Source organism: Helianthus annuus, chromosome 3 (assembly GCF_002127325.2).
Source record: "Helianthus annuus cultivar XRQ/B chromosome 3, HanXRQr2.0-SUNRISE, whole genome shotgun sequence".
Taxonomy (NCBI): Eukaryota; Viridiplantae; Streptophyta; class Magnoliopsida; order Asterales; family Asteraceae; genus Helianthus; species Helianthus annuus.
The window spans coordinates 71,745,305-71,817,393 of record NC_035435.2 but is presented as its reverse complement, the minus strand read 5'-3'; the positions used below and the strand labels follow the sequence as shown (position 1 = coordinate 71,817,393).

Here is a 72,089-nt window from a genome sequence, read left to right as displayed (position 1 = left end):
GTAGAGATATCATAAGCACTGACTTCCAAACTCGATACAACTAATACGACTTCCTAGTTGGGACATTTGAATTTATCCTATCTTGACAGATTTGCCACTTGCTTTCTTCGACGATATCTGAACCTGCATCGAGAACCAGTAGGAATCTGAGCGACTCCTACGCATTGCCCTAAAACTTCTACGACACAAACTGCATTACGCTAAGTTTTCAACGCGTGACTTCAGACATCGCGAAGCCCGCTTTTCTCAATCACATACACGATCCCTCTCACAGCTTTAACTCGAAAAGGAGCATCACCTAGCAATAGAATGATGTCCAGGAATTCCTAATTTCCAACAATGGAAAAATAAGCTATGGAGTACTCCTATCCTACCCTATCCTGTCCAAGGCATTGATGAAATTACTGCTTGCAGCAGTATGCCCATTTAAGTACTTGAATCACTAGCTGAAGCGACGCGAGGATACTCATTGCTTACGTGACTCGACAACTCAAGGTTTACAATGAAACTACACTACTCACAACCTAGAATTGGGAACTGTAGCTTCCCTACTCGAGAACGAAGAGACACTGCTTGTACGGTACCAATTGCCTGACTTACACCGATCACAAGAGTCACTGTTACGTCCTCAGCCGAAAAGAAACCCCAAACCTAAGTGTGACCGCATGTTACAACTGACGATCCATTTGGACCTCCCCAGGCAGATTCGCAACATGAAAATTGAGAGAAGTAACCTTTTAGTCAAGTTCATGCGGGGCATGGGTAAGTAACTCAAACTCAAAAAAAAATGACATCAGTTTGGTGATGATGGATCACCTGGCAAAAACTGAACGTTTTCTCGCGGTCAAGGAAACCAACATGTTTCCAAATCTTGCAAACGTCTACTTGGAGGAAGTAGTTAATAGGCACGGGGCGCCGACTCCCATTTTCTCTTATTATGACTAACGTCTTGCGTCCGATTTGTGGCAAGCCCTTGGGCTCATGATCGTGCATGAGCGCCACTTAGTACCCTCGAACGAATGGTCGAACCAAACATACCGTCCAAACTCTTAAGACATGACGAGACACGTGTCACCAAATTTGACAACGAATGAGAACAAAACCTACCTCGTTTAGAGCATTAATAGAACTCAATCTTATGTGAAACAACTGTACCCTAGTACTGATCACTCATGACTTGCGAACATTACTAAAAGTGTTTGGGTGATTGTTTGCATACTATACAAGTTCGCGTCGTCAACACAAAACTTTTGGATATAGCACGCACCCTAAAGTGAGTTAACAACTTTTTATGATAAGCATGCGTCCCTGCTTCAAGACAACACACTATTTCCCCGATTTGGGAAATACAGATGGTACCCCTAGCTTGGGGCTACACGCGCATTCCTAGAGTAGTACATATTCCCGGGTATTGGGAACTACAACTATCCATGGATTGGGACTGCTTCATATTCCCGGATTGGAATACTACTATCCCTAGATCAGGGAGTGATGCTTTTCAAACCAATAAGTATTGGAGGAATACATTTAAATGTATTGGTACGATTTCGATGAATAGTTAAGGAACTCAACTTTACCACTCATTGAGGGACCAGGTGAGACCATAACTCTCAAGCGTTGTAAGTTACTTACAGATTGAATTCGTTGGAACTCACATCGTGGCTCGGGGGTTTACTTGGGAACGGGAAGACCAAATAATGCGTACCAATTTCTAGTCATATAAGAATAAACCTCAAGCCATCGTTTTTTTTTAAGAACAATTTTCGGGTCGAAAATTCTTTCAACTAGGGGATGATGTGACACCTGGCCCTCACAGGGAGAACGCAAACCCCGCTAACCCCGTTAACTTAGACATTATTTAGGCATTACGAGTTGATTTTAACGAACCAAGTGTCTCAAAAATTTCACAAACACTCACGGAATCGTATTACAAACGAATAATTTATTACGTGAAATTCTATGCTTTGTGAAATGAGTATAGACTATGTGCATCTTTATGTTATGTGAATTACTTGAATTTACGTACTACATGACCTTATGTGCTATGTGACTTACGTGATTCGTTTTGAGAACTTTCGTGAAACTACGTGTAATTACGTATAACAATATATACGCTTAAATTTTGAGGACGAAATTCCTGTAACATGGGGAGAATGTAACAACCCGTACTCTCGTTGTCGAGAGAAGGGTATTTTAGTAATACGCGTATTTATTATTATTATTATTCTTATTTACGAAATAATAATAATCCGCGATAAGAGGTTTATTCATGTATTTATTTTATTTACCGTTATCCTACTGTTAAACCGGGCCAAACGGTTGAGCGGGACGTGTAGTCGTTTAGACGAACTCACACACTCGGGCTAGGCCAATGCCCACTTCCTTACGCATAAACCCTACAATATATATTCCTTATAAAACCCTCACCCCCCCCCCTCATTGACAAAACCCCTCAAACCCTAAACCTCATATCAGCCGCACACTCTACAGCTTCTCCCTCCTCCTGCCCGATCAAAATTCCGGCAAGACGTTCAAGCCGCTCCGGCCGCACACACACCCAACCCTCACCCACTCGTCTCCCTCTCGTGCACTCGCACACCTCCTGGTTCGATTAGTCTCCGGCGGATTTCAGGCACCCACGAAACCCCCTCCCTTTTCACCCTCCTACTCATATGGATGATCAGAAGTAGTAGAGATGGAGAGAGAGAAAGATTCAGCGAAGAAGGAGAATGGCAGCAGCACCACCGCTGTCTGCGGTGGTGGCACGGGGTCTCACGGTGGCGGTCCCTTGATGTGTTGACAATGGTAATATTGTGTTGAAGATGTTGGTGGTGGTTTGAGCTGCGGTGGTGTCAAATGGCGGTTCGAAGACCAACGACATCAGTGGTACATGGGTATGAGTGCACGACAGCAATCACGAAGGTGGTCCTCGTTGGACTCGAGTCTCGGTTCGGGAATGGAAGCAGTGGCAGCAGTCAGTGTCAACCTCGACGAATGCCGCACACCTCCCCGTTCAAAACTCTCGGTTAGTATTACGTTAATACGTGAATTTTCGTGTCTTTGGTTTGGTGCTTCTATTTCATTCTTGGGTAAATCTATTAGTTGCAATCTGATTGTTAGCAGTGTTTGTCTCAATTAGATGTGATTAGTTGTTTGCATATGTCCGTTTATCTTGTAAAATGAATGAAAAAGTGAACTGTATTACATTTCGTGGCTCTGCGTTTTGCGGCTCTTGGATATAATTAAATCTTGTGATTCTTGGTTTGCATATGTTAGTCTAGGCATTTTTTTTTGTGGTTTGAACTTAGGCTCACTTGACAACCGAATTGACATAAATGTGATTTAACAATGTATGTTAGGATAATTACCATGGTCTGTTTTGTATGTGAGTCAAGTACGGATATGTTGTTAATAAAAAAAACTATGCTAGTATGATTCTCACTCTTGAGCTTACTTTGGTGTGTAAAAGAATTTCAGACGAGTAATCGTTAGGAATAATAAAAAATAAGTGTGCCGAAAGATTTATGAATAAAGCTGATGCCCATGACTAGGAATAAACGGATCTGATTTGTGCAGAAATAAAATACAACTAAGATTGAGTGATTGATGCATAAAGTGGAAATTGATTTTTTTTGTGTTCATGTATATCTGATAAAACTAGGTCGCACACTCAAACGTACAACTTGATCTGTATAGAGCACAACCATTTAAAGCATGACCGCACACTCATAGTGGGCCGCACACCTAAAAACTGGATCGCACACTTATTAAACCACATATTTAATATATGGTCGCACACTTATGTCGCACACTTGTTACATACACTATGAGCCGCACACCTCTACCTGTCGCACACTTAGTTTATAACTACACACTTGTCAGGTGGTCGCACACTCTCGTGTGGACCGCACACTGACAAGTGGGCCGCACAGTGTTGAGTTTTGGGCTTCGCCATGGTGGGGCACACACTATGAGAAGCCCAACCCTTTATAAGGTCGCACACTGCTACTGTTCACTCTCATTCATGTTTTAACTGTTAATATTAGCATGCCATGAGTACATGTTCAGTATAACTACTTATTAGTACATGCCCACTACTTGATTTAAATACATGTATGATTAAGGTATTGTATACTACTTGACAAATACATGTTAGATAAGTGTAGCTTATATGTGATTTCTTGTTTACCATCCTAATTATTGATAACCATAATAGGATATGGTTGATCAAACTTAGGACAAATGCTTTATCTACCGAGCAAAGCAAAGGTGAGTTCACACTTTACACAAGGCATGGGATTCCCAAGGGTTGGGAATGGGTAAAGGATTTAAACTGAAATTGCGTGATATCCTGGTTTGGAACACGTACACACCCTCTTTATTAAAGGGTGACAACATGTGATAAAGAATCGAATTGGAACCTACGTAATCTCCTGGTTTGGGGATTTCGTACACACCCTCTTTACTGAAGGGGACAACACGGATACTAGACCAAAACTCTCTATCATGAAGTCCCTACTTTTATATCGACTTAATCGTCGGGCCAATGGCGAGCGGGTCATTAGTTAGATAGTGCTATTTAGGTTTGACAAGCCTCACACCGTTCCGCAAAGGACGGGCGTGAACTAATGGATCTGGGCGTCAATGATGATAGACATTGACGCTAGGGCACCAACTTACTTCAGTCAGTGGTCGATATGGTAACGGGTCTAGTGGTTCACATGGGGTAGCCCCCATTGGTTATGGTTATGGTTTGGGAAACAAGGAATTGGTTAACTCATGGTTTACGAATGAACTTATGGTTTTTGGAACAATTTTAAAATGAACACCAACTGTGAACTCGCTCAACTTTGTTGTTGACTCGTTGTTACATGCCTTGCAAGGTCGTTAGGTACTTAGCAGGAGCTTGCATGGGAGGTGTCGTTGTGGAGCATGGACATTGAGTGTTCATGATAAACTTATGAACTTTTAAACTTATGATTTGGATTTTAAAACTTATTGGTTCCGCTGATAATTTAGACTTTGTTAAATTGTTTTGTCGCCAATTATATTGTTTGGGTTGGATTTTATCTATTTACTTATATTATTCAATATGATTGGTGGCTGGATACTGGTCATGTCACACCTCCTGCGGCGATACCCCGCATGTGGATTTTGGGGGTGTGACAGTGTGCAAATAGAACAACGTAAGAGGAAGGCGAAAGAACCAGAAATGTTGTTACTAAGATGGAAAGAAGTAGAAGAGGAAGAGAAAGAAGATGAAGAGTTAGAAGACATTCTTGATGCGATTGATACCTATGATCCGTCATGGGATGATTTCATTGACAAAAAGGATGATGATGAGGATCAAGGCTCGTCGGGATTATTGATTGTGAACCCCTCTGTTCAACAGAAGATAGATGATTTTATAAACGATGAGATCAACGAACAAGAGGATGATCAACAACAGGAGTCTTCTTCATCAGGAAAGAAACATGCAGACAAGGTATTCCTCACGCAATCAACTGTTATTTATTTGAATGCTCGGGTTGAGGGGGAGATAGAGGTGCCTAGGTCAAGAGCTGAAATGTTAGAGGAATTGGGGCTAGAGGATGGAAAATTCAAGTTTGATATTGAAGATAAGATACCTTCGTCACCAGAAAAAGAATATGAATTCAAGTATGCACAAGAGGCTGATAAGTATAATGATGTTTTAGTTGAAGAAGGATCTGATTCGTCTGATGAAGAGACAGTATTTCATTATGCTGGTGTTGATGAAACGTTTTCATCACTTGCTGAGATGTTTAAAGAAAAGAATGAAGATGAAGTTAGAAGAAAGATTGTGGAGAAAATAACTACTGAAGGTGTTCCAAGAACTATTCCATGAGAAAATCTAGTTGAAGAAAGGAAGAAATGGTTCAAGGTGATGCCGAAAGAAAGAAAGTTCATAAGACCTTTACAATACTTCACGCATGATGCTGATTTGTCGTGGGGAGATATCTTATCTTGGGGTTATCTGGAAGATCTATAAGTGTATGCAATCAGACGGGAGCAAGGGGATTAATACTTCGAATACTTGTCAGACATTAAAACCCTCCCGTGGTGGGATGTTGAGGAGTTAGTCCAGACAAAGAACATAAAGCAGTTTTATCATGGCTTGTATGTAAAGCAGCATGGTCAACACTTGTGGGATTACATAAAGCTGCAAGCAAAAGCAAGATTTCCAGATTGGAAGCCGCAGTTTCCAAAATAAATTGTCACTATTTTGGAGTCAGGAGAGAAAGATATCACGTTGGATATAAAGCCGTCTAGATATTTGAAGAATATGCCGCTACGTGCAATGGAACAAGACTTTCATGAAGATTTTCAAGGTTGGTTGTATAATCAAAGCACAGCGGAAACGGTGATCTCTCTGTTTGACAAGTTCACTGGAATATCAAGAAGGATCAGTGTGCTGGATCCTATGTGGCTGGTGAATTGTTCTAAGAAGGATATAGATTGCTTGTTCTACAACAAGATCGTCTATGAAAAGCCAGATAAAGTTCAAGCGATGCAGTATCAGAAGATAGTGGATGTGTGCTTCGCAAAAGACATCAACTCTGGGAGATACTGGAAATCTAAGTGGAGAGGTCTAGAGATTGATGAGTTCTTGAAGAGATACAATCGCAGTCAGAGGTTTAAAGAGATTGCTGAAAAAGCTGCGAGACTTGGAAGGTACAAGCTAATGAGACCTCCACCAACGGACCAGACACCTATTGAGAAGGAAGTAAACAAGATCCCACGTTGGGATAGGAAGCGTAATGGTGATCAAGAGTATAGAAAATACTGGAATGAAGTTGGTAGGCCACTCAGGCGAAAGATGCTTGAAGAAAAAGAAGAAAAGAGAAGGCAGAGAGCTAAGGAAAGAAGACGCAGCAGGAAGGATTGAAGACTATGCAGGAAGGAACTACAGCTACATCCAAGGGGGAGTCTGTTAGTACATATGTATGCAGCTTCCGTCTGCATCGAGTCTTATTTGTGTTGTGTATGAAATTTTGTATATGTATGTACTTGTACGTATGTTTGTGTAAAGACAACTCAGGGAACGACGCGTATTTGTAAAAGTGAAATCCGTCGAACGACGAATGTCATCCGATCGGATGGCCATCCGATCGGATCACCATCCGATGGGTGACACTTATTGCCTCCCTGGTTGCCTATAAATAACTAGCTAGTGTTAGTCATTTAAGAACTTTTGCTGAACTTGTAGCGAAGCTCTGCCACTCTGAACTTCTACCGGATCCTCTGTATTTTCACCATTTTCTAATAGAATTCAGACGGATTAAATGTTAAACTTGTCGTTGTTGATTCTGAGACATTATCAAGGGATTCCGCACCTTGATTCTGATCGATCTAGCCACATTCTACTCGAACAGATCCTGAGATAAACGGCCTAACATGGTTTAAATCCCAAGTATGTAGAATAATGGGTCAGAGTCCTTTACACATGCTAGGTCTCATTGGGACTCACATGCACCCCAAATTATTATTACGTGTGCACCTGTAATGATAATGTGGTTTGCATGTGCATCTCAGTTCCTGCAAACTTGTGTCAAAAGATCCTCTGGTTCGAGTGTTAAAAGTAGGTGTTGTCAAAACTGTCACACCCCAACCAATGGCAGAAACATCGGGATGAGACGAAGTGTGAAGATTGCTAGAGACTTTATAACACTATTTGCATCAATATTTAATAAATCGATTTCATTTCATAAACTAAATTGTCAACAATACAAGCAATTCAAATAACAACAAGTTCGAAAGGAATACATAACAACATAATCAAAATTGATACAACACTTAAACCTAAACGTCTATATGTATATCTAGGCATCAACGCTACTTCATTTCATAGCATCATCATCATCAACCTGTAACATGTTAAAATAAAATTCAATGCAAAAGCAAAGGCGAGTACACAAGGTTTAAATAGTATTGCATAAGTATAAAGCAGTTTACTCGAATCCACATGGCATTTTGTATACAAGGTAACTACCATGCATAACATTAAGTCTAAACCCAAAGTGTCCACTAGTATTTAGCATCCCTCGCCACAAAAGTGACGAGACCGTATAGTATATTGACTTAACAAACCCCCGTCGGGTGGTGTGCTACTCCTATAGCGCTATAATTGTTAAGCGAGGGTATAACATAGTAATGGCATAAAGCATGTATTATCTAGTATAACAAGTAGCATGTATATCGGATTGAGTTCACAAAGTATGTTTAAGTGTGTGTAAGTGTGATTTTTGTATGGTAACATGTTACAACCTAAAAGTGGTTTAAAATGTAAATGGGTCGAGTGTACTCACAAAATTTGCATATGCTTTCCGTTTATCCAATTGTTGACGAGTAATGCGATTAGGAGATCGAATGTATAAGATTTAAAGTTCAAGTATGTTTAGAGTCGAGATTCGGAATTTAAAATAACATGTAAATAACATATGAAAATAATCATCTAGTATATATGATACTTGTTCTTGACACTAGGAAACTCTAAGGAGTTTAAATGTGTTTTCATGGACCAAGGTTCTATTAGAATCGTGACATGTTATCAAAGTCTAAGATGATATAATCTAGTACCTTGACATATGAACACTAGTTCATCATCAAAGATTCGATTATTCGGATAATATGTTTATGTATTATATAGGTTATGTAATATATATTAATAAGTCCAATAGTCAAGCATGAGGTAGAAGATTAAATCTCCATTTAGGTACCTCTAAGTTTCATGGAAATCATGTAGGAGGTAGGAAGATAAGTCTTCCATTTAGGTACCTCTAAGTGTTCGCCACTACCCTTGATGTAAAAACATACAAGGATGGTCATGAACTACAAGTAATATAAGAATTTAAACAACTAATCTATAAGAAATCATCAAGCAATGTGGGGATTTTACGTAGGACGACCCAAGTTAGTCCATAATCACACCTACATTAAGTTTTGGACTTAAACATTACTTGTGGGTTAAAAACTCTAAACAAAACAGAATGTATATGAGGTTTAACCTCTGATTTTGAACGTCTCAACCTTATTTTTAAGCCTAACTAACCATAGAAGTGGTTATAAGCATAAGGACATAGGTTTGAGTGAGTTAAACTCATGTCTAAGCAAAGATTAATGAAAACAAACCTGAACAGTGGACTTTGAAGCCTTTTTGTCGGAGTTCCAGGGACTTGTTTGCTGTGAAACACCCCTAGAATCGAAGCCAAGGTCAAGCCAAGCATTCTGGAAAAAGAATGGGCTAAAACAGATGAGAAATGAAGAAGTTATGCTCACTTTAGTGGAGCTTGCTGAATCTGGGCGAAAATATGATGTTGCTACGAATTTAGAGTGGCTTGGGAGTGATTAGAGTGAGTTGAGAGTGTTTAGAAAAGTGAAAATGTCTTGGAGATGGATTGGTATTTATAGGGAAAGAATTAGGGTTGGGTTGGTTGGCAACTAATATACGTAGTTGAGGTTTAAAGAATAAATAAAAAAAAAGAGCTAAAAGTTGTTACTGGCCGAACAGGCTGTTAACAGCCATACTATTCTTCTTATTCTTTGTTTTGACATTTAATTGAAGTATACAAGTTGTGCCATGGTGGAGTATTTTTAAATTAAAGCAACCAATAGTATGATATGTATTATGAATTTGAATGTGTAAATAACTAAAAGCAATTTACTAAAAGCAGCCATAAGCTGCGATTGATGTTTGGCAGCCAATAAGTCCTTTTATTTATTTATTTATTTTATAGTAAAAATCAACATGATACATCAACGTCTAGTTGATGTTAACTATGTTATTATTATTATTATTATTATTATTATTATTATTATTATTATTATTATTATTATTATTATTATTATTATTATTATTATTATTATTATTATTATTATTATTATTATTATTATTGATCACGTATTTAATAGTTAACAAGTATGTATAAGTTATGAGTACCCGTAGGTCGTGTATCGGTTGCGCGTACGCATTTGAGATTGGCAACGTATAATCCGAGTACTGCAACACGTATAAGCATGTACAAAAATAGAATTTCATTACGATCAAAGTCTTGGATTTACAATGGTTTGAAACGAAATACGAAATACAAAAGGAACAAGATTCCAAAAATAAATATACAAGACACGTTTTCTAATTAAGGAAAGTACAAAGAAGCAGGGCGTTACAGTCCCCCTCCTTTAGGAAATTTCGTCCCGAAATTTATTCAAAAGGAAGACTTGAAAGAGTTTTTGGCAAAAGGTGATTGTTAAGAATTGTGACTCAAAAATTTTGAAACGTAAAAAGTATGAAATTTTGAAGAATGATAAGATAGGTTTGCAAAGGAGTTCGTTTGTCTAAAATGATTTGAGGTACCAAACATAATTGGAAATGTATAGTTGCGTATGTGGAATGGAACGATTGACTCTTAATAAACGAATGCAAGTATAAGAATGGCATATGCATTGGATAGACGAAAGTAGCGCGCTAAGAATGAAGTTTCATCATGGATAATCGGATATAACGCGTTTGTGAGTTGATTAGTGTTTAAATTAGGTCTAACAGGTCTGCAAAACACTGAATTTCTCATGGCACGTCTTACGAAAGTTTGGTAACATGATGAAAACACTTATATATAGGAAGTACCAGCGGCGTATCCACCATATTTTGACCATGTTACGTCCGTTTCATATTCGGTGTCATGTTACGTTCCGTGTCTTACCATACACAATAGTACACTCTATGGTTTTCATATGCCCATCACTATAATCCCGTGTGCACCCGCGATTATTTTAATCGTCGCATGATCTGCATATCTTGTACTAGTTGTGTATGAATCAGGGTATACATAATTTAAAAATAAGAACGTGTACGTATAAGAATATAGTATATAACCAAGTCCATGCTTAAGTATGTATGGGACCCACGTAAGCGAATCATTCGGATTACTCTCGCGTACGGGTACGAATGTATGAATCATGAGTATGAATGAAAGTATGAGCATAAGTATAAGTTTAAGTATGAATATGCACATAAGTATGAGTATAAACATAAAACGTACGAGTAGTATGAGTATAAATATAAGCATAAAACGTATGCGTATAAGTGTAGGTACGAATAATAAAATTTACGTATATAGTGTACGTTGGGACATAGCGGATTTAAGCGTATAAAAGCATTCAAAAGGTTGAGTATGTAAATACGAACGATATGAATGATGTTATCGCGAGATATCGACTAATATGTGTATGATGATATGCATGTATAGTTGTTTAAACAAAACGTTGAGTTTATCGAATCAAAATTAGATTGAGCTTGGTTTGAAAGGTAGAATATAGTTTGTATATGTAAAGAAACATAAAGTATTCATTGGTTATGCATAACGTATTTTGTAACAAATAGAAATGCTAATTTTGTTTTAAAAGGGTTTACGTAATCCGAAAAATGGTCGGTCCCTATGAAGTCTTCTTGCCCACGTGTTTTGTAAATTGGTGTAGGAAAAACGTTTTCGATAAAAAGTAAGTTCGTTTCATCAAACAAGAAATTATGAATTTAGGAGGTTCTTATGAAAACTAGGATCCTTAGAAGAGAAAATTAGCAACAGGACTTAGTGATTGTAAAAAAAAAAATTAACAAATGATTTGTTGATGTTGAAAAGAGTATTTGGTAAAACAATCATATAACTTCTATAAGATCTTATAAGTATTTGAGAAAGGTTGGTTGGATTTTGATTAAAAGTAGAAGGTGGGCATGTTTTTTTAGTGATTAAGTCGAATATGAAGTTCATGGGCAAGAGTTTCATTGGACCGATTAAATTGATAGGTAGCATTTCGTAAGGTTTTGAAGTTCGAGTAATAAAATGTTTTAAGACATGATTATGAATCTCGTGTATATGAGTTGAGTGAAAATAGATTGTAAGACAGAAAGTACGCTTGAGAAAACAATGTATTTTGAAGTCAGTATAAGTAGGTATTTTGAATAACGATAAACAATTTAGGTATATAATATGATCGAGTTTTTATAATAAGATATTTTGAGGAGACGTTTTGGTAACGATCACCTAGGTAAGGGAATCACCCCTAACTCGTTGGTGAGGTTGTTTAAAAAAAGGGGGAGTGGAGTTAATCGTCAAGGTAAGGAAATCACTCCTATCTCGATGATATGTCTCCACTTGTCGTTACAAGGATTATGAATTTAAATTATATGAAATCATGCATATGTATAAATGTATGGAAAAGATTCAATATGTTGTGTGTGTAAAAAGAGAATATCGAAAGTAAATTCGAATTTGAAAGATTGCATCGTATAAAATAAATAATAGAAACACATGTTTGATCAAAATTTGGATGGTTCCAAAATGGAACTTTGACTAACCAAAGTGGTCGAAAAATCTTTTGAATTTGAGAAGCATGCTTTGGCCTAATAAGTAAAATACTCTCGCCGACAAGTCGGTTAACGGTATTTACCCTTCCGGTTACTACATGTCCCAAATCGATCGAAATTTCGAGACTTGGCGGGATTTAAGAAAAAAATCAAGGAGTGGAACTAGTCGACAAGGTGCGGGTTTCACCCCTAACTTGACGATTTCGTATCCTAAGTGTGGTTGGTACTCGTCGGGTCAAAATTTAATTTCAACACTTTGACGAGGGTCCACTAGAATTTGAAATTCTCCATCAAGGTAAGGATTTCACTCCTATCTTGATGGCGAATTTCATGTAAAAAAAAAGGAAAAGTAGATGGATTGAGAATTGTTCACCAAATTGTGGGTTTCACGCTTATTTTGGTGAAGTCATCTCGTTTGTGTATTATGAGTGGTTTTGATTTTTGTATAAGCGAGTAAAAATATGTATGTTCAAAATAATAATAACAACTATAAGCACAATAAGCATCTCAAGAAATAATACGTAAAAGACATTTCAAGGATAGCACATAAAGGATGGAATAATACAACAAGTATTAACATATAATAAAGCAAGTATTAACACAAAAGTGACATATATGTTTAAAAGGTCAAAAGAAGATAAATAAGGAGCAAATAAGGTATCATGCGAATGGTTCAAAGAAATCATAAGAATAAGGCTCTAGAACTATAGACTAGGTAAAAGGCATGGCAATTCTACCTAATTCCCTATAGTTATGGCTCTGATACCAATCTGTCACACCCCAACCAATGGCGGAAACATCGGGATGAGACGAAGTGTGAAGATTGCTAGAGACTTCATAACACTATTTGCATCAATATTTAATAAATCGATTTCATTTCATAAACTAAATTCTCAACAATACAAGGAATTCAAATAACAACAAGTTCGAAAGGAATACATAACAACATAATCAAAATTGATACAACACTTAAACCTAAACGTCTATATGTGTATCTAGGCATCAACGCTACTTCATTTCATAGCATCATCATCAACCTGTAACATGTTAAAATAAAATTCAATGCAAAAGTAAAGGCGAGTACACAAGGTTTAAATAGTATTGCATAAGTATAAAGCATTTTACTCGAATCCACATGGCATTTTGTATACAAGGTAACTAGCATGCATAACATTACGTCTAAACCCAAAGTGTCCACTAGTATTTAGCATCCCTCGCCACAAAAGTGACGAGACCGTATAGTATATTGACTTAACAAACCCCCGTCGGGTGGTGTGCTACTCCTGTAGCGCTATAATTGTTAAGCGAGGGTATAACATAGTAATGGCATAAAGCATGTATTATCTAGTATAACAAGTAGCATGTATATCGGATTGAGTTCACAAAGTATGTTTAAGTGTGTGTAAGTGTGATTTTTGTATGGTAACGTGTTACAACCCAAAAGTAGTTTAAAATGTAAATGGGTCGAGTGTACTCACAAAATTTGCATATGCTTTCCGTTTATCCAATTGTTGACGAGTAATGAGATTAGGAGATCGAATGTATAAGATTTAAAGTTCAAGTATGTTTAGAGTCGAGATTCGGAATTTAAAATAACATGTAAATAACATATGAAAATAATCATCTAGTACATATGATACTTGTTCTTGACACTAGGAAACTCTAAGGAGTTTAAATGTGTTTTCATGGACCAAGGTTCCATTAGAATCGTGACAAGTTATCAAAGTCTAAGATGATATAATCTAGTACCTTGACATATGAACACTAGTTCATCATCAAAGATTCGATTATTCGGATAATATGTTTATGTATTATATAGGTTATGTAATATATATTAATAAGTCCAATAGTCAAGCATGAGGTAGAAGATTAAATCTCCATTTAGGTACCTCTAAGTTTCATGGAAATCATGTAGGAGGTAGGAAGATAAGTCTTCCATTTAGGTACCTCTAAGTATTCACCACTACACTTGATGTAAAAACATAGAAGGAGGGTCATGAACTACAAGTAATATAAGAATTTAAACAACTAATCTATAAGAAATCATCAAGCAATGTGGGGATTTTATGTAGGACGACTCAAGATAGTCCATAATCACACCTACATTAAGTGTCACACCCCCAAATTCCACCTGCGGAGCATCATCCGCTTGAGGGCGTGACTGACGAGGATCCAGCCACCAATTATATTGTTTAATTGAATTAATAACCATAGTAATACTTACTAACCATACGATTAGCAAATATCATGATCAAAGCTTAAAGTTTTAAGTCTAAATAGTAGTAAGTAGCGGAAGCATAAGCAAAACAGTTTTAAACGAGGTTCATAGTTCATGTTTATTTAACACCCAACACAGGGGTAGACGAGCACTACACATCCCCAAGCAGCAAGCTCCTGAGTCACTGGTTACCTGCAAAGCATGCAGTAAGGTGTCAACAATAATGTTGAGCGAGTTCACTAGTTGTCCAGTTTTAATTACCAAAAACTTGTTTCACCAGTTAATTTATCCGTTTATACATGCCATGGGGAGCTACCCCAAAAGTTAGCGACTAAACTGTTTTTCCAATACCGAACACTAGGTAACCGTTGCGTTTCCGCAGAATGCCCCGATGTCAATGTTCTATCATCATTGACGGATGCCTGAGTCCATTAGTTCACGCCCGATCCCATACACGGGCACGGTGTGAGGCTGGTAAAACCTAAATAGCGCTATCAACTAATAACCCGTTCGCCTGGCCCCGGCGACTAATCGGTATTATGTAGTAGGGACTTGAGTGATAGAGTTTCGTTTAGTGCTGTTTGTTGCAATCCGTATAAACAGTAATTAACTAAAAGTTCCCAATAACAAGGGAAGAAAAGTAAGTCGTATCCCTCATAAGGGGATATTGTTGTTTTTAGTTCCGTTTCCCAAACCACCGGGAACGCATGCTTTAAGTTGTGAACTCACCTTGGGTTGCTCGGTGGATTAATTACCCGGTCAATCACGTTGGTCACCACGTCCTAGCATGGTTACCAAATATAGGTCAAGCTGGGGTACAAGTAATCACGTATATCATACACTTATTAAACACATAGCATGCATAACATATGATCATCCAGCAAGTTATCGGGCCTATTCTAATACGTAGCAGTTAAACAGTAAACGTCTACACCTTTCATACAAATCATAAGTGTTAATGGGCCTTATCCGATCATACTAGCAGTTAACAGAATCACGGAATTCTAAATAGGACGGTATGCACAGTCCACACATGTTTGGCCCAATAATCGGTGACAATCGGCCCATCCGGGACAAGATGGTCTCGACTCGAGAACGTGTGGTCTCGAGTTGCAACCATGAGATCTCAAGTAATGCTGGTGTGAGTCGCAATCTAGAAGGTCTCGAGTCCAGTCTCGAGTCGGGATCGTGAGATCTCGAGTCGAGACCTTGCTGATTTCAAGTCCCTGATGTCTGCTTGTCCGGTCTCGAGTCGTCACCTATGGTCTCGAGTCGCAATCACCCGGTCTCGAGTTGCAGTTCGATGATCTTGAGTCGAGACTGAAGGTTTCGAGTCGCATATCTGATGTCCGAACCTTCTAGAACCTGCCTTATGTACTATCCAATGGAATTGAGGTTTCATGCAATTTGTGTACTATCCCACTAAACATGTTTCTTTGTCTAATTGCAAAACAAAATAGATCAAACAAGGCATATTCAAATGTTCATCTCACATTCAACATTGTTCATCATATGTTCATATCACTTTTAAACACATATTCATAAAGTTCATCATAAGGTCATTCAACATTGTTCATCATATGGAATATTAGGATCAAAGATCACACATTTGTCTCAAAACATCTAATCATAGATCGGATAGCAAGTCATATAACATAGATCGGATTAACAAAACCATCTAACAAAACATCTAACCTAATCGGATAACATAACCATTTACCCTACAAGAACACCTTAGCAAGACATTATTATACCATAGCTCACACACAATGTTTATCATATCACAAGCTCACTACTCATGCTAGAATCATACATCAAGCAACATACTTATTCACAACTCATCATTTTTAATCAAATAGCTATAAGTTACTAACCGGTTAGATGGAAGGGTATAAAAGGTTGATGAACCAAGTTCCGAGTGATGATCTCGAGCTAGTCCGAGAGTTCTTTGGTTGCCGCCGGTCCGATTCCGAGAGAGAAGGAGAGGAGAGGGTGTGGTGTTAGGGTTTTAGTGAGAGAGAGTGTGGCGAGGGTGTGAAATGAGGGAGAGTGGAGGAGAGGAGTGAGATGAGGGGGGAGTGTTTGACAATGGTAAAAGTTGTAAAGGTTGGTCACCCTCAAGGGTTTTATACCCGTCTCGAGTGGGTCAGAGGTTTCCGAATTGGGCTCTTCGGTTGTGTGGCCCAACCGGCCCAAGTGTCTACTGTTTACTCGAGACCGAGTGGTCTCGAGTCGGGTTCGCTGGTCTCGGCTCACTTCATACATACATATATATATATATATATATATATATATATATATATATATATATATATATATATATATAAATATAATTACATACACGTTAATAACGCATAGCACACTGAGATAGAACGAAAATTTTCATTTAATAATATACATGTATATAAACACAGAATGTTAATTCAAGAAAGTTGCCCGGGAAAAACCCGAAGTGTCACATTATCCCCAAGTTTTAAGAACTTTCGTCCCGAAAGTTAAGGCAGTCACTGTCAAGCTAGTATAAGTGAGAACGTTTCAACGGGGTGTCACATCATCCCCCGTTAGTTTGGAATTTCGTCCCGAAATTCTGTCGTAGCTTCAGTGCTGGGGTTTTCGTTTGGGAACAACTGGGGATACTTGTGCTTCATCTGGTCTTCCCGCTCCCAGGTAAACTCTGGGCCACGTCGCGAGTTCCAACGGACTCGTACAAGAGGTATCTGGCTACATTTGAGGATTTTGATCTCTCGATACATGATCTCAATTGGTTCCTCAGTAAAGTGTAGTTGTTCATCAATAGTGAGTTCCTTGAAAGGAATTACGAGCGTTTCATCTGACAGACACTTCTTCAGATTAGATATGTGAAATACGTTGTGTACCGCACTCAGTTCTTCAAGCAGGTTCAATCTATAAGCAACCTTACCGATTCTCTCGGTAATTTCGAATGGTCCGATATATCGCGGATTTAGCTTGCCCCGTTTACCAAAGCGAACCACACCCTTCCAGGGTGAGACTTTAAGTAGAACCCGGTCACCGACCTGGAATTCTAGTGGTTTCCTACGCTTATCAGCGTAGTCTTTCTGACGGTCCCGAGCTGCCGCCATGCGTTGTCTGATCTGGGCAATCTTTTCCGTTGTATCTACCACCATCTCTGGGCCCGTGATTTGACTATCACCGACTTCCGCCCAGCAAAGAGGTGACCGGCATTTACGACCGTACAATGCCTCGAAAGGTGCTGCCTGAATGCTAGTGTGGTAGCTGTTATTATACGAGAACTCTACTAGCGGTAGGTGCTTTTCCCAATTCTTGCCAAAGTCGATCACACATGCCCTGAGCATGTCTTCTAGGGTTTGGATGGTGCGTTCAGACTGCCCATCCGTTTGCGGGTGATAAGCGGTGCTCATGTCCAAACGTGAGCCAAAGGATTTGTGCATAGCTTGCCACAACTCCGAGGTAAAACGAGCGTCTCGGTCGGAAATAATGAAGGTTGGCACCCCGTGCCTCGAAACTACTTCCTTTAAGTAAACCTCCGCCAAGGTAGAAAACTTGTCTGTCTCTTTAATAGCCAAAAAGTGTGCGGACTTGGTCAATCGATCTACGATTACCCAAATAGTGTCATTTCCGCGTTGAGACCTAGGTAACCCTGTAACAAAATCCATGGAAATTTGCTCCCATTTCCATTTCGGGATTTCTGGTTGTTGGAGTAGGCCTGCTGGTTTCTGATACTCTGTCTTGACTCTTGCGCAAGTCAGACATTTGCTGACATATGTTGCTATGTGGGCCTTCATGCCAGGCCACCAGTATGTTGTCCTCAAGTCATGGTACATCTTATCCGAGCCAGGATGTACTGAGTAACGGGACTTATGGGCTTCGTCCATCACGAGTTCACGTAAATCTCCATAGAGTGGAACCCAAATGCGCCCTGTTACATAGTAAGCGCCATCTTCTTTCTGTTCTAGTCGTTGTCTCGATCCTCGCAGGGACTCAGCCCTGATGTTTTCCGGTTTCAATGCTTCAACTTGAGCATTTCGAATCTGAGTAGGGAGGCTAGACTGGATAGTAAGTTGCAATGCTCGCACGCGCTTTGGTGTAGTGTCCTTTCGGCTAAGGGCGTCTGCCACGACATTGGCTTTGCCCGGATGGTACTTGATGGCGCATTCGTAATCATTCAAGAGTTCGACCCATCGACGCTGTCGCATATTCAATTCCTTTTGCCTAAAGATATGTTCGAGACTCCTGTGATCGGTGTAAATAGTGCACTTGGTACCGTACAGGTAATGTCTCCATATCTTAAGAGCAAAAATCATTGCTCCCAGTTCCAAGTCATGCGTAGTGTAGTTTCTTTCGTGCGTCTTAAGTTGTCGAGAAGCGTAAGCAATAACTTTCTCGCGTTGCATCAACACGCAACCGAGCCCATGGATAGACGCATCGCAGTAAACCACAAAGTCGTCAGTGCCTTCAGGCAACGAGAGAATAGGAGCACTACAGAGGTTATCCTTTAGCCTTTGAAAGGCCGATTCCTGAGCTTCATTCCACTTGTAAGCAATACCTTTCTGAGTGAGAGTCGTGAGGGGTTGAGCAATCTTCGAGAATCCCTGGATGAATCTGCGATAGTATCCTGCCAATCCCAAGAATTGGCGAACTTCGATCGGAGTCTTAGGGGTAGGCCAATTCTTTATAGAATCGATCTTAGCTGGGTCGACGTGAATTCCATCCTTATTGACCACGTACCCAAGGAAATGGACTTCTCGAAGCCAGAAGTCGCATTTCGAGAACTTGGCGTATAGTTGCTCATTGCGAAGGAGTTCAAGAATAAGGCGCAGGTGCTGTTCATGCTCTTCTTGACTTTTCGAGTAGATCAGGATGTCGTCGATAAACACAATCACGAATTTGTCGAGGTAAGGCTTGCACACCCGGTTCATGAGGTCCATAAAAACCGCAGGCGCGTTAGTCATTCCGAAAGGCATGACGAGGAACTCGTAATGACCGTAATGAGTCCTGAACGCAGTCTTGGAGACGTCTTCATTACGAACTCTCAGCTGATGATAGCCTGATCGCAGGTCAATCTTAGAATAGTAGCTCGATCCTTGCAACTGATCGAACAGGTCGTCGATGCGCGGGAGAGGGTAACGATTCTTGATGGTAACTTTGTTCAACTCACGATAGTCGATGCACATTCGGAATGTGCCATCTTTCTTCTTGACAAAGAGTACTGGCGCTCCCCAGGGCGACGAACTTGGACGGATAAATCCTTTGTCTAACAGCTCTTGTAATTGCGTAGAGAGTTCCTTCAGTTCTGCAGGGGCTAGTCGATAAGGTGCTCGAGCTATGGGCGCTGCTCCAGGAGTTAACTCAATTTGGAATTCGACCTGACGGTGGGGAGGAAGTCCAGGTAGTTCCTCAGGAAATACCTCGGGGTAGTCACGTACCACTGGAAAATCTTCAATCCTCTTTTCCTTTTCTTGTGTGTCAGTGACGAGTGCTAAGATAGCGGTGTGCCCTTTTTGTAAACACTTCTGGGCTTTTAGAAGCGAGATAATGCCTGTGACTTCTCCGCCTTTGTTACCTTGAACGATGAGAGATTTGCCAGAACGGCGAGGAATACGAACCGCTTTCTCTTGACAGAGGATCTCAGCGCGATGTTTGGATCCAATCCATACCGATGACGACGTCGAAGCTTCCAAGTTTGACAGGGAAAAGGTCGATACTAAACGTCTAACCAGACAATTCTAGTTTGCAGTCGTGGATCACGTGCGAGGCCTCGATGTTCCTACCATTGGCTATCTCAACGATGTGCTTAGAACTTAATAATGCAGGTGGGTGCTTAAGCTTCTTACTAATACGTAGGGACACATAACTAGCATCGGCTCCAGAATCAAATAACACAGAAACATAATGATCATCAAGTAGGAACTTACCCGCCACGACGTTGGGGTCATTCCTTGCTTCTCCAGCTCCAATCACAAACGCTCTTCCCCTTGCACCATTTCCAGCATTGTTGTTTTGATCATTGTTCCCAGCTCCCTGGTTGTTGTTGCGATTCTGATTCAGTTCAGGGCAATCCTTTCGCATGTGCCCTGTTGCCCCACATTTAAAACATCCGCGGTTGTTTCCCTGCTGCTGTTGCTGTTGGGGTTGTTGCTGATTCTGCCTTGCCGGGAACTGACTTCTACAATCCTTGGCTTCATGCCCCATCTTGTTGCATCGCTGGCACTGACCTTTGTTACATGCCCCATTGTGGTGTCTGTTACACTTGTTGCACTTAGGGTAGCTTCCCCGATAGCCACCCTGTTGCTGAGGGCCTTTGTTGTTTTCAGTTTTCCTTTGCTGGGCTGGGGCCTGAGTAGAGTTAGTATCCTTGCCCTGATTTCCATCCCACTTTCGTTTGCCGTCACTAGAAGTTCCTTCCGTAACACTGATCCTCTTGGGCAACTTGCCCTCTTCCACAGCCTGGTTGGTGAGTTTGTGGGCAAGACGAACCACGGGCTGTATGGTATTGAGGTTGGCTGAGGTCACATGGCTCCGGATTTCTGGGACCAAGCCTTTGATGTACAATTCGATCCTTCGATACATGGGTCGGGACATGTTTGGGCAAAGTGCAGCATAGTCGTTGGACAGCTTGGTGTAGGTCTCTATCTCTGACCCAACCATCTTGAGACCATAGTACTCGTCCTCGAGTTTGTGGATGTCGTCCCTGTGGCAATACTCTTCCTTGATCATATCCTTGAAATCTCCCCATGCAGTAGCATTAGCAGTCTCCAAACCAAGCATTTGAATTTGCGTCTTCCACCACGAAAGCGCGCTTCCCTCAAGGGTACCAGTAGCAAACTTCACCCAATTAGCATGGGGATATTCGCAGACAGCAAAGACAGCTTCCACCTTCTCGATCCAGTGCAGAAGCCCTATGGCACCCTCAGTGCCATTGAAAGGAAGAGGCTTGCAATCCATGAAGGTCTTGAAAGTACAAATACGTGGTTGCACATGCGCATGCTGACCTGTTGTGAGGAGTGAAGCGAAATGGGTTTAGAGGTGAAAAGACGATGCGGCGGTAGGATCTAAACATCCTAAAACAACGCGCTTACCTCCAGGGTGAGCTGCGAAAGCTGCAGCCACCGTGTTGATCAAGTTAGTGAACTCAGCCTGAGTCATGTTGACGTTCCCGCGTCCGCGTCCACTCATTGTCTTCATAGCCAGAAAACATAGTATGAGTGTGATGTCGTAATATAGCAAGAATGAGATAGAAGAGGGGAGGCATATCTATCTAATTAGGCAAACTAGTACGTATAGTAGAGCAGAAAGCATAAGACAAACAAGCAAGTAAACATGGGTCCGAGCTATGAGGTCAGATAAGTCGAGTCTTGCACTTGGAGTGTAGTGTCGTTACGAGTCACGGGTTATAGTCTTGTTTTTCTCAAAAAGATTTTCCCCTTTTTAAAACCAAGTTCACTATAACCAATGGCTCTGATACCAATCTGTCACACCCCCAAATTCCACCTGCGGAGCATCATCCGCTTGAGGGCGTGACTGACGAGGATCCAGCCACCAATTATATTGTTTAATTGAATTAATAACCATAGTAATACTTACTAACCATACGATTAGCAAATATCATGATCAAAGCTTAAAGTTTTAAGTCTAAATAGTAGTAAGTAGCGGAAGCATAAGCAAAACAGTTTTAAACGAGGTTCATAGTTCATGTTTATTTAACACCCAACACAGGGGTAGACGAGCACTACACATCCCCAAGCAGCAAGCTCCTGAGTCACTGGTTACCTGCAAAGCATGCAGTAAGGTGTCAACAATAATGTTGAGCGAGTTCACTAGTTGTCCAGTTTTAATTACCAAAAACTTGTTTCACCAGTTAATTTATCCGTTTATACATGCCATGGGGAGCTACCCCAAAAGTTAGCGACTAAACTGTTTTTCCAATACCGAACACTAGGTAACCGTTGCGTTTCCGCAGAATGCCCCGATGTCAATGTTCTATCATCATTGACGGATGCCTGAGTCCATTAGTTCACGCCCGATCCCATACACGGGCACGGTGTGAGGCTGGTAAAACCTAAATAGCGCTATCAACTAATAACCCGTTCGCCTGGCCCCGGCGACTAATCGGTATTATGTAGTAGGGACTTGAGTGATAGAGTTTCGTTTAGTGCTGTTTGTTGCAATCCGTATAAACAGTAATTAACTAAAGGTTCCCAATAACAAGGGAAGAAAAGTAAGTCGTATCCCTCATAAGGGGATAGTGTTGTTTTTAGTTCCGTTTCCCAAACCACCGGGAACGCATGCTTTAAGTTGTGAACTCACCTTGGGTTGCTCGGTGGATTAATTACCCGGTCAATCACGTTGGTCACCACGTCCTAGCATGGTTACCAAATATAGGTCAAGCTGGGGTACAAGTAATCACGTATATCATACACTTATTAAACACATAGCATGCATAACATATGATCATCCAGCAAGTTATCGGGCCTATTCTAATACGTAGCAGTTAAACAGTAAACGTCTACACCTTTCATACAAATCATAAGTGTTAATGGGCCTTATCCGATCATACTAGCAGTTAACAGAATCACGGAATTCTAAATAGAACGGTATGCACAGTCCACACATGTTTGGCCCAATAATCGGTGACAATCGGCCCATCCGGGACAAGATGGTCTCGACTCGAGAACGTGTGGTCTCGAGTTGCAACCATGAGATCTCGAGTAATGCTGGTGTGAGTCGCAATCTAGAAGGTCTCGAGTCCAGTCTCGAGTCGGGATCGTGAGATCTCGAGTCGAGACCTTGCTGATTTCAAGTCCCTGATGTCTGCTTGTCCGGTCTCGAGTCGTCACCTATGGTCTCGAGTCGCAATCACTCGGTCTCGAGTCGCAATCACTCGGTCTCGAGTTGCAGTTCGATGATCTTGAGTCGAGACCGAAGGTTTCGAGTCGCATATCTGATGTCCGAACCTTCTAGAACCTGCCTTATGTACTATCCAATGGAATTGAGGTTTCATGCAATTTGTGTACTATCCCACTAAACATGTTTCTTTGTCTAATTGCAAAACAAAATAGATCAAACAAGGCATATTCAAATGTTCATCTCACATTCAACATTGTTCATCATATATTCATATCACTTTTAAACACATATTCATAAAGTTCATCATAAGGTCATTCAACATTGTTCATCATATGGAATATTAGGATCAAAGATCACACATTTGTCTCAAAACATCTAATCATAGATCGGATAACAAGTCATATAACATAGATCGGATTAACCAAACCATCTAACAAAACATCTAACCTAATCGGATAACATAACCATTTACCCTACAAGAACACCTTAGCAAGACATTATTATACCATAGCTCACACACAATGTTTATCATATCACAAGCTCACTACTCATGCTAGAATCATACATCAAGCAACATACTTATTCACAACTCATCATTTTTAATCAAATAGCTATAAGTTACTAACCGGTTAGATGGAAGGGTATAAAAGGTTGATGAACCAAGTTCCGAGTGATGATCTCGAGCTAGTCCGAGAGTTCTTTGGTTGCCGTCGGTCCGATTCCGAGAGAGAAGGAGAGGAGAGGGTGTGGTGTTAGGGTTTTAGTGAGAGAGAGTGTGGCGAGGGTGTGAAATGAGGGAGAGTGGAGGAGAGGAGTAGATGAGGGGGAGTGTTTGACAATGGTAAAAGTTGTAAAGGTTGGTCACCCTCAAGGGTTTTATACCCGTCTCGAGTGGGTCAGAGGTTTCTGAATTGGGCTCTTCGGTTGTGTGGCCCAACCGGCCCAAGTGTCTACTGTTTACTCGAGACCGGGTGGTCTCGAGTCGGGTTCGCTGGTCTCGGCTCACTTCATACATATATATATATATATATATATATATATATATATATATATAATTACATACACGTTAATAACGCATAGCACACCGAGATAGAACGAAAATTTTCATTTAATAATATACATGTATATAAACACAGAATGTTAATTCAAGAAAGTTGCCCGGGAAAAACCCGAAGTGTCACATTAAGCCTTGGACTTAAACATTACTTGTGGGTTAAAAACTCTAAACAAAACAGAATGTATATGAGGTTTAACCTCTGATTTTGAATGTGTCAACCTTATTTTTAAGCCTAACTAACCATAGAAGTGGTTATAAGCATAAGGACATAGGTTTGAGTGAGTTAAACTCATGTCTAAGCAAAGATTAATGAAAACAAACTTGAACAACGGACTTTGAAGCCTTTTTGTCGGAGTTCCAGGGACTTGTTTGCTGTGAAACACCCCTAGAATCGAAGCCAAGGTCAAGCCAAGCGTTCTGGAAAAAGAATGGGCAAAAACGGATGAGAAATGAAGAAGTTATGCTCACTTTAGTGGAGCTTACTGAATCTGGGCGAAAATCTGATGTTGCTGCGAATTTAGAGTGGCTTGGGAGTGATTAGAGAGAGTTGAGAGTCTTTAGAAAAGTGAAAATGTCTTGGAGATGGATTTGTATTTATAGGGAAAGAATTAGGGTTGGGTTGGTTGGCAATTAATATAAGTAGTTGAGGTTTAAAGAATAAATAAATAAAAAAGAGCTAAAAGTTGTTACTGGCCGAACAGGCTGTTAACAGCCATACTATTCTTCTTATTCTTTGTTTTGACATTTAATTGAAGTATACAAGTTATGCCATGGTGGAGTATTTTTAAATTAAAGCAACCAATAGTATGATATGTATTATGAATTTGAATGTGTAAATAACTAAAAGCAATTTACTAAAAGCAGCCATAAGCTGCGATTGATGTTTGGCAGCCACTAAGTCCTTTTATTTATTTATTTATTTTATAGTAAAAATCAACATGATATATCAACGTCTAGTTGATGTTAACTATGTTATTATTATTATTATTATTATTATTATTATTATTATTATTATTATTATTATTATTATTATTATTATTATTATTATTATTATTATTATTATTAATCACGTATTTAATAGTTAACAAGTATGTATAAGTTATGAGTACCCGTAGGTCGTGTATCGGTTGCGCGTACGCATTTGAGATTGGTAACGTATAATCCGAGTACTGCAACACGTATAAGCATGTATAAAAATAGAATTTCATTACGATCAAAGTCTCGGATTTACAATGGTTTGAAACGAAATACGAAATACAAAAGGAACAAGATTCCAAAAATAAATATACAAGACACGTTTTCTAATTAAGGAAAGTACAAAGAAGCAGGGCGTTACAAAAACGGTAAGGATCATAAAAGGTCTAGAGATCATGTCATACTAACAGTGCATCATAATGTAAGTGAGTAACACATGCAATCGTGTTATGATACTGTGTATGCAACTATATGCAATGCAATGTGTATGTGTATGCTAAGGGTATAATGTATACGATAAATAAGAGACGAACCTTGAAATCTGGAGCGTAGTGTCATGGTCGCTTTCGGAACTGATTCGGTTATAGTCTTGTCTTATAAAAAAAATTAAACCTAGTTCGCTATAACCAGTGGCTCTGATACCAAACTGTCACACCCCCAAAATACCACACGAGGATTTCACCGCGAGGCGTGTGACGTACCAGGATCTAGCCACTAATCATATTGAACTAACAGTAGAATAATAAGCATATAATCTTATTCAATATGAAAAGTGCATTTCAAAATGTCTGTTTAAAAAAAGTAAATATTCAGCGAAGTATAAATCATCGTTCCATCAACCAACTTCATTTTGTTTAGAAAACATAAGCAAAAACGTTAAATGTATCCTCAAGCGTCACGACCCATGACAACTCTAGGTTCCCAGACTGCAAGTTCCATTCCTCGATGTACCTATCGACCTGCAAGCATGTAGAAAAAGTGAGTCAACATAAAGTTAGCGAGTTCAAAGTTTTGTTTTACGTAAATCGAGTAAGTGTTTAGTTTAAAGACATGTTACGAATAATAAACTCAATACCGATTGACTGTTCTGTTTTTGGTGCCGTCATCAGTGTCTATCATCATTGATCAAAGTGTTTAAGGTCATTAGTTCACGCCCGACTCCCAGCATGGTGTGAGGTTTGTCAGGCCTAATAGCGCTATCAACTAATACCCCATTGCCTCCCAGGCAACTAGCTCGATATGTAAGTAGGGACTTTCGTGATAGAGTTTGAGTTTATTAACCAACATCAAATTTAAAATAAAACATATAGAAAAGTATTCCTCCCAGGAATAGTAGTTTGTTTGTTTGTTCCCCCGGGACTCATGCTTGTAAAAGAGTAGTGAACTCACCTTGTTTGCTCAGTGAATGATATCGTGTCTTTATGCGTTAAATCAGTGTTAGATCCGCTATCGCGACCTAATATACGTTTAAATCTAAGTATGTATGCGAGTAGAGTGTTTGCAATACCCTAAATGTCCAAACAACTTAGTGTTTAGTGATCAGGTTGATATGTTTATTATACAGTACCGCACAGTAGCCAGGGTTTCTTTCCTTTTTTTTTTTTTTTTTTTTGCAAATAACTCTATCAATTAATACCTTACAAAACAAACTCTTTCAATAAAGCACATAAGCTCTTACAATCACATAAGTTCTTACAATCACATAATTTCTTACAATCCCACTACTTTGGCCCTCATGCCTAATCCCACTACTTTGGCCCTCATCTATCCCCACATTCTCATGCACAAAGTTTAGCTTTAAAGGAACAATAGAAAATGGTATAGGTTCATCAATCTCCTCTAGAGTAACAGGTTTAGTTGGAGACTTTTGTGAGGAAAATAGCTCCTTAATGTTTTTCAACCCATGTGATATATAAACATTGATTATTTTGTACTCTTCCACAAATGTAGCCAAGTTCAGGCAATCTCGGTCACAGCTCAAGTGTTAAAGACAAGTGTCTAAATTTTTTTTTCAGGATTTACAAACATGTACAACATTGGTTCTAACGCATTATAGCCTAACTCATCCGTCATAAGATCAACCTCATGTACAGAGAACTTATCAATGTCAATCAAGTCAACGTGATCAATCTTACCTCCAACATACATACGACCTGGAGAAGATGTTAATCGACCACCATGATGAATGCGTAAGGTGAATAGATGGGGAAAGCCATCTGTACATTTTCAACATCATCTATGTTAATCAAAAAATTAGGGTTTAGGGTTTATAGTATGAGAATCCTTACCATACAACTCAACAAGTTCAAAATCTTGCAAATCAGATGATCGAATGTACCACCCTTCTTGACCAGACATCTTTGTGTGGCAAAACCCTAAGGATCAAAACCCTAAGGATCGCCTAAACTCACAAGAGAATTGATGAAGGATGAAATTGGGGGAAATGAGAAGTTTATGGTTTATATTAGGGGGGAAGTCTGCACGTGGTAGATGGGTATTAAAAGCGTTAATAAATGACAGATCTACCTTCACGTGACCTGCACATGGTCACATTTAACTGAAAAAACAAACTGGGTTATGCCTAAAGGACAGAACGTGATGGATTTTAAAATATAAAGTACAAAACTCATCAATTTTAAACATAAAGGACAATGCCTAAAAATGGGTATAAAGATAAAGGACAATACTTGAAATTCACTCTATCTTTTTATTATATTTTGTTGAGTTTATTTTCCGTTCGCTATATTTCCTCCTGCCACATCATAGTTTAAGGAGAAAGACCCGTCACAACAGACAGGGTTATTTCACAAGTTCTAAAGCAAACTAAATTAACAAAGGTTTACCTAAATTCTAAATTCTAAATTCTAAAGTAAGTTAATAAAAAATAACTAAATTAACAAATATTTATCATTGTATTTCTTATATATCGAATTTTATAAAAAAAAAAACAAAACAAAAAAAACTAAAGCAAGTTAATAAACAAATAACTAAATTAACAAAGATTAAATAATTAACTAAATTAACAAAGATTTAGCATTGTATTTCTTATATATGGAATTTTAAAATAAGGACAAAATTATGAAAAGGACGGAAAATGGATCCATGACTTTTTGAATGGTCAACCGTATGTTTATATTTAAAAAGGTTTATAGATATGGGGATGAGATTCTATACAAACTAGGATTTTTCTGCCCGCGCTCCGCGGCGGGGTTAATCAACCTTTAAAACCAAAGCAACCACTGTCACAATTCCGGATATCATAATTTGAAGCGTCACCGCCACAAACCTAGTATGTGTTTGTTAATTCTAAATAATTTCTAGGCACCAAAAGAAAAATAAATAAATAAACTATGAAAAAGAACCGAGGGAATTTAATCAACAATAATAAAAATTAATATACAATTTCCCCATTTCATTTGGTTAACATCTGTTACGCTCTTCTATTACAAGATATCAGGTGCAACCTTCAAAAAAATAAGCCAAGCTACCAACATACTCGTCGACTTTCTATACCCACTCCGGCTATCTATACCCGCTAAGGCTACTCGCAACCTCTGTGGCGGTGTAGCCGAGATACCCGCATGGCTTGCCCGAGCAACTCAGCGATCAACCTCAGGTAGCTCAACTCTCATGTAGTTCAAACCAAAACCACAAACCCTCTTTTAATGAGTATCGTTGTTTGCTGTTAAATAAAAAAAACAAACAACAATGCTTTAAATAAACAAAAAACACACAACAATGCTAAAATAAAAGTCTCAAACCATAAAGATACAAAACTAAAAACATGCCACTATAACAAATATAAACCTGCAGGTCCCAACCTCCTAGTTCAATAAAACCAACAAATCATAAAGTGCACTTTAGTCCTCTGTTTATACAATGATAAACCACTTCTATGTGAACAATGCCTACTAAGGTTGAAATTTAAGAATCCTACAAACTGGATTCATTATTTATATATCTTATCAATCGATTGGTATTTGATGAGTTCCGACACTCGACCCAGATCACGTGCATAAAGCAGGAAAAGGGTCAGTAATGACACTTCACTGGTACCAACAAAATACGGCTCAGTGCCGCTACGACGGCAAACGGGGTTGCCACGCCAAGTAGCAAGCCAACATCATCGCCGGACAACCCTTCAAATCCCCAATAAATCGACATACACAAAGTCTTTGCTTTTCACTCCAAAAGTTTAAAAGCCTGCATAATTTTCACAACTACTGTCAACACTACAACCACCAAGATCAAAACATGCCTTTTCATCAAAACCATCACAAAAGCCAATATAACGTTGAAACTTCGCATAATCAAAGTCCAGTAAAAAATTAACCACAAGTTCACCAAATGTCCTCTTCAAGTATAACAACTAACAACCATACACATCCGTATCATTCAAAATCGCAGAAGCAAAAACTATACACAAATAGATTTATAAAAATGCATCGAAACTATACAAATCGACTCAGATCCGAAAAGATCGTCATCGTCATTGAACCCACTCAGTGGCGCATCGGTTGCAACCGGAGTTGCCGTACCAGGTAGCAAGCCAACATCATTGTCGGGTTTGAAAATCGTCACCGCCAAGACGGATTGAATCCGTCGGTGGTTACCCTCTGGTCACCGTGCTTATCCCGGACCAACAAATTGTTCACTTTTCGACTGTCGGGAGAGGTCACCGCCACAACGAATCGAATCTCCGTATCATTCAAAAAAAAAACTATGGGGTTGACAGTAGCTATGAATGATCTTCATAAAGAAGTAGAAACTAATGAATTCAACAACACATACACATCCGTGTCATTCAAAATTGTAGAAGCAGAAACAATACACATGTATACTAAAAAAAACGCATCGAAACTATACAAATCGACTCAGATCCGAAAGGATCATCATAGTCGTTGAACCCGCTCAGTGGCGCTACGGTTGCAACCGGAGTTACCATACCAAGTAGCAAACCAACATCATTGTCGGGTTTAAAAATCGTCGCTGCCACAATGAATCGAATCCTCCCATGGTGACCCTCCGGTCACCGCCCGTCTCTTCTTTAATGAGGGTAAATTATAAAGTTGGATGACACGTCTCAAAGGGAATGACCACCCAAATAGGTCAATCGGAACACACCAAAAACAAAAAAGACTGTTCACTTCCCAGCCATCGAGAGAGATAAGAGAGGTTTGTAGAGAGAGAAAAAGAAGCGGTGGTATGGAGATCTAACACCCCCAACATAACAGAAATACCGCTGCGATGGCGGTCGTGCCACGGTGGTGAGCCTCCGGCCACCACCACACCCTCTTCTATCTCCCTTTTCCCTTTCTCTTTCTTGGGTAAAAAACCCCAAAAGGCAAAAACACCATTGCGACGGTGGTGGTGTCACGGTGCTGTTGACGGCGGTGACCCTCCGGCGGACGCCCTTTCCCTTTCTCTCTCCTCAGAACCAGTTTAAATAGTAAGTGATGAGAAGAAACCAGGGTGATGACCGCCCAAATAGGGCAATCAGAAGAAGCCAGGGGGTGGTGTAAACTGAGAAAAGGTGGGGAGGTGGCCAGTAAAAAAGACAGAGAAAAGGATGGGGTGACATGTGTAGCCCGCCCAAAAAAACCCCAATTAAATTATCACATATGTTAGTTTGTTTGTTTGTTCCCCCGGGACTCATGCTTGTAAAAGAGTAGTGAACTCACCTTGTTTGCTCAGTGAATGATATCGTGTCTTTATGCGTTAAATCAGTGTTAGATCCGCTATCGCGACCTAATATACGTTTAAATCTAAGTATGTATGCGAGTAGAGTGTTTGCAATACCCTAAATGTCCAAACAACTTAGTGTTTAGTGATCAGGTTGATATGTTTATTATACAGTACCGCACAGTAGCCAGGGTTTCTTTCCTTTTTTTTTTTTTTTTTTTTTGCAAATAACTCTATCAATTAATACCTTACAAAACAAACTCTTTCAATAAAGCACATAAGCTCTTACAATCACATAAGTTCTTACAATCACATAATTTCTTACAATCCCACTACTTTGGCCCTCATGCCTAATCCCACTACTTTGGCCCTCATCTATCCCCACATTCTCATGCACAAAGTTTAGCTTTAAAGGAACAATAGAAAATGGTATAGGTTCATCAATCTCCTCTAGAGTAACAGGTTTAGTTGGAGACTTTTGTGAGGAAAATAGCTCCTTAATGTTTTTCAACCCATGTGATATATAAACATTGATTATTTTGTACTCTTCCACAAATGTAGCCAAGTTCAGGCAATCTCGGTCACAGCTCAAGTGTTAAAGACAAGTGTCTAAATTTTTTTTTCAGGATTTACAAACATGTACAACATTGGTTCTAACGCATTATAGCCTAACTCATCCGTCATAAGATCAACCTCATGTACAGAGAACTTATCAATGTCAATCAAGTCAACGTGATCAATCTTACCTCCAACATACATACGACCTGGAGAAGATGTTAATCGACCACCATGATGAATGCGTAAGGTGAATAGATGGGGAAAGCCATCTGTACATTTTCAACATCATCTATGTTAATCAAAAAATTAGGGTTTAGGGTTTATAGTATGAGAATCCTTACCATACAACTCAACAAGTTCAAAATCTTGCAAATCAGATGATCGAATGTACCACCCTTCTTGACCAGACATCTTTGTGTGGCAAAACCCTAAGGATCAAAACCCTAAGGATCGCCTAAACTCACAAGAGAATTGATGAAGGATGAAATTGGGGGAAATGAGAAGTTTATGGTTTATATTAGGGGGGAAGTCTGCACGTGGTAGATGGGTATTAAAAGCGTTAATAAATGACAGATCTACCTTCACGTGACCTGCACATGGTCACATTTAACTGAAAAAACAAACTGGGTTATGCCTAAAGGACAGAACGTGATGGATTTTAAAATATAAAGTACAAAACTCATCAATTTTAAACATAAAGGACAATGCCTAAAAATGGGTATAAAGATAAAGGACAATACTTGAAATTCACTCTATCTTTTTATTATATTTTGTTGAGTTTATTTTCCGTTCGCTATATTTCCTCCTGCCACATCATAGTTTAAGGAGAAAGACCCGTCACAACAGACAGGGTTATTTCACAAGTTCTAAAGCAAACTAAATTAACAAAGGTTTACCTAAATTCTAAATTCTAAATTCTAAAGTAAGTTAATAAAAAATAACTAAATTAACAAATATTTATCATTGTATTTCTTATATATCGAATTTTATAAAAAAAAAACAAAACAAAAAAAACTAAAGCAAGTTAATAAACAAATAACTAAATTAACAAAGATTAAATAATTAACTAAATTAACAAAGATTTAGCATTGTATTTCTTATATATGGAATTTTAAAATAAGGACAAAATTATGAAAAGGACGGAAAATGGATCCATGACTTTTTGAATGGTCAACCGTATGTTTATATTTAAAAAGGTTTATAGATATGGGGATGAGATTCTATACAAACTAGGATTTTTCTGCCCGCGCTCCGCGGCGGGGTTAATCAACCTTTAAAACCAAAGCAACCACTGTCACAATTCCGGATATCATAATTTGAAGCGTCACCGCCACAAACCTAGTATGTGTTTGTTAATTCTAAATAATTTCTAGGCACCAAAAGAAAAATAAATAAATAAACTATGAAAAAGAACCGAGGGAATTTAATCAACAATAATAAAAATTAATATACAATTTCCCCATTTCATTTGGTTAACATCTGTTACGCTCTTCTATTACAAGATATCAGGTGCAACCTTCAAAAAAATAAGCCAAGCTACCAACATACTCGTCGACTTTCTATACCCACTCCGGCTATCTATACCCGCTAAGGCTACTCGCAACCTCTGTGGCGGTGTAGCCGAGATACCCGCATGGCTTGCCCGAGCAACTCAGCGATCAACCTCAGGTAGCTCAACTCTCATGTAGTTCAAACCAAAACCACAAACCCTCTTTTAATGAGTATCGTTGTTTGCTGTTAAATAAAAAAAACAAACAACAATGCTTTAAATAAACAAAAAACACACAACAATGCTAAAATAAAAGTCTCAAACCATAAAGATACAAAACTAAAAACATGCCACTATAACAAATATAAACCTGCAGGTCCCAACCTCCTAGTTCAATAAAACCAACAAATCATAAAGTGCACTTTAGTCCTCTGTTTATACAATGATAAACCACTTCTATGTGAACAATGCCTACTAAGGTTGAAATTTAAGAATCCTACAAACTGGATTCATTATTTATATATCTTATCAATCGATTGGTATTTGATGAGTTCCGACACTCGACCCAGATCACGTGCATAAAGCAGGAAAAGGGTCAGTAATGACACTTCACTGGTACCAACAAAATACGGCTCAGTGCCGCTACGACGGCAAACGGGGTTGCCACGCCAAGTAGCAAGCCAACATCATCGCCGGACAACCCTTCAAATCCCCAATAAATCGACATACACAAAGTCTTTGCTTTTCACTCCAAAAGTTTAAAAGCCTGCATAATTTTCACAACTACTGTCAACACTACAACCACCAAGATCAAAACATGCCTTTTCATCAAAACCATCACAAAAGCCAATATAACGTTGAAACTTCGCATAATCAAAGTCCAGTAAAAAATTAACCACAAGTTCACCAAATGTCCTCTTCAAGTATAACAACTAACAACCATACACATCCGTATCATTCAAAATCGCAGAAGCAAAAACTATACACAAATAGATTTATAAAAATGCATCGAAACTATACAAATCGACTCAGATCCGAAAAGATCGTCATCGTCATTGAACCCACTCAGTGGCGCATCGGTTGCAACCGGAGTTGCCGTACCAGGTAGCAAGCCAACATCATTGTCGGGTTTGAAAATCGTCACCGCCAAGACGGATTGAATCCGTCGGTGGTTACCCTCTGGTCACCGTGCTTATCCCGGACCAACAAATTGTTCACTTTTCGACTGTCGGGAGAGGTCACCGCCACAACGAATCGAATCTCCGTATCATTCAAAAAAAAAACTATGGGGTTGACAGTAGCTATGAATGATCTTCATAAAGAAGTAGAAACTAATGAATTCAACAACACATACACATCCGTGTCATTCAAAATTGTAGAAGCAGAAACAATACACATGTATACTAAAAAAAACGCATCGAAACTATACAAATCGACTCAGATCCGAAAGGATCATCATAGTCGTTGAACCCGCTCAGTGGCGCTACGGTTGCAACCGGAGTTACCATACCAAGTAGCAAACCAACATCATTGTCGGGTTTAAAAATCGTCGCTGCCACAATGAATCGAATCCTCCCATGGTGACCCTCCGGTCACCGCCCGTCTCTTCTTTAATGAGGGTAAATTATAAAGTTGGATGACACGTCTCAAAGGGAATGACCACCCAAATAGGTCAATCGGAACACACCAAAAACAAAAAAGACTGTTCACTTCCCAGCCATCGAGAGAGATAAGAGAGGTTTGTAGAGAGAGAAAAAGAAGCGGTGGTATGGAGATCTAACACCCCCAACATAACAGAAATACCGCTGCGATGGCGGTCGTGCCACGGTGGTGAGCCTCCGGCCACCACCACACCCTCTTCTATCTCCCTTTTCCCTTTCTCTTTCTTGGGTAAAAAACCCCAAAAGGCAAAAACACCATTGCGACGGTGGTGGTGTCACGGTGCTGTTGACGGCGGTGACCCTCCGGCGGACGCCCTTTCCCTTTCTCTCTCCTCAGAACCAGTTTAAATAGTAAGTGATGAGAAGAAACCAGGGTGATGACCGCCCAAATAGGGCAATCAGAAGAAGCCAGGGGGTGGTGTAAACTGAGAAAAGGTGGGGAGGTGGCCAGTAAAAAAGACAGAGAAAAGGATGGGGTGACATGTGTAGCCCGCCCAAAAAAACCCCAATTAAATTATCACATATGTTAATCACTGTTCATTTAGTTATCTTATTAATAGATATTAATTAATAATAGTTTATTAAAGAAATCTATTAGAGTATTACAATTATTTTTTTATAGGTTTTCTCTTTCGTTTTGCTATAGCAAATTTACAATTATTTTTTTATAGGTTTTCTCTTTCGTTTTGCTATAGCAAATTTATTGAAACTGACCGAATTTCTGTCTTACGCAACGCACCGGTTTGATCCTAGGGTCAAATGTATTCACCAGAATTACCAATACCATCCAAAGAACATCGATATCCGTGTTGTATTCGGTTTTACGGTTTTCTCGTCATGGCGATACAAAATTCGTTGATTTTTTTATATAAAGGTATCCGTGTAATCATTTTGTTATTTGAGTAACATAATATAACGTTTTATAAAATTTCAAATATACAATTCTAACATGCTTAATTTATCTATGATTCGAAAAAGTATGACTCAAACGGGTTAAATATAGTTGGTTTTTTGTTCTTTACCGTGATAAACTGAACCACTATTGTTGCAATATATCAGAACCGATATTGTATTCACTTTATGATTTTCTTGACTCAACGATAAAAAGAATTGATTGAAAATAGAGTTGTACTCGTAATAGACTATTTTTTTTTGTATCGTACACTATAGCGGGTGCCCGTGACCAAAACGATGTTGCCCGACCAACATCGGCACAGGTATCGGTATTTGTTTTTATGATTTTCGATCAATGTAAAACACATGTCGATATCCTTTTTGGCATATCTTTTTTAGTTGTTATACAGAGTGCAGGTATCATACCAATACTTTACCAACCTGATCCCTTACCAACCACTATAGAATATTGGGATTCCCACTAGTTACTATTACTATTACTATTAAAATACAACATGGCTACGTGATTTATTTGAATTGAATTGAATTGTATATATGCAGATAAATTTATGTGTATTCATATAGCATCTACACATATGTAAGTTGAGTGTTAAATTTTCTATGATCTGTACGTTTCTGTGTTATTAGGAAGAAGAAACGGTGATAATGTAGAGAAATTTACCGGTTAGAAAAGTAACTCATCAAGGTTATTCCAGCTATAGCTGGGTGATAGAAGCTCTTGGCTCTTGAAGAAAAGGTCAGGGTTCAAATCTTGGTATGAGGTGTAATTTAGTATTGTTGATGTAGTTTAGAAATAGAAGTAATGTAACCTTTGACATTTAAAAAAAAAAATAATAACTCATTTAACGTTTATGTTTTACAGTTATAACCTTGTTATTTAATTGTACCACATGCTACACCAGTTATAAAATAAAGGTACAATGACGGTATTATATGATAAAATATTTAGATTGAATATGAAATAGAGTTGGTCAAATGTGTATTATATCATGAAATATTTAGATTGAATATGAAATTAGATTTGGTCAAGTGTGTATTATATAATGAAATATTTAGATTGAATATGAAATAGAGTTGGTCAAATGTGTATTATATAATGAAATATTTAGATTGAATATGAAATAGAGTTGGTCAAATGTGTAAACGTAAAGCAACAAGTAACAAATGAATAGTGATGCATGAATGGGGTTGCAACTAGTCTAATGAGAATTGGCCTTTTTCGGCCTACCAGAATTTTGAGCTAGGATAGATTTGCCCAAGAAAGAAGCTATTCCGTAAGCAAACCGGTTTCTTTAAATATGACCATGTGTCGTGGTTTAGTGAATAATTAGGTTATAACCCCGTGTATCACACGGATTAAGTAAATAAAAAATCAAATAGTTAATAACGAAGATTTAACAATTATAAAACGATATTTTTAAGACGCTTTTCTGATATCCAAACAAAATTTTGTGTCATGTATGTATGATCAAAACTTGTGATGTTTGTCAAGTTTATAAATATGAACATACATTTAGTAACCCAAGGTTTATTTAAATAATAGTGGTCTTAATTTATTAGTTCTAAAAAATGTTGAAATGTCCAGAGTTGGCATATAGCAATTATCCAATTAGATAAACTTATATAAAAAAATAATGTTTCAATTTAAATTAATTAGATAAGTATAAATTATCGGTAATGATTAAATTATATAACTTTAAAATTTAAATATCTATACGTGAGTTGCATCTTAAAAGGATGGTTGTTTTTGGATTAATTTATTAGTATGATTAATGTAATTATTATTCTTCTTGCATTTTAAACATATATTAAATTTAAGAGTAAAATGCACGGATAGTCCCTGTGATTTTGTAAAATAACACATATATTCCTCAACTTTTGTAAAATGCACGAATAAGGTGTGTATCGATGAGGGAGTTGCAGGTGGTAAGGGTGAGTGTGGGAGTAAGGGTGGGGTGGGGCCACTTGAGTTAACTCTATTTTTTAATATTTTAATATTTTTAATACAGTAAGGGCGCTAAGGTCATTTCACACCCACTTAACTGAGAAAACTAACCTTCATCCACTCCAGGAACTATCCGAGTATCAAACTGTCAAACCACAGAGAGCACCGGTGTAATTTCCAAAAGTTGGGGACTATAGGTGTTATTTTGCAAAACCACATGCACTATCCGTGCATTTTAGTCTAAATTTAATAATTTAAATTAAATAATAATTATCTACAATTAAGGAATTAAGATATAATTTCTAACCTAGTAATTAATATAAATAAATAATAAGATATTTTATGGAACTTTATCCGTAATTTCTTAAATGTTTGAAACATATTAAATTTAATAATTTAAATTAAATAATAATTATATACAATTAATGATGGTCTAGAATAATGACAAGTGTTCCTACATTGGTTTATTTTATTATAGAGTATAGATATAGATAATAGATATAGGGAAATATAGATATAGATGCCCCTACCCTTGAGCGTTTTCCGCCATGTCGCGGTCCAGTCAGCAAAGAGGCATTATTGGGCGTTTTTATAAAAGGGGTGTAGTGGAATAATGCCCAATAATGCTCCACCTCATCATTACACAATTATTAATTTTTTTAAATTAAAAAGTTAAAATACTTCATTAAATAAAAAAAATTACAATACTTGAAATAAAAAAAAAAAACCGACTAAACTAAAAAAACAAATTAAAATAATAAAAAAACCGGAAATAAAAAAACAAACATTACTAAAAAATAAAAAAGATGATACTCTAAAGGCCGTATTTTTCCCGAAGTTTTTGGCGGTGCATTTGCGCAACGATCAATGCGTCGCCTTGGAGGTGATCGATCGGTTTGGACAAAAACTCTATGTCCTTTTCCGTTTGCCTTGCCACTTGCATCTCGTTAAACTTTTTGTTTTCGGCGACTCATTCTTGCATAGTCTCCCAACGTGTGACCGAGGTCTCGAATGTCTTGGAGACGTCGGTTCATCTCCTCGAAATCTCCCTTCCACTCGAGATTATCGAAAGGTTTTTTCCCCTTTTTTTTCTTTTCTTCTACCGGGCAATCGGGACAACTCTTCATCTTTCTCGTCATCGTCCACAATAACATTTAAGTCGATGGTGCGCGCATCGGAAATTGGTGTTTCCGGGTCAACCGAGGATGACGTTTTCGACCGTTTAGCTTTACGTCTACTACTAGACGTCATGATCGGTACGCTAGCCCACTTTGGACTATTTTTTAGAAGCTCCCAGCACCTATAGTACGTGAAAACGCCTCTAGTTTTCTCGTACTCATCCATAGCCCTCGTTAAAACATCGACGTCACCTCCTCCGCTCGGCCGATTATCTTTGTTTCGTTGATAAACTTCTTGGAATTTGTGACATTTGTTGTTGATATCGGTCCATTCGCTAGAGATGGAATCTTTGTCACGATGTTCACCTTTTCCCATCGCATTAAAAAAAAGCTCACGAATTTTGTTCCAAAATTCTAGACCGGTTTGAAAATTTTATTATTATTACACACAACACAACACAACTGCAAAACTCAAACATAGTTTAATGTTCTTCTATAATACAAATTACATAATTTTTATTTAAAAAAAATAGGATTTATTATTCAACATGCATTGGAAATAAACACAATAAATATGATATCATATGGAAACGCTATTCGGAATCCCACGACCAGTAAGACCAATTTCACTGCTAGGATACAGCAAGGTGTAGGGCATTTGAGCAGGTCCAGTCCTGTTCATCAACTTCTTATCATGATTCATCTCCTCGATCTTCTTTTCGATCATCCTCAAATGAGCCCCAAATCTTTCAAAAGCTTCCAACGCTTGCTTATCAGCGGTCCATTCAGGTGTATCTCTTTCCCCAAGATACACCTCATCAGCAGAATGCCTTGACAGAACCTCAATCAATGAGATCCCAAGGATACTTTGAAGTTGGGGAGTAACGGTTTTCAGAAACGCCTTTTCAGGGTTCTTCTCAAGTTCCTCATAATCTGGGGTCCCAGGTTCAGGCAAGAACCTTCGGCTCGTTGCAGGCCGGTTAGGCAGGTACCCACCGTAAGGATACTGACCGAAATTCACAGCTGCATGGAGTGCAGAAGCCACCCATATGATGATGGTGCATGATTGTATGAGTTCCTCGCGTGTCTGCATTTTAGGCCACCACGACTCATTTTTCAAATCACCATGCCCTTTGGTTCGGACCTCCTTCCACCATTCTTTGAGTTCATTATCGTTTTGTATTTCTTCATCGTCTTGGTAATAAATGTGAACATAATCATGCACCCATGATTTAATTGCAGACCATATTTCAAGCCCATCCACCGCAAAAGGGTAGTCTTCTATAAGGAGACGAACACCATGAGGGGAGGTTGAATCCTCCACAGCCATTCCTCTGATCAATAAAATACCGTTTAAGATCAATATGAATTTAAAAATTAATCAGGGAAATCCCTCATATTAAACTCCACCAGTAATACCTGTCAATAAGATCAGCAGGGAGTGCCTGTTTAGTGAAATCCCACTTTTTGTACATGTTGCATGACATGGCCAAGGAGTATTTGTCCGGAAAAACCGTTTTCTCAAGAAGTCCACCAGCACTGATGAGTGTTTGCCGGGATAAGGCATTGATGTTCATTGTGTCACGAAAGTGAGGATGCAAAAGCTTATGAATTGGATGAAGAACGCTTAGCTGTCTATTTGTCGCAATTATGAACGGCTCTATGGAAGCATGAGTATGAAGCCTGCATATTATAACTTAACTCGTTACATATTATAACTTAACTCGTTACATAACAATTTTAAAGGGGCAATTTTGACTCATTTGGACATTAAACGGGCCCTATTTAAAAAAAAGAACAGGTTATTAGTGAAATAATATAAATCTGGCATTTTTGTATAAATTAACAAGATAATATGCACTGATTCCTAATTGGCTAATTGTAATAATCAGGCATGAACACTCTTTATAATAGCAACAATTAACCTGATTACCAAGGCATGTTTTGTCATTAATTTATATTTTAAAAAAAAAACTTAACATTACTAAAAAATAAAAAACTAAAAAAAGCCAAAACTGAGAAAGGGAAGTGACGTGTAAACAGGTAACAACGAACGAAACAACATGTACAAAATACTACCCATTTTCCCAGGTCTAAACCTGCTTTTATTAATCTTTCCAAGACGTCTTACCAGTGACAAACGAGTTGATGATAGCCAGAATCGTTTACATTAGCATAAGCTTTAGCCAGTAACCATATGGTGCCTTTTGCCCCGTCTGATGCTGGTGTGTGCACAGTGCTGATAACTCCAGCTTCATCGCCAGCTGGATGTGGCCGGCTCAATTCGATTGCTATGGGCTTGAGTGTAGAGTTTTTTTGCAAGAATAAAATGGTCCGCGTGGCATATGTTTTGGTGGAAGTTTCATTTATGCCTCTAAGATATGGCATCAATGGATCATGATGATCTAATATAAACAGCCTGTTGTTCGTCATTGCCTGAGAGAATTAGACCAACGATATATGAATTAATATCTTGAATTTGAAACAATTAGATTTAAATATTTGAGATAACAACCAATACCTCCCATACGCTAAGTCCATCCATTTGATCTCTTATGTGATCTTCAGTTATTCTACTGTTTTGGTTCCCAAATTTCATGGGGTCTAACTCACTGGATGGAGGGAATTCCTACAAGTAACAAAAATGTGTCTCTTGGTCATTAATTTAGTCAGAAAGCGCATAATTATTTATCTAAATTTGATTCTTATAAAACACGAGATGGTGAAATGTACTTGAAGCCGCCGGATCACAACAGGGCAAATTCCTGCCAACAATTCCCTTCCAAATTCTTCATCAGTTCTCCATGCAGATCTATCCTCTGATCAAACAAACAAACAAATTTAAATGCAAGTTAAATTAAGATGACTAGGTAGGTTCTCTTAGAATGAATGAATACCTTTGATTACTTGTGGGAGCGGAAACTTTGACAAGTGCTCGCCATCAGAGCGCAAGAGCTCCCTAATGAACTCAGAGGGTATTTTCTCCCTAAGACTTTCTAGGACACTGGATTTTGGTACTGGAAGGCCTCCTTGGTAGATGTTGAGCACGTCTTGAAATGAAGAAAACTCATTGAACTTGTTGCTTGACACACTCTCAAACTTGTGATTTGAAATCTTTTCAATCCCGCCAACAATCTCGTCTGAAATTTTGTCCCATACAGACTCAAAACCAGGCAGTAAGCCTTGAGATACTAACTTTAACCCATAAGCATAAACATCTGCCATCTTCACCTCGCTGAATCTTTCGTCCTTGGGGACATAAATCTGTAAACTATGCAAAATGCCAATCCGGGTTTCCGTGTTGGGATCTGTAAAACAACATTCAGTTTCGGTAAAGTCAATTAAGAATGTAAGTAGTATTTGTAGGTACCTACCTGCATTTGAGGGGGGGCGGCCTGTCCTACAGCGGCGAGGATAAGGGCGGTCGATAGTCCCTCCGAAAACAGGGCGGACTAGCTCAGCTCCCTTATCCGGCTGACTCAGATCATTGTAGACGTCATAGTCATAGACTCTGTCCCATTCTTCACGCTTTCCTGTTCCATCTCCTCTTAATTCATTCAGTTCTTCCTCTCTGTAACCAAGTAATCCCTGGGGTGTTTTGCCAGGAAGGTATGTCTGCAACAAAAACAAAAAGATATACTAGTACATATTTTGTTTGTTTGTTTGTGACTGTCATTGATGATGGATGGTAAGAGTAGAGTAGCTCCTTCCTACCTGATTGGAGAAAAAAATACGATATCGGTTATTGTAATGCTCTTCATTGTAGACCCAAGAATTGCAGATGAAATGAAGGGGGTCTGGGTCTGGAAGATTAGTTAATGTGAGCGTTTTAAGGTAAAACTCTTTTTGGTGCCTGTTGATGATCAAGAAGGCCCCTGGTGCTACTACATCTTCCCAGTCGAACTCTAATTCGAAGGTGGATTCGCCTTTTGTGGAAGGAGTGATCACTGTCTGAACCCACTTCTTCACGTATGTCTCTTTCCCAACCTCCCCACTGCCTTCAATTGCCAAAATCACCACCAATGTCAGTCAATTTTATATACCACCCACTAGATATATAAATTCTACTTCAATTACTACTTAACGAGCATCAGTAAATCAAATCAAATGGGTCAGCAGCCATTCCCCTTACCCCTTGTTCTCCACCACCTCATTCCCACTAGTTACCATAACTAAAAAGTTAAAATCCGGTGAAACTATTTTAGTATTTTTTTTTTTTCATTTAAGTTGACTCCTTTTTGCCCGATCCAAACCAAATTATTTTTTATTTTCTTTTACACTGAGTTTATTAATGTAAGAAATAGAAATAAACTAAAAATAAAACATGTCGTGTTACCAAGTTTCATTCAAGGAAGAAAATGAAAGGACAACTATAGGCTAAATTCTTTAATGACCCGTCTTACTCAAGCCGATTTTTTTTTCCTTTTAAATATTGTTCTCTTTTTAAACGGCCCATGTTAACCTGTAACCCGCCAGACCCACCCACCCAGTTTAACGTATACATAAAAGTAATTATCTAATCTAGCCTCCTTAATAAATAAATTCATCCGTAGGGTAAAATACAATGGATAAGAGTATATGTAATGGGGCGTTTTATAACGTGAAAGAGGGTCATGGCGCCCTATAGCGCCGCCCAACACCGAAATAGGGGGCGCTATGGTGGTGTTTTTTTCAAGCAGCCGTGATACATATAGCGGCGTGAAGGAAGAAGATTTCAAAGCCCCACTCACACACACATATATACATACATATATACAAAGCCCCATACATATATAACCCCACTACACCTCTTGGGATATAAAGCCACTCTCTTACGTGTTTCACCACTTGTCGTATAACACCCCACAAATAAAAAGCTTTATAACTACACATGGCCTAAGATTGATCATACGAGTATGGAAGGCTTATCAGCCTATTAAAAATAAAAATAAAAAAGTATTTAATTAAATTTTTATGACAGCCGTACGTCACAATGTAATTGGTAATTTAAATTGATGGGCCATAGGTGTTTAATGTGTTTGTTAAGGATTTCTACATTTGATATAAAAGAAATTATTATTATTATATTCCTCAAAAACGTAAACAACTCTATTAAAGTTGCAATAAACATGTAGAAACGTAAATTATCCGTGTAAGTGTAAATTAACTAACATTGCGTTTATTATAAAAATTGATTGGTTATTTTAATTCCCAAAGCAAAACTAGCGAATCCAAGCAATCAGATGCAAACTGACTGACTGACTGACATCCATGAAGGAAGTAGTCATGAGATGTACGGTACAACCCATCATCTGTGTGAGTGAGATTGAGATTGAGATTGAGATGAGGGAATGAAAAGTCAACACATGTACAAGTTATTCAACCAATCAAGTAGTTGACCATGACTGAAGTGAAATCTGGAGCAGCAGAATATACATACATACCAGTAGAGATGAGTCGCAGCGAGACTCTCCGGCCCCAAAGCTCGTCAAAGGTAGCAGAGATGGAGTGGTGGTCCATCAAGACCAATGTCCCTTTCACCTTCTTCTCTTCCACTTTCATCCTCTTCCTCATACCTTCATCCGCCATCCTACACCTTAATTCCTTTCCTTTCCTTTCCAAGGGTGCTTTGTTAATTTCCTTCTTCTGATTTACACAAGGATCATCGATATTTATAGACAGAGAGAGAGACTTATGACTTATGACAATGAAGCTTCACTTCCCTTCCCTCATAATAAATAAAATAAAATAAATAAACCTTTTCTTTAACAGATTCTTTTCTATTCATTTAGTGGGATTTTACATTATTACATATTTTATTGGATCATGCTAATCACACACAGCCAAAATAATTTTCACACCCCTAAGCGCTCCGCTTTGGCCATAGCGCGGCGCTTAGGGCGACAAAAGGTGATACGAGGTTTCGAATGACTGACTGAGTGACAGACTGACAGACATAAAGCTTCCTAGGTTTCAGTCATCCCGTGAACCCTAAGCGCCGCGCTTTGGCCATAGCGCGGCGCTTCGATCCCAAATTCTGGCTTTAAATCACTGGCCAGACAACAGATTCATCACTCGAATTGTTTTCTGTCGATCTTCTTTGCTCTATTAGTTAAATTTTTTGAAAAAACGATGTCGTGGTTCAGTAACTATCTTTTCGGTGATTATTCTGACGAGTCGGTTGTTCCTGATTCTTACGAGGGGACCGCTATTTCTGACTCGTTTGAGAAACCGGTGTCGTCCAACTTGAGGGAGACAGAGGTTGTATCTGGCATTCGTTATCGTGATAACACGGTGCAGCTGGATTTGAATACCCCTGTGGAGGACCCTTACGCACAACAAGGTTATTCGAATTTCGGTTACGGTGGCGAGTATAGCTTTGTACAGCAGGAGTGTTATCCAAACGAAAGTTACGGTTGTCAACAAGGTTATTCGAATTTTGGTTACGGTGGCGAGCAAAGCTTTGTACAGCAGGAGTGTTATCCAAACCAGAGTTACGGTTGTGAACAGAGCTTTGAACATCAAGTCTATTCGAATCTCGGTGACGATGGTGAGCCGGAGGATGTGTCTGTTGACGAGGAAGGTTGTTACCCGGTTACATTTTCGTTTGATACAACGCAGACCTTTTCGTCACGTAAAGAGTTGGTGCGTTGGGTACAAGACACGGCAAAAGACAATGGTTACCTCATTGTGACAAAGAGGTCGAATAAAAGAGGAGAGAATTACAAGATTTGGTTTCAATGTACTTTTGGTGGGGAGCATAAGAGTGTAGCTACACAGAGGAAAACGGGTAGCAAGAAAATAGGCTGCCCGTTCGAGATGATCGGGTTTTCGGAATCATCCGGAAGTGTTTGGAGGATCGAGGTGACGAAGGCGAAGCATAACCACACTCCTATTGAAAACTTCGAGGGTCACGCGTATGCGAGAAGGCTTTCTTCGGAGGACAAAAAACTGGTTAAGGAGTTGGCAGAGCAAGATATTCGCAACCAAAGTATTTGGCGAACGCTGACAAAAAACAATCCGGCTAGAAAGCTTATTCCGAAAGATATACACAACGCTGTTCAGAAGATCAACGCCGAAAAAAATGTCGGTAAGTCTCCGATGCAAAAACTTGAAAACATTCTTATCGAAAAAAATTACACTTATTACATGCGCACGAATGAGATATCGAACGAAGTTGAAGACGTCTTCTTTGTTCACGAAAAATCATTCACTATGTGGTGTGCCTTCCCGCATGTGCTAATGATTGACGCCACATACAAAACGAACATGTACAACCTGCCATTTGTTCAGGTCGTAGGCATGACGTCGACAAACAAATCGTTTACGGCTGCTTGTGCTGTAATTTCCGCCGAGAAGTCAGAGAACTACCTATGGGTGTTGCAGAGGATCAAGTCTATGCTGGCAGGATGTATGGAACCGCGCGTGATTTTAACAGACAGGGATTTTGCGCTAATGAACGCGTGTGAACAAGTTTTTCCAAAAGCGCATAAGTATCTTTGTCGGTTCCATATTCAACAAAATATTAATAAGAACAGCAAGAAGAAATTCTCTGACAAGGAGTGGAAAGAATTCGTACGTACATTTTGGACATTGTGCGAGTCCACGACCGAGGAAATATACATGTATAACTTGGAAAACTTTGAAGCACAGCTGAAAGAAGCTGACCGTGAACGTGAGTATTTCTTACATAATTATGTTCAAATTTTATATAATAACAAAAACTGACTATTTACGTTTTTTAATTTTAGAGGTTTATGATTATATGAAGAAATCCTGGTTGGATCCGTACCGTGAAAAGTTTGTATCTTGCTGGATTAACCAAACTATCAACTTTCGCCAGACTACGACCAACAGGGTTGAGAGCTGTTACACATAACACTTCTCACAGGAGTACTTGTGATTTCAAACCTAAATGACACGAGATAACGGAATAAGACATCACACGTAACCGATTTGATCCGAAACTTGCCGTATAGTCCATATATATTAAAAAATGATGTATAAAAGAAAAAACGGCAAATTTAGACTATTTATTGGCCCGTTTGTTAATTAAATACAATTTTAAAAAATTTAAAAAAACACCAAAACGCCCCGCTATGCCCATAACGCAGCGTTTTGGGACCAAAGCGCCGCGCTATGGCCATAGCGGGGCGCTTTGGTCCCTCGTTATACCCTGAAGCGGGGCATCTTCCCCCTCACTTCACCCAAACAACAAAAAACACACACAAAGTGCGATTTACACACACTCGAGCCATTTTCGTTGATTTTCCGAGCTTTTCAGCCGCATAAAGGTTAGATCTAAAGCCCTTAATCTTTCGTGTATCATTTCATTCAATTTTATGGCTTGATTGTTGTTGTTTTGAGGTTGATCCGCTGCCATTTTGGCTTCTGTTCTTCAGAATGAAGAACCAAAGCGCCGCGCCGAGGCCATAGCGGGGCGCTTTGGTTCATGTTGATTTTTTTTTTAATTTGTTTTATTAAATAATCTGTTTAATTATTATTATTAGTTTATTAATTTTAATAATTATTTGTTTAATTATTATTATTTGTTTAATTATTATTATTTAATTATTATTTGTTTAATAATTATTATTTGTTTATTTATTATTATTTAATTATTATTTGTTTAATAATTATTATTTGTTTATTTATTATTAGTTTATTAATATTTGTTTAATAATTATTTGTTTATTTATTATTATTTAATTATTATTTGTTTAATTATTATTATTTGTTTAATTATTATTATTTAATTATTATTTGTTTAATAATTATTGTTTGTTTATTTATTATTATTTAATTATTATTTGTTTAATAATTATTATTTTATTATTATTTGTTTATTTATTATTTGTTTAATTATTAATATTTGTTTAATTGATCAACGTGCAGGGATGGATTTATCCGATGAGGAGATTGAGCATATTGATGAGGGATTGGTGGGGGACGAGGAGGAGCCGGCATGTCCGTATCTTCAGTTTCCGGTGGGGTCGCGGGCGAGGGGGAGATGCGCTAGGTTGCGCACCATACCGATTGGGGAGCACGTAGGCATAGACTGGGAGCTGCTATCTACCGTGGGGGAGATCGAGCGGGCGCGTGACATAGTTAGGCTAGATACTCCCTGGTCGCGCCTATTTGAGTTAGCGATGGAGGACTCGTACCCTGAGCTTACGTACGAGTTTTGCTCTACGTTTACATACGCGCCGCATCCGGCGGATTACGTGGAGGACCCTTTATTTCCGGTACACGAGGTTACATTCCGTCTGGCCGGTCAGCAGTTTGAGATGAGTGTGCGGGAGTTTGCTGTCCACACAGGTTTGTACACTGAGCCTGAGCTTGATACTGATTTATATACGCAGGCTGTTACGATGATGGACAGGCAGACGCTTATTAGTTTCTGGAGGGCCATTTCCAGGGTTCCCTTTGGGAAATCCTGGCAAAAGGCCACCACCATTGTAGATCCCTTGTACCGATACCTGCACCAGGTGATTGCGTCGACTATCGTGCCGCGGGGTTCCAGCAAGGAGAAGGTCAACCTTAGTGACCTTTTCTTTCTTTACTGCCTACTACGCCGCCAGCCCTGCGATCTAGCAGCCAGCCTGGCAGAGTACTTTGTTACTGCATACCACCGGCAGCTCCGCGGGTATCTTCACACTGGCTCGTTTATCACCGCCATTGCACGATCGCTAGGGATCGTGCCCGAGCTAAATCCGCTGCTGTCCGATCCGGTCCCGTCATCCAGGTTGGGCCGCGCGTCAGTATCCGCTATGCAGATCACCCGTACCTTTGATGTCGGTCTGCGGTTCAGGGGTGCTGACAGGCTGATTTTTCAGCCAGTGGAGTTGCCGGAGGTCATCCCGGTTGTTATTGAGGTGAGGCCTGGGATCTTAGCCCCTCCTGATGTTCAGCAGGCCGCTCGGCGGGCTCAGCGACAGGCTCTGGGCATCGATGAGCCTGAGGATCAGCCTGAGGGTCAGGCTCAGGCTCAGGCTCAGGCTCAGCCTCAGCCTCAGGCTCAGGATGATCCGGCGCAGGAGGACCGGGTCGAGGAGGTCCACGTACCACCAGTTGAGCCAGCTCCTGAGCCTCCACAGTACCCGCAGCACGTTTACGCTGACCTACCTCCGGTAGCGCGTGAGGTGGCTCGGGACTTCGACCGGCGCCTCAGACGTCAGGGCGCTCTCATTGACTGGATGGTCCAGACGCTCGTTGAGCTACGAGAGCTCGCTGAACTTATGTTATACACCTTCTATAAAAATAATGACGCAACGACGTAATTATAACGGCAAATTTAATAAAATAAAATAAACAACGTTTTAATTCAAAAAAGGCAACATTCAATCATTCAAAAACAAATAACGTGTTCGTTTTATTTAACGCTCGTTGAACTTGAACTTATGTTATACACCTTCTGTAAAAATAATGACGTAACGACGTAATTACGACGTAATTAAACGACGTAATTATAACGGCAAATTTAACAGAAGTCAGTCCTTGTCTGTTGACCAAAGCCAAAGCGCCCCGCTTTGGCCATAGCGAGGCACTTTGGATGTGCAAAAAGACAAACAGCGTGTGCGAATAGACCCAGCCATTTTATTAACATAACAAACCTCTATTACAACAGCGAATGTCATGTATATTATCCTTCTAATTTTCAATTTCATCCCACACAAAATTACCCATTTAATTCTCTATTAATTTAAATTTGAGTTAAATGTCATTTTAGGTCCCGTGGTTTGAACCATTTTGTCAGTTTAGTCTGAAGGTTTTATTTTTTTCTGTGGGTCCAAAAAGGTTTCACAGTTACCATTTTAGTCCACTGGATTAACTTCATCTATTTTTTCTATTGACAAGAAGGACAATTCGGTTATTTTATATGTATTTATGTTAACTAGAAAACCAATTCGGTCATATAAAATGACTGAATTGCCCTTCTCGTTAACAGAAATAATAGATGAAGTTAACCAACTGGACTAAAATGGCAATAGTAAAACCCTTTTGGACCCACGGGCGAAAAATGAAACATTTGGACTAAACTAGCAAAATGGCCCAAACCACAGGGACTAAAATGGCATTTAACTCAAATAAATCTAATCTATACCTTAAATAAAAGAAGAAATGCCAATAACATAAGAAAAGCTGATGTGTCAGCCAGAGAGGCTGTCCAACAATGTTTTTCTTATGTCATTACTGCATCATAAGGCCTAATATATAAAATCATTTTAAAATCTGTCTAAACGTCTACCTCATCTCAAAACCTCTTCCTATATCTTTCCTTTGAAGCCAGCATATAATTTAGCAGATGTTTCCTTTGGCAAACATATACCTTAGCAGATGTTTGGAAATTGCCGGTAATTTCAAATTCAAAATGCCTGGGGATATGTAATTTGCAATTAATGCATGTCACTCACTCACTTCTGTCAATCATCTTCTTATATAAAGGTTTTTTTTTCTCATTTCACTCTTCATATTTACACTCTGCTAAGTTCTCTGCTTTTGTATTTTCAAACCACACTTCCTATGTATCCTTCCCTCAAATCCCTTCTTCTCAATAGTCAACATTTGTTCATAAAGGATAAGAGAAAATGGAAGCTCTCTAACCCACTTTCAGAACAAATTTTGAGGATATGTGGTTTGCCTTGATGATGGTAATGTCATATATATAATTATGTTTGTTTTCGTTTTTGATTTTTACTAATTGTTTTTTATCTGATTTATGACTAAATGATAATTGTGATTGATCTGAGCAGATGATGATGGTGATTATTCTACCGTTGTTTCCGACATCATTGTTCCAACATCGTTTTGCTACTCTAATTTTGAAATCTTGAATTTTTAATTTTAAAGTGATCTACTCTAATTCTCGCTTTATATTTTAGTTTAATCACAGTTGTTTGAAATTCATACAATCATCTGCGGGTTATTTTAGGTTTGTGGATTTTAAACTGTTGATATACTCCAACTCTGTTTTCTTTGAGCGACCAGTGGTAGAAGTATTTGTGGAGTCATAATGGTTTTAGAATATGTTAATATGGATATTGATGGAATCAAATTAAACACAAAGAAAGATTATTAAATGTACATTTAAAATAATTTTTGCTTATGACTAAATGATGATTATAATTGACTTGGGCAGGTGAAGATGATGTAGAACCCACAGTGGTTCCTACTAAACGCAAGAAAGGATCTGCTACTGCTGTAAGATAAGAGTTTATTTAATAAGATATATAAGTAGATTCAGTTTGTTCTTTCCTGCCTTTTTTGTATTAAAAGAAGCATAAAGTTTGGAATTTTGATGTATAGAATGTATACACTTCTGCAGGCTCCGATGATTTAAAGTAGCTATTTATCAAGCAAGTTGAGGATTAAGTATATGAGGATAGGGCTACTCTTTAACAACTGAAGAAGTGTTTTGATGTACTGCATCTTGGTCTGTTCACGAGAGAGCAGGTTTCCAGAAACCTGATGGTGATGCCTTCAATACTTCTGTGGAGTTCATGGCGATTGTCAAAGATATACATTGAGAAGTTCAGTACTTAATGGTGTTGAAGCTAAAAGCACTTAATTTTTGTTGTTAGATTCCTAAATTTCTTGGTGTTGTTGTTAGATTTTAAAGTTTCGTTGTGCAGTACTCGATGTAATTGTTGCTCTTTTAATTCTCATAATTAAATTTTAATCCTATTAATGTTTGTGGAGCATTTTATTTTTGCTAATTTTAAGTTGCATAAATATTATTATGTAATTTTAAATATCATCTGATTATTGCAGATCGATATTGATGTAGATGTGAGATTGTCTCTGAGTTTGATTTAGATTATGTTGATGTTGAATTGTGCTTGAATAGTTTTTTGAAGAATTGCAAAGAATCAATTTCTGTTACTGTATAGATCTGTCAAAGTTAAAGTTTGCCAAAAGAGAACATCTGCTCGAAATCATCATCTGTTGATCTAACTGCTGTTTGACTTGCTACTGTTGTCAACATCTGTTGTTGCCTAACAGTGCTTCTCAACATCCGTGTGCGCTGAAGTGGTAGAAGTATGTGTTTAGGATGTAGAGTACTGTTGGTCTTTAAATGAAGAGTTTTTTTTTGTTGTTTTTTTATTCGATAGTTTTGAAGTTTTATTATTTTTTTATGATTTGGTAAGTCAACAGTTTTTTAAAGAATTTCCTCCTCTCAATTGCAAATACTCAACATCTGTTACTTTAAATCTCTATCAAAGGTAAAGTCTGCCCAAAGAGAACATATGTTTAGTAGTGATCCTCTGTTAATCTAACGGCTATTTGACTTGCTACTGTTACCAACATCTGTTGTTGCTTAACAGAAGTTCTCAACATCCGTGTCTGCTGAAGTTGTAGAAGCATGTGTTTACTATGTAGAGTATTGTTGGTCTTTAAATGAAGAGTACTGTTGGCAACATCTGTTGTTGCCTAACAAAGGTTCGCAACATCTGCCCATATCTATCCTTTAAAGCCAGCAGATGTTGAAAGTCCTTCCTTTGGCAAACGTGTAACTTAGCAGATGTTTTGAAATAGCCGGTAATTTCAAATTCAAAATGCCTGGGGATATGTAATGTCACACCCCCAAAATTCACACGCGGAGTTTCACCGCTCGGGGCGCGACTGACCAGGATCAAGCCACCAATCATATTGAACATAACAAGTAATAAGTAAGATTCAACCACACAATATGAAAGGTGTTTCAAATCAAAAACGTAGTTTAGTGTTTAGCGGAAGCATAATTGTAAAACCCAATGTAAGTATTAAGTACGAAATAAAGTAATGTTTTTAGCATGGCACACACTGCCATGTCCCACAACGACCGCGCCTCCCTGTGCAAGCTCCATGAGTACCTAGCGACCCGCAAGGCATGTAACAACGAGTCAACAACAAAGTTGAGCGAGTTCACAGTTGGTTGTTTAGTTATTGTATTCGTTTCATAAATCATATGTTCGTTTTGTAAACCATGTATCGTATTAATTCGTATCGCGGTCTCCCAGACATATGTGCGAAGATTAGTGGGGGCTTCCCATGTGTTACTAGACCGTGTGTATCGACTGCTACGAAAATGTAAGAGGTGCCCTAAGTCAATGTCTATCAGCATTGACCCTTTGCCCATAGTCCATTAGTACACGCCCGTTCGAACGACATGGTGTGAGGTTTGTTAAACCTAATAGCGCTATTAACTAATGACCCGCTCGCCATAGGCCTCGGCGATTAAGTCGATATAAATGAAGGACTTCATGATAGAGGTTTGGTCCAGTGCGTATCCTTGGCATCCTACCCACAAGGATGGTCATAATTACCGTTTAGTTCATTTACCCATTCCCAACCCTTGGGAATCCCATGCCTTGGAAAGAGTGTGAACTCACCTTGGTTTGCTTGGTAAGATTATTACTCGCTCACAAATAATTCAATCCAATCCTATAGTTATGCATGTATTCACATGTAACACCTCGAAATTTTGCGTCCAATAATGTATTGACACGTGTCATAAGTTTACACGTGGTATTAAATACTAAATAAAGGACTAAAGTTGACAAACATTGAAAGTATGTGAATTTGAGGGTTTAAAATGTCAACAAGGGATAAATATACTGTTCAGTAACCCTAAATGATTCTCGTACCTTCAAACGAATAATCATGAACCATACGGAACAAATTATGGAAGAAAGTGAGAGATTACAAACTGCAGGGGTTAAATGTGTCAACATGTTTAAGTTATACCTCTGAGTGACCCTTTAACAAACACGAGACTTTGTAACAGTAAAATACGCTCACTAGAATGTACGATATAAATTTTGCAACGTTCCTTTTTAAAACGAGAAAGTTATGATCAAATTCGTATACGAGGGGTTAAAAGCGTCAACCTTGAAAGTTAGGACTTTTCGGGTAATAATAAGTTAACCGAGGATTTAACGGCGAGGGTAAAAGTCACGAGGCCCTTATACGTAATTAAACGAGGCCCAAAACGCAAAGTTACCCCTTCAAATCGCCAAAGGCCAGCAGTAATAATTGAAAAGATTTGAAAATCTTACTTTTAGGTCTCAGGCGGGCCGCGTAAGAGCAGCAAAGGGTCTTATGCGGGCCGCGCTGACAATATAGATATGGCCTCTGACATTAGGATTCAGGCGACCCGCGTAAGAGTTGATGTATCATTTACGCGGGCCGCGTCAGCCCCCCAGATACAAAAAAGTCGGACAGAAGCACTGTTTGCTGTTTTAACCAACTTATGTGCCATTATTGTGAGCATGGGCGCCCCCTAAACGTCCTGTAGCACTCAGGGACAGTTGTTGATCATCTAGAAACACTTGTAGGCCTTGTTGTAATGATCTTATGGCTCTAAATTGGCTATAAAAGGCCATTGTGATGCAACATTGTTCCTCACACCTTCAACTGCTTTCTTGATCACTTCTAGAGCTCAAGAACTCTCACTACTCATCCCTGGTCGTGCATAGGACTCTTGTAAGTATGCCCCACCCTTTTTAGTTAAGTTTATGCTTAGATATAGCCTAAAAGTCAATTCGTCGTAATTAACGATTGACTTGACGGTTAATCACAAATGGTCCAGTGATTAGCCGAATCAAAGGTAGTTATATGTTGGTAATTATGTGGGCTTTAAACCCTTAAAAGGGCACCCTCTGATTCCCACTCTAACTAGTCCAAATGTCGAGTCAAACTTGCTTAGAAAAAGTCAACAGAATGCTAACTTCCGATTTAATGCATAATCAGTAATGTAGATGGCGTGTAACCTGTTTTGACACTCATATAACATGATAATAAGTATTATAACTGGTCTAAGCTTGTTTGATCCGACCATTTACTGTTTTGACCCGGTTCGGAACCGAAAGTCGCAAAGCTTTGACTTTTGCTTTGACTTCAGTTCTGACCCGTTATGGTATGATTTAGATATGCCTTAGGACTCTCTTAGGACCAGGTTACATGATGGTATAACCCTCTGCGACCGGTTCGTTGTTTGTCCGAGTCTTTTGCACATTTCCGTTAAATGCTTAAAAGTTGACCATAACGCCCTTTTTACTTTAAAACAAGGATTTTGGACATGTGAAAGGACAATAACCTTAGTTACTAATTTCTAAGTATGTCCTTAAAATTTCACGTCAATCCGAGGTCTAGAATAGGAGTTATGCTAAATAGCGCAATTACGGAAACTTTAGTAATTAAACGGCGCATTTAGCATAAAGCCTATCTAAACCCAAATTTCGACACCAAATCTTTTACACACTGATGTAAAATAATATTTTGGGATTTTTAAAGATTTTTAATTATTTTTAACCTGCTCATAACCTACGGTTATGGCATTGATTCGGTAAATACCGAATATACCCTTTTCGAACATAAAATGAGTTCTCCAAGGTATTTTGACTCGATTCCAGTTGCTACTGATTTTAAATAATAAATAAAGTATTTTGAACTTTATAAACTATTCGGAAAACTCAGATTTCCTGTAGAACTCGGAAATCTCTTTTATAATCTTTAAAATGACCGAAATACCCCTACGGGGCGTATATTGGAATTAAACTCGTTATGGGCATATGGGAAGGTATCCCACTGATACCACAACCCCCTTTAGAGCATATTAACTTAGGAAACCTGTCTAGGACTCTTATGGTTACCCGTTACGCCATTTGCGCGCACGGTCCGGTTTATGTAACTTGTTTACAATAACTCGCCGAAACGGGTCAAACCTTATCGTTTTTACTTCAAAATCCAGAATGTGTTTATATTACCCATATAAGACAAGTCTTCAAACTTGTTGGGTCTAAACCACATTCCATTCCCGGTTTTTGCCTTTCACGCGATTAAACCGTATTTATCCTTTGAAACTGACCGGTCTAAGCTAAGGCTAAATTAAAGACTGGTTAGGATTCTAATAGGTTGTTATAAACCTTCGTTCCAGAATAGGAGACAAGTAAAAGAGACTTGCATTTGTTTGATTGAGGTTATTACTTGCTCAGGTAAATACTTTTAACTTATTTTCCGTTATACGGGCTTGGGTTACGGTATACAAAATACCGCTTGGTCGAGCGATTGACCCCAACTCATTAGTAGTCGGGTATTATCAATGTGACCCGTTTAAAAATTTGTTTTGTTGGCTTTACGCCTTTGGGAGCTTAATGACCATGTCCCGGATATCCTTGGCATCATTTTACGAAATGGCCACGACCTCGACACGCGGGTGTAGGCGTACACCCGACAATGTGTCTATATTTATAAAGGTATAACCGTTGGTTTTCCCGCCACGTCTTTATGCTATGTGGCGTGTCTATTAACCTTAAACCCGGCACGAACTGGGCGACTGAACGCACAGTGAACATGTAATTCTTTTACAGGATTTAATTTATAAATTACCCCAAGTTATAAAGAGTTTGTGCCTTGTGCATTCAAATCAATTTTATTAAACCTTTTTTCAAAAGTGTCGGTTGAATGTATTTACCAGTGTAAACTGACGTATTTTCCCCAAAAGATTAAATGCAGGTTCTACACGAAATAGGTTGGCCACTCCTTAGCATCGTTAGAGTCTCGCAAGCTTGGGATGCCATTATTTGTTGAACAATATTTCTATTTTATTTTGATCCCCTGTGGATTTATTTCGACTACTCGTGATACTTGGATATTACATTCGATGATTGAAATATAATCTATCTTTATGCTTCCGCTGTGCATTTATATATTGTGTGGTTTGACTATATTGTTGCCAACTACGTCACGGTAATCCCCCACCGGGCCCACCGGTGAAACGTGTGGAAATCAGGGTGTGACAGGTTGGTATAAGAGCCAACGTTGAGTGAATTAAACACCATCCTTATGTGTTTAATCTCAATGACACAATTGCACGTATTCGAGTCTAGACAAGAACATAGGACAAATTCGAATTTTTGTTCTAGTTTGTCTTTTATTGTTTATTGTTGGTTTAAAAATCTGTTTAAGCAGGAAATGCCACCAGCAATTAGAAGAGGAGGCAGAGGCAAAGGGCCGATCACTACTCATAATGATCACGAGGCCGGACCTTCACATATGCGAGCTCCTTCCAGCACAAGAAGTGAAGAACCTCAGAGGCGTAGGAGGAACCTCTTTGAGCCCGCAAGACGGTCTACCTCACACAATTCGACACCTTCATACCGTCATTCTTTTGGACCAAATTCGGAGAACGAGCCCAGTAACCCTCAACCTTCGTTTATACCTCTCCAGCGATCTGTTTCGCACCGTTCCTATGGCGATCCCACTCCTTTCTTCCAAAGCCAGTTCAACCCGGCTGATTATGTCCAAGAACCAATAACTTATAATCCTTTAGGACCCGAAGACCATTTCTCCGAAGATAATGCGGTAGATATGGACGAGGACACGGATCCCATCGAACCTGCAAGAGGTACTCCCAACCATCCTATCGAGATCTCTGATGGGTCCTCCTTTCATGGAACACCCTATCAGGGTCCAGATAGTTACCAGGCGAGGTTTAACCAGTGCGAGTGGTACTTTACACCCTCCCACCATTCATCACCTCACCAGCAGCAACAGCAGCAGGATCCTTCCGAGGATTCGCGTTTCGTGGCAGTTACGCCACCGCCTCCACCGCCACCAGTTCATCAAGCACCTCAAGATCCGCCAAGGCGTAGGAGATCAGGCGCGCGGATGTCCACCCGAGGAGGGGAATTCCACTTTAGCACCCCTCGCCACTCGAGTGCAAGTCATTTTCCGCCATTGCCTGAAGAACCACAAATGGGTGAACCTTCGAGCCACCCTGCAGAGGTGAATTCTGCACCAGTTGCACCACCTCCACCACCATTCGGCTATGATAACCCGATACCTGCGTACGCCGGTTCCACCGCGTACAACCCGTTTGAGTTGCCGACTCACACTCACTATAATTATGCTGACGCCGACCCATATTTGGTAGCGGACAATTACAACGCCCTCCATACCGAAGGACCTTATGGAAATCCTTGGGGATTAGGATACGCAGCTCATGGGTATCCAGCACCTACTAGACCTCCGGTTCAACAACCGTCGCAGCAGCCACGTTTTTCCCCACCGGAGCAGGAAGAAATCCTTCACCGTTTAAATAGGGTAGAACGAGACTTTGAGCAAGAACGTAAGAACAATCGTGGATTCCTTAAAGGCCTAGCAAACCTGTTAAAAGGGAAGAAGAAACGAGATCACTAGTCTCTAGATATACTATTGTACTTCCTATTTTAATCAAGTCCCTGTGTGGACATCTATTTGTTTTAGTCCCTGCGTGGACATTTATTGTGTTTAGTCCCCGCGTGGACAATTGCCTTTCAGTCCCTGCGTGGACTAATCTTTTTGTCCCTATGCGGACATCTATCCATGTATTTGGTCCCTGCGTGGACTTGTTTTCTGTAAACCTCTGCGTAGGTATTTGTCTATTGAAAGTCCCATTTAGGGCAGTGTGTAATCATTATTATGATTAATGGAATGTTAAGTTTATAAATTTCATTTTTTCATTTTAATACATCATTATATGAAATAAATTAAAAATCATTCCTTTTAGTTAAGTCTGCCTAAATAAAGAATCTTAATGGTGAGACCTAGCCTGGTGTCATTATAAGACCCGGCCAAGATGGTGAGACCTAAGTAAAAGGTTCAGATTCCTGTTAACCTCTGTAAACATGTTAACATTCTTGGCAGATGTGATTCGTTAAAATCACACGCGTCATTCTTATAAGAATCTTTCGAAGGATTCCAAGACCTAAGTTAATGATTTAAAAATCATGGGTTAAATCATCCATTAGTGATGTAGTGCCTACGGGCCATACTTATTGTCATATAAGACAAAAGACAGTTGTAGTCTATGACTCCCTGTCAGAAAAGGTAAAAGAACTATGGTTCAAACCTTCATGCCTTGATTCTCTGAAATCCTGGCTAATAATATATAAAACGTCCTTGTGACTAGGCTTTTGTGCCACTAACAATATTATTTGTAATTAGGATAAGTTATGTTCAAATCCTAAATAAAAGTGAGTAACAAATTAACCAAATATGGTCTATGTTTACCATGGTTAATGAATTGCCATAAAAGACAATTCCATAATAAACTCCTAAATAAAATTCTGTCATATTCCTTGTAGCAGATCAAGATCTCTAAATGGCTGACCTAAATGGAGCTGATAGTCATTCAAAGGAGGATGACAATGATAATTCCCAAATTCATATAACGGGCGCAGAATTAAAAGCTTTGGTAGAAGACGCTGTGAAGACGGCCTTGGATCGGCAGTACGAAGAATATAGCGAGTCTCGAAGCAGGACCCGATCTGCACCACACTCTACACCAAAAACCCATTCTGAACATCACAGCAAACCGCCCTCGACTCAGTCTAAACCTAAGAAGGATGACGATCGACACTCATCAAATGAGAATAGTGTCCGTCCTAAGAAAATAGTGGTCGATGATGCACCTCGCGCCAGGGGTTGCATGTATAAATATTTCGTTTCCTGCAAGCCCCGAGATTTTACTGGGGAAAAAGGCGCGGTGGATTGCATGACCTGGCTTGACGAAATGGACACAGTGGTGGACATTAGTGGTTGTGCTGAGAAGGATGTGGTGAAGTTTGTATCGCAATCATTTAAGGGTGAAGCCCTAGCGTGGTGGAGATCATTGGTTCAAGCCTTTGGGAAGGTTGCTTTGTATGGCATGTCATGGGAGGAATTTATTGCTCTCATCAAAGAAAACTACTGCCCTCAGCACGAGGTTGAGAAGATAGAATCTGACTTCTTATCACTGGTCATGAAGAACCTGGACTGCCAAGCATATCTCACAAGTTTCAACACCCTGTCAAGATTGGTTCCGTACCTTGTGACCCCGGAACCCAAACGGATCGTGCGTTTCATTGGGGGTTTGGCCCCAGAGATAAAAGCTAGCGTAAAGGCTTCTAGGCCTGCTACATTTAGATCCGTGGCGGATATATCTCTGTCTCTCACACTGGATGCGGTGAGGCAGAGATCTCTAAGAAATGCTGAGAGTGAGAAGAGGAAACGTGAAGATGATGATTCACGTAGGTCAAGCAAGAAGCACCGGGGGAATCGTGACCACAAGAAGGGATCGGAGACCAAGAAGAATGACAGACAGTCGGGCGATAGGCCCAAGTGCAATGTTTGCAAGAAGCACCACTTCGGAAAGTGCAGATATGAACAGAAATCCCAGCCGAAAGCATGTGGGATATGCAAGTCCTCTGAGCATAGGACTCTTGAGTGCAAGAAACTCAAGGATGCAACTTGTTATAGTTGCAACGAAAAAGGGCACATCAAGACTAACTGCCCGAAGATAGTGAAGAAGGCTGAAGATGGGAAAAAGACCAATGCCAGGGTCTTTCAGATGAATGTTCAAGAGGCTATCCAGAACGACAACGTCATAACCGGTACGTTTCTTATCAATGATGTATTCGCAAGAGTGTTACTTGATTCTGGAGCAGATAAATCCTTTGTGGATGACAAGTTTTGTGAGTTGTTAAAATTGCCTGTTAAAACCTTGAATGTGAAATATGAAGTAGAACTAGCTGATGGGACTATGGGAACAGTCTCAACTGTTTTAGATGGATGTGTTATATCCATTAGGAATCACTCATTTCCTTTATCCCTGTTACCCTTTAAACTCACTGGTTTCGACGTAGTGTTGGGTATGGATTGGTTATCGCATAACCAAGCCCAAATTGTGTGCAACAAGAAACAAGTGGTAATCAAGACTCCGTCTGGGGAACCGCTTACCATCCAGGGAGATACTCGACATGGATTGCCTGCACAAGTATCTATGCTAAAGGCATCCAGATGTTTGAAGAAAGGATGTGTCATTTATATGGCACAGGTGACTATCGGTGAGGAGAAACCCAAGATTGAAGACATCCCAGTCATCTCTGACTATCCTGAAGTTTTCCCGGAAGAACTGCCTGGTTTGCCACCAGATAGGTAAGTGGAATTCAGTATCGACATCATTCCAGGAGCCGCGCCTATTGCGAGAGCACCTTATAGATTGGCACCCACGGAAATGAAAGAATTGAGGACGCAGCTAGATGATCTGCTAGCCAAAGGTTTTGTTAGACCAAGTTTATCTCCTTGGGGAGCACCAATCCTGTTCGTCAAGAAGAAAGATGGTTCGATGCGTCTATGCATCGATTATCGTGAGCTGAATAAAGTTACAATCAAGAATAGGTATCCTCTGCCCAGGATCGACGATCTGTTCGATCAGTTGCAAGGAGCGAGCTACTTTTCCAAGATTGATCTAAGGTCAGGCTACCATCAATTGAAGGTTAAAGACGATGATGTGCACAAGACTGCATTTAGGACTCGTTATGGTCACTTCGAGTTCCTAGTGATGCCTTTTTGGCTCACTAATGCACCTGCCGCATTCATGGATCTCATGAATCGCGTTTGTAAGCCTTATTTGGATAAATTTGTCATTGTCTTCATCAATGACATCCTCATCTACTCAAAGAGTCAAACTGACCACGAGAAGCATCTTCGATGTATCCTTAAATTGCTTTATCAAGAAAAGCTTTACGCCAAATTCTCTAAATGTGTATTTTGGCTACGAGAAGTTCAATTCCTTGGACAAGTAGTCAGTGAGCGTGGTATCCAAGTGGATCCCGCCAAAGTTGAAGCCGTCATGAATTGGCAGGATCCGAAGACGCCTACGGAAATTCGCAGTTTCCTAGGTCTAGCAGGATACTACAGACGCTTCATCGAAAACTTCTCAAGGATTGCTGCACCCCTGACTTCTTTAACTAGAAAGAATATAAAGTTTAATTGGGGCCCTAAGCAGCAAGAAGCTTTCGACATCCTTAAACAAAAGCTAAGCAATGCTCCTGTGTTGACATTGCCGGAAGGAATGGAAGATTTGTAGTGTATTGTGACGCATCACACACCGGGATGGGTTGTGTGCTTATGCAGAAGGGCAAGGTGATTGCCTATGCTTCACGACAATTAAAGGTGCATGAAAAGAAATACACCACCCATGACTTAGAGTTGGGTGCCGTTGTATTTGCACTAAAGCTTTGGAGGCATTACTTGTATGGCATTAAATTTGTGATCTATTATGATCACAAAAGCCTTCAGCATCTGTTCAATCAGAAGGATTTGAATATGAGGCAGCGACGTTGGATGGAAACTCTGAACGATTATGACTGTGAAATAAGATACGATCCAGGCAAGGCCAACGTAGTCGCAGATGCCTTGAGCAGAAAAGAAAGAGTGAAACCAATAAGGATCAATGCCAAGAGCATTGAAATCAAGAACAGCCTGAATGAACGATTGTTAGCTACACAGAAGGAAGCTGTGTTAGAAGCTAACTATCCAAACGAAAAGCTAGGAGTAACTGAAGAGCAGTTATCCTATGGCAAAGACGGAATTCTGAGATTAAACGGAAGGACATGGGTTCCTGTTTATGGAGGTCTTCGTGACGTTATCCTTCAGGAAGCCCACAGTTCCCGATATTCCGTTCATCCTGGAGCTGATAAAATGTACCAGGACTTGAAGGCAAACTTTTGGTGGATAGGCTTGAAGAAGTCTATAGCCACCTACATAGCAAAGTGTTTGACTTGTGCGCAAGTAAAAGCTGAACATCAAAAGCCGTCAGGCTTGCTACAATAGCCTGAACTTCCCGAGTGGAAGTGGGAAATGGTGACAATGGATTTCATCACCAAATTGCCAAAGACAAAGAAGGGAAACGATACAATATGGGTAATAGTTGATAGACTGACTAAGTCAGCACATTTCCTACCCATAAAGGAGACTTGTAGCTCTGATATACTAGCCCAGTTGTTTGTAGATAAGATTGTAGCCCTTCATGGCGTGCCTGTGTCTATCATCTCTGATAGAGATACCAGATACACATCACACTTTTGGAAAAGTTTTCAACAATCTTTGGGCACACGTTTGAACTTCAGTACGGCTTACCACCCTCAGACAGATGGACAGAGTGAGAGTACAATCCAAACATTGGAGGACATGCTTCATGCATGTGCGATCGACTTAGGTGGTAGTTGGGATAACCACCTACCATTGGTCGAGTTCTCCTATAACAACAGCTACCATACGAGCATTAAGGCTGCACCTTTTGAAGCCCTATATGGTAGAAAGTGTAGAACGCCCGTTTGTTGGGCAGAAGTGGGAGATGTCCAGATGACCGGACCTGATATAATATTTGAAACAACGGACAAGATTGTCCAAATTCGCGATCGATTAAAAGCTGCCCGAGACAGGCAGAAGAGCTACGCAGATTTGAAGCGTAAGCCTTTCAATTTCAAAGTAGGCGACAAGGTTTTGCTTAAGGTATCACCCTGGAAGGGGGTGATGCGATTCGGTAAGAAAGGCAAGTTAAGCCCGAGATATATTGGACCATTCGAAGTAATCGAACGTGTCGGATCGGTTGCCTATAAGTTAAACTTACCGGAAGAGCTCAGTGGTATCCACAATGTGTTCCACATCTGCAATCTAAAGAAGTGTTTCGCTGATGAATCACTAGTTATACCGCATACAGATGTACACATCGATGAGAGCTTAAAATTTGTTGAAAAGCCTGTGTCGATCGAGGATCGACAGGTTAAGAAACTTCGCAGGAAGTATATACCGATTGTGAAGTTAAAATGGGATGCCCGTAGAGGTCCCGAGTACACGTGGGAGGTAGAGTCCACGATGAAAGAAAAATACCCTCATTTGTTACAATAAATCTCGAGGTCGAGATTTCTTTAAAGGGGGTGAGGATGTAACACCTCGAAATTTTGCGTCCAATAATGTATTGACACGTGTCATAAGTTTACACGTGGTATTAAATACTAAATAAAGGACTAAAGTTGACAAACATTGAAAGTATGTGAATTCGAGGGTTTAAAATGTCAAAAAGGGATAAATATACTGTTCAGTAACCCTAAATGATGCTCGTACCTTCAAACGAATGAATCATGAACCATACGGAACAAATTATGGAAGAAAGTGAGAGATTACAAACTACAGGGGTTAAATGTGTCAACATGTTTAAGTTATACCTCTGAATGACCCTTTAACAATCCCGAGACTTTGTAACAGTAAAATACGCTCACTAGAATGTACGATATAAATTTCGCAACGTTCCGTTTTAAAACGAGAAAGTTATGATCAAATTCGTATACGAGGGGTTAAAAGCGTCAACCTTGAAAGTTAGGACTTTTCGGGTAATAATAAGTTAACCGAGGATTTAACGGCGAGGGTAAAAGTCACGAGGCCCTTATACGTAATTAAACGAGGCCCAAAATGCAAAGTTACCCCTTCAAATCGCCAAAGGCCAGCAGTAATAATTGAAAAGATTTGAAAATCTTACTTTTAGGTCTCAGGCGGGCCGCGTAAGAGCAGCAAAGGGTCTTACGCGGGCCGCGCTGACAGTATAGATATGGGCTCTGACATTAGGATTCAGGCGACCCGCGTAAGAGTTGATGTATCATTTACGCGGGGCGCGTCAGCCCCCCAGATACAGAAAAGTCGGACAGAAGCACTGTTTGCTGTTTTAACCGACTTATGTGCCATTATTGTGAGCATGGGCGCCCCCTAAACGTCCCCTAGCACTTAGGGATAGTTGTTAATCATCTAGAAACACTTGTAGGCCTTGTTGTAATGATCTTATGGCTCTAAATTGGCTATAAAAGGCCATTGTGATGCAACATTGTTCCTCACACCTTCAACTGCTTTCTTGATCACTTCTGGATCTCAAGAACTCTCACTACTCATCCCTGGTCTTGCATAGGACTCTTGTAAGTATGCCCACCCTTTTTACTTAAGTTTATGCTTAGATATAGCCTAAAAGTCAATCCGTCGTAATTATATGTTGGTAATTATGTGGGCTTTAAACCCTTAAAAGGGCACCCTCTGATTCCCACTCTAACTAGTCCAAATGTCGAGTCAAACTTGCTTAGAAAAAGTCAACAGAATGCTAACTTCCGATTTAATGCATAATTAGTAATGTAGATGGCGTGTAACCTGTTTTGACACTCATATAACATGATAATAAGTATTATAACTGGTCTAAGCTTGTTTGATCCGACCATTTACTGTTTTGACCCGGTTCGGAACCGAAAGTCGCAAAGCTTTGACTTTTGCTTTGACTTCAGTTCTGACCCGTTATGGTATGATTTAGATATGCCTTAGGACTCTCTTAGGACCAGGTTACATGATGGTATAACCCTCTGTGACCGGTTCGTTGTTTGTCCGAGTCTTTTGCACATTTCCGTTAAATGCTTAAAAGTTGACCATAACGCCCTTTTTACTTTAAAACGAGGATTTTGGACATGTGAAAGGACATAACCTTAGTTACTAATTTCTAAGCATGTCCTTAAAATTTCACGTCAATCCGAGGTCTAGAATAGGAGTTATGCTAAATAGCGCAATTACGGAAACTTTAGTAATTAAATGGCGCATTTAGCATAAAGCCGATCTAAACCCAAATTTAGACACCAAACCTTTTACACACTGATGTAAAATAATATTTTGGGATTTTTAAAGATTTTTAATTATTTTTAACCTGCTCATAACCTACGGTTATGGCATTGATTCGGTAAATACCGAATATACCCTTTTCGAACATAAAATGAGTTCTACAAGGTATTTTGACCCGATTCCAGTTGCTACTGATTTTAAATAATAAATAAAGTATTTTGAACTTTATAAACTGTTCGGAAAACTCAGATTTCCTGTAGAACTCGGAAATCTCTTTTATAAGAGATTGGATTTAAACTCGTTATGGGCATATGGGAAGGTATCCCACTGATACCACAACCCCCTTTAGAGCATATTAACTTAGGAAACCTGTGTAGGACTCTTATGGTTACCCGTTACGCCATTTGCGCGCACGGTCCGGTTTATGTAACTAGTTTACATAAACTAGCCGAAACAGGTCAAATCTTATCGTTTTTACTTCAAAATCCAGAATGTGTTTATATTACCCATATAAGACAAGTGTTCAAACTTGTTGGGTCTAAACCACATTCCATTCCCAGTTTTCACCTTTCACGCGATTAAACCGTATTTATCCTTTGAAACTGACCGGTCTAAGCTAAGGCTAAATTAAAGACCCGTTAGGATTCTAATAGGTTGTTATAAACCTTCGTTCCAGAATAGGAGACCAGTAAAAGAGACTTGCATTTGTTTGATTGAGGTTATTACTTGCTCAGGTAAATACTTTTAACTTATTTTCCGTTATACGGGCTTGGGTTACGGTATATAAAAATACCGCTTAGTCGGGCGATTGACCCTAACTCATTAGCAGTTGGGTATTATCAATGTGACCCGTTTAAAAATTTGTTTTGTTGGCTTTATGCCTTTGGGAGCTTAATGACCATGTCCCGGATATCCTTGGCATCATTTTACGAAATGGCCACGATCTCGACACGTGGGTGTAGGCGTACACCCGACAATGTGTCTATATTTATAAAGGTATAACCGTTGGTTTTCCCGCCACGGCTTTATGCTATGTGGCATGTCTATTAACCTTAAACCCGACACAACCCGGGCGACCGAACGCACAGTGAACATGTAATTCTTGTACAAGATTTAATTTATAAATTACCCCAAGTTATAAAGAGTTTGTGCCTTGTGCATTCAAATCAATTTTATTAAACCTTTTTTCAAAAGTGTCGGTTGAATGTATTTACCAGTGTAAACTGACGTATTTTCCCTAAAAGATTAAATGCAGGTTCTACACGAAATAGGCTGGCCACTCCTTAGCATCGTTAGAGTCTCGCAAGCTTGGGATTCCATTATCTGTTGAACAATATTTCTATTTTATTTTGATCCCCTGTGGATTTATTTCGACTACTCGTGATACTTGGATATTACATTCGATGGTTGAAATATAATCTATCTTTATGCTTCCGCTGTGCATTTATATATTGTGTGGTTTGACTATATTGTTGCCAACTACGTCACGGTAATCCCCCACCGGGCCCACCGGTGAAACGTGTGGAAATTGGGGTGTGACATCACAATCAGTTCACATCCACATAGTTCACGTATCATTCATGATCATACATTATCGACTAAGTAACAATCGACTCATAGTATTCAACAGTTAATCTCATATTCACATGAGTTACATTTAACGACATATAACTAACCCGGTTAACTTTTAACAGAAATGACTTAGTTACAGTGCAGTTTTCTAACCCGGCAGACACACTTTGTTTCGTCGTGTATCCCCTTCGACGAAACACCCTCTGTTTCGTCATGATTACCCTCGGCGAAACTCCCCCGTTTAGTCGTTCTTGATTCGCCGTGACCAATGTGGACGAAACACATCAGCGTTTCGTCGACATCAGCGTTTCGTGGAGGCATCAGTTACGTCGCACACATGACAGTTACAAGATATCACAGAAACCCTAAACATCGATCATCTTTACGCGGCTATCAACAGCAGTTACACAATACATGAGACCCTAATGATCGTCTAACAGTTACCGGATCATATCATTAAGTTTCATCATACAATCAATCATTATAACAATGAAATCCTGACAATCTGAACAATCTATTATTCTAAGAAATCAACCACTTGTTCATCAATCAAATAGGATCGTCATTCAGTTCAATCTTTAGACATACACATATATATATATACAAACATATAATGATTTTTCCTAAGGAAAATGCAATACCAAAAACCTATCGACTTTGATCAATCCGAGATAAAACGCACTAACCGTTTGAACGAGATGCTAATCGGATCGATCTTAGAAGGCTTCGAGGTCACACTATCGTCGTCAGTAGAAAGACAGGGCTCTAGGGTTTCGATTTTTGTTAAAAGTGTGAAACAGGAAGTCGGTTTACGTTAATATACTCGAATTAACGTACTGGGCCCTTAATGGGCTTCGCGTAACACTTGGCTGGCGAAACATTGTGTTTCATCGAGATGAAGATGAAGAAACTCTTTGTTTCGTCGAGTAGGTTGTATGGAGAAATGTTGTTTCGTCGAGTTCAAACGTGATGAAATGTTTTTGAGTTTAATAACTATTCAGGCAAGTACTGATACAAACGTGTACTATATCACACCAACCATATAATTGTAATAATCACATAACATCTCAACGTATAACAAACACGTACGGTTACAAGGCGATTAAGTCACATAAGCAAACAACTAAACAGTTAACGTGCAATTAATGCGGAAGTAGAATCTTGGAAACTCGAGTTGTCATATTATCCCCAACTTGAAAGAAATTTCGTCCCAAAATTTAGCATGCGGTTATTGAGGAAACTAGTTGTGTTTTGTAGTTTACTGGTTTTCCTGGGGTGTCACATCATCCCCCCGTTGATTTGGAATTTCGTCCCGAAAGTCTGTAGTAGCTTCAGCCTCAGTAGTAGTTGCGTTGTTTCCGAACAGCTGGGGACACTTGATGTGACACCTGTGTCACTGTGACCGTTAAACAAATGCCAAACCAATGAAATTTTGTGTTTCATACTTGGGATTTGTGAAAATATGTGTATCATTTGCACATAACAATTCTTATTCGATTTCGAGCCTTAAATCGCTTTCTGGAAGGTTATACGCGATCTGATGCGTAAATATAACCAGTTTAATGCAACAAACACTTTGGAATAGTGAAATAGTCTTAACATACCTTAAATAACCTTTACATAACTTAGAAATAAGTTTTGGATGGTTTGGTATGCCGAAATCAAGTTTATTCGCTCACAGGGACTATTTGCGTCAACTTACAAAAGTCTGCCGTTTCGTAAGGAAACGTACAGTCCGGGACTTGATCATAAGTTAAACATACCATATATAACCTAAACATGGCTTAGAAATAAGCTTTGATAGGTTCGGTGTGCAAAAACATGCTTACATGATCTTACAGGGACTAAAAGTGTCAAAAACGGCGTAAGTTTGCATTTTCGAGCATATCTTACGTTTTGAATATATCCGGACACCCAAAAATTTATGTTATCATTAAAATATTATATTTTAGTGATTGGCATGATAAAATTTCATTCGTCGCTCAATTTGGATCGTTTTTGTGTTCGTTACGACTTCCGTCGTAATTAACCGAACAACGCAACCGTACGACCAAACGAACCGACATCCGAGATATGTTTGAGCATGTTTTGAGTTCCCAATACTTTAACTTCCTTTTGGAGCCTTGAATGAGGTTAACGGGGCTTAAACGTGTCAAAAATCAGCCGAAATCCAAGTTTCTGAAGTGCAGGGACCTGTTTTGACATTTCTGTCAAACTTTCCTCAGGCGGGGCGCGTAAGCCCTCCCCCATTTCTTATGCGGGCCGCCTCAGATGCCCAGTGACCAGAAAGTTGTTTTTTAGCAATCTGTTGCTAATTCAGGGGCTGTTTATGCAAATTCTTTGTGTGGTAACCAAGTTACCACCTCTCCAAGGCTTTGCACCTGCTCCTAACACTTGTATAGATGAGATTTATTGCTTAATGGCTAAACAAACCACTTGTAATGATCCTAGTGCATCACCACAAGTATAAATAGCCCATCCATTTCATTCATTCCTTGCTCATTCTTCGCATTCTTCTCTCTACATCTGCTTTGGGAGCATTCTCAAGCATTTGGGACTTTGTCTTCTTTGTAGAAAAGATAGCAAGGACCTTAAGTGAGCCTTCTTTCATTCTTTTATTTGCTTTTTCCTTATGTAGTGCAGAAAGTCAAACGTTTGGCCAACAGTTTGACTTTCGGTTTTGACCATCAATTGGTCAAGTCAAAGTTCAATTGAACTTTGACACGTGATTGTAATCACGATAGTTATAATCCTTCGTGATTATAACCGCTGATTACCACGTTAACTAGGTGTAGTGTCGAGTCAAAGTTTCGGTCAAAATGCGTTTTAGCACGCATTTTGCAACGGAACTACTTTAGGGTATCAAAACACTTTGTTTTGATACCAAATCAGTAGGTTAAACATGTTTTGACATGTTTAACTCCTACACTATTAGTTTAGTGCTTGTTTAGGGTCGTAAGGTAAGCGGTCTAAACAACCGCTTAGACTTTCGAACCCGACCCGTTTGGTCGATCTTTAGGATCGGACCAAGCTTAGTTAGTGATCATAGTTGCATAGGGAATAACCACTGAGGTTATACCTTATGATCACATAGGATTGGTTAGTCATTTGCTAGTTAGCTTGTATGCCCATAGGAAATGACCAAAATGCCCTTTTCAAGCTAAAATCCGTATTTTGCCTATGTGAACTTATTTTTGACACATAATCTGATTTAGTAACATGTTTAGGGATAATTGGGCATGTAAGACTTGGCATAGCACATAGTTAACCATCCGAACATTGTTTTACGCTAACGACGCCTTATAGTAGCTTATGTTACCATAATGTGTCGAAACGGGTCAAAAGCACTTAGGTAGACTTTCCAATCAGAATGTAAGGTCTATTAAATCATACCATACGAGTTTAATTACTCGTTTGATTTATAGAACCTCATTCTATCCTATCTCCCGATTTAGGTCCGGTTATTTACATAGTTACCTATATAGGGTGTCGTTTGATTCCCTGATCACTCTAGCTTTGCTTGGTTGTTGTTCAAGACTTCTAAGCACCCTCAGGTGAGTACATAGTCCCCTCTTTTACTGTTTTCAAACTGTTTGGGGGTGGAACACATGTGCCTACTTGATACTTTCATGTTTCCCATGCTTTTATATCATATACTTACTATGTTCAATAGTACAGTATTAGTACATGATTTCATTATGTTTTGCTATGTTTGTTCACTTAACATGCTAGCATATTGATTTCCGTATATCACATTTTGTCGCATATGCTCAGCCAGCATATGGACACATTGTTTTACTTTTTGAACCGTAGTAACCGTATGATCCTGTGAACCGTTGTAACCATTTGATCCTATGAACCGTTTGTGATTACTTGACTATGTGAACCGTTTGTAACCGTTTGATTATGTGAACCATTTGTGACTACATGACTATGTGAACCGTTTGTAACCATTGATTGACATGGACCGTTTGAAATCTGTTTGAACCGTTGGGTTAGGGAAGTGATTAGGTAACGGGGCGGGTGTAATGTGTTAAAAGCATGGTGGATACGCCGCTGGTACTTTCTATATATAAGTGCTTTTAACACATTATATATCGTTGCGTTATCTAGATCACTTGGGCAATGGTTAGCAAAACAAAGTTATATTACAAGGTATTTTTCCCACGATATATATATACTTTTCGAGTTTTTATTTCAAAAACGATTTACAATCTGGATTTAATTCAACAAATGTTTTGGGGTTAGGAATCATGGCTATGAGATTTTTTATGAACTGTAACCAATTTGATTTGAGTTGGTTATTTATGTCGCAATACTATACTTTTCAAAACAAGGTTTTTAAATAAGTATTGCAATATGTAAAACGAGCCATGAATTCTGAAACTCATACAAAACCTATGTACTCGCCGGCATTTTTATGCTGACGTACCTATTTTCACATGTGTTTCAGGTACAATAATTGATGATGCTTGATGATGATATTGGTGTATTCTCACATAGGAATGGACAAGGCCTTAGCGACTTTAAAACTTGGAGGATAATAGTTGTATTTATCTAATTTGTATCAAAACATTTAGTTCAATAATTCAATAAAACGAAACTATTTATCCCATGGTTGTGAAACAATGATTCTGTTACAACACTCCCCGTCGTTTCCGCCACGTTTTGTTGTTTTACGTGGTCAGGGTGTGACACTTGAGTTTCATTTGGTCTTCTCGTTCCCAGGTGAACTCTGGGCCACGACGGGAGTTCCAATGAACTCGAACAAGAGGTATTCTGGTGTGCTTGAGGACCTTAACATCCCGGTCCGTGATTTCAACTGGTTCCTCGACGAATCGCAACTGCTCGTCGATAGTGAGCTCCTTCAAAGGAACTATGAGGGTCTCATCTGACAGACACTTCTTCAGATTCGACACGTGAAAAACGTTGTGAACTCCACCAAGTTATGCTGGTAGGTTCAGTTTGTAGGCCACTTTGCCTATTCTCTCTATGATTTCGAACGGTCCGACGTACCGCGGATTGAGCTTGCCTCGTTTGCTAAAACGAACTACACCTTTCCAAGGTGAGACTTTGAGTAGCACTCGATCCCCAACCTGGAACTCGAGTGGTTTCCTGCGCTTATCAGCGTAGCTTTTCTGATGGTCACGAGCTGCCGCCATTCGTTGTCGTATCTGAGCAATTCTTTCCGTAGCATCAACTACAAGTTCTGGACCCGTGATCTGACTATCACCCACCTCTGCCCAACAAAGAGGTGATCG

The 72,089-nt window shown here is 39.3% G+C and overlaps 1 protein-coding gene across 1 annotated transcript; it reads right to left on the bottom strand.

Moving 5' to 3' along the window:
• Positions 1-39,307: 39,307 nt before the first annotated feature.
• Positions 39,308-44,551, bottom strand: LOC110929318 (probable linoleate 9S-lipoxygenase 5). The gene is made up of 9 exons (XM_022172461.2): positions 44,268-44,551; positions 42,559-42,842; positions 42,219-42,459; positions 41,742-42,152; positions 41,578-41,663; positions 41,366-41,473; positions 40,976-41,280; positions 40,264-40,527; positions 39,308-40,178 (listed from the first exon to the last, which is right to left on the bottom strand). Exons 1-9 carry the CDS (start codon positions 44,410-44,412, stop codon positions 39,425-39,427), a joined length of 2,598 nt encoding a protein of 865 aa, XP_022028153.1. The 5' UTR covers positions 44,413-44,551; the 3' UTR covers positions 39,308-39,424.
• Between the last annotated feature and the right edge of the window lie 27,538 nt (positions 44,552-72,089).

Coding starts and splice junctions, on each gene's coding strand:
- LOC110929318 (XM_022172461.2), bottom strand. CDS start 44,412: ATGGCGGATGAAGGTATGAGGAAGAGGATGAAAGTGGAAGAGAAGAAG. Junction 42,153..42,218: donor CCGCCCCCCCTCAAATGCAG/GTAGGTACCTAC, acceptor GTTGTTTTACAG/ATCCCAACACGGAAACCCGG. Junction 40,179..40,263: donor CCTGCTGATCTTATTGACAG/GTATTACTGGTG, acceptor TTTATTGATCAG/AGGAATGGCTGTGGAGGATT.